Source organism: Pleuronectes platessa, chromosome 18 (assembly GCF_947347685.1).
Source record: "Pleuronectes platessa chromosome 18, fPlePla1.1, whole genome shotgun sequence".
Taxonomy (NCBI): domain Eukaryota; kingdom Metazoa; phylum Chordata; class Actinopteri; order Pleuronectiformes; family Pleuronectidae; genus Pleuronectes; species Pleuronectes platessa.
The window spans coordinates 15,035,249-15,096,196 of record NC_070643.1 but is presented as its reverse complement, the minus strand read 5'-3'; the positions used below and the strand labels follow the sequence as shown (position 1 = coordinate 15,096,196).

The 60,948-nt window shown below is 43.6% G+C and overlaps 1 protein-coding gene across 1 annotated transcript; it reads right to left on the bottom strand.

Annotated features, from left to right (window-relative positions):
• Positions 1–609: 609 nt before the first annotated feature.
• Positions 610–34,637, bottom strand: pard6gb (par-6 family cell polarity regulator gamma b). The gene is made up of 3 exons (XM_053447197.1): positions 34,273–34,637; positions 28,268–28,490; positions 610–2,275 (listed from the first exon to the last, which is right to left on the bottom strand). The coding sequence occupies exons 1-3, from the start codon at positions 34,342–34,344 to the stop codon at positions 1,140–1,142; spliced, it is 1,431 nt and encodes a 476-aa protein (XP_053303172.1). The 5' UTR covers positions 34,345–34,637; the 3' UTR covers positions 610–1,139.
• Between the last annotated feature and the right edge of the window lie 26,311 nt (positions 34,638–60,948).

Sequence of the window (60,948 nt, the reverse complement as noted above, 5' to 3'; positions counted from 1 at the left end):
ATCGTCCAGATGCTTCTGCTGGTGAAGAAGTGGGAAGTCAGAAGAAACTTGTTGTTCTGAGGGGTTGAAACCTAAAAAATGCTTGTTTGAGGCAGTTTCCCCTCTGAACTGTACATTTTATTCATGTAAAGCTGAACTCACTGCATAAGGTTTCTTTGCTACAAAAGTCTGGTGAAACAAATTCAATTCATTACATTTATACACAAACAACTGTGAACAAGCTCTGCCACTATCGAGAAGTGAAGCCAAAATATCCCAGACAAATGCAGCCATTTTGCAGCGAGGTGTAACACTTAACATAAATGACAGAAACCATCTTCGAGAAAAGATTATGTATTTTGAGCTCATAGTTTGAATTTGTATTTACTTTAAAGTCACAATATGCAACTATCTATTTTCTGATTAAAAAAACCTTGAATTGGCCATTAAGTGGTAAAAGTCATAGTACTCAGGTATCTATCAATTTGTCTTACCACCAGAATTTAGCCAACTGTCTATATTTTAATTCAAATTTCGACTCAAATATAACAATTGTGGCTATAAAGACGCTCTCATGATAATAATTATTAAGAATCATAGTTTAATTACACAATACAGTAAATAGCCAAATTGTGAGACAGAATAATTTATTGGAACAGATACAAGGATTTGATCACAATCATCAATGCATAAAAGAACTATTAAAAAAAAGAAAAATCATACCCTACACAGCATTTATCAGAATATAAGAAATATAGATTTACTCTTTAAAAACATCCATAAGCAACCCCAAGTTGGTCCCAGTAATAAGAATGAAAGGTCTTTATAAAAGTGGTCACTAGCAGGAGATGTCGTTCAGAACTATCCGATACAGTGGACTCGCCTAAAAACAATTATTTGATCCGATGCTTATTACATACATACGTACAAGTTTTTCATTTTAAGACAAAAACAACCTTAAAAATATAAGAAATATACACAGTTTCCTTGTGTCATGGCTCGCAACTTCCTATTATTATTATCTTGTAAAAACAAACAGAAGTTACTTGACTTAAAATCGGACAAAAAAACCCACTTGTGCTCATGTTTATCCGCGTTCCAGTTTGAGTCTCTGAGCAGTTTGGGATGTTTATGTCTCTGAGCGCGTGTGGTTGTAAGTATTATAGGGTAATGACGGTGCCATCCTCCTCCACCCCCCCCCTGGGCAGCGCCAGACTGTGCCGTGGGTCCGTTTTCATGGAGCTGAGGATTTTGTGCAGGCTGCCGTTGCTGTGGCGGAGCGCCGGGTTACTGCTGTGGTGCGGCGGCTGTACGTGGTGGTGACTGTGCTGGGACTGTTGGTGCAGGCTCTGCTGCAGGTTGAGGTCTCTGTGAAGCTGGTAGCTGAGGCTGCTGTGCTGCTGCTGCTGCTGGTGGTGGTGCTGCTGGTGGTGGTGCTGCTGGTGGTGCTGCTGCTGGTGGTGGTGGTGGTGGGACCCTCCGTTGAGGCTCGTCTGGGAGCGGAAGGAGGCGGTGGAGACTACCGATGAGGGGCGTGTGGGGGGGCTGGGAGGCGCAGCGAGGCCTGGAAGCGTGGTTGGCGTCTGCTGGTGTGTGCGAGACGCGCTTGACGCCAGGGAGGCGTTGGACCTCTGAGACGGCCGCTTGATGCTGCTCTCAATGACAATATCGGTCTCCTCGTCACTCTCCAGGTCGTCTTGGTATCCGTGTGCCCCGGAGGACGGGGCTCCGATGGAGGCCACAGACAAACTGGGATAACCGGTCGACCCGCTGCTGTCGGACGACTGGCCGGAGCTGCCCGATATCCTGCTGCTGCGGACCACGTTGTTGCGTTGGTTCACGGGCTTGACCGTCACGATCAGGTTGTGGCTGTTGGCGATCATCATGTCCGTCACCTGATCCAGGGACTTCCCAGTCACTTCGATGCCGTTCACCTCCAGCACCTCGTCGTTAACCGCCAGCAGCCCAGTGCTCTCCGCCAGGCCCCCGGGCACCAGTCGGGATATGAAGATGCCGGGGACTTTCTCCAGCCCGTGTGGTGTCACCCGCACGCTGGTTCCGTCCCGGATGTAGAAACCCAAGGGTTTGTCTGATCCGTGGCGATACAGCCGGACACGACGGTGAGACTCGGGGAGGATGTCCACATCGATGATGGAGGAGACGGGCCGGAAGTCCTGGGGCATGCCGATGCGGATGTGTGGCCGTTTGCGGTTGATGTCGTTGTTGCGCAGCGCGACCACTGCCTTCTTCCTGCGCGTGATTGTGTTGGTGCCAAAGTTTGCGTAGTCGACCTCTTCTGCAAAGACATAGAAAGAGACAGGAAGAGGTTAGCGTTAAGTATTCAGGGTTGAAAAACAGTCTTTCACGTGCTACTCGTTTCCAAATGCAACAACAAGAGAAGAAAATATCTAAACTGTATAGAAAAAAAGTCTGAGAGTCACAACAAGCTGACAACATAAAGGTTTCCATACTTGAACTAGAAAACCTGTGCACACGAGCGCTCCAGTGTTGGCCTACGTCTTTAAATCAAACCACCTGCCTCACAAACTCAGCAACCTTTGCTCAAACTATGCACAGATGGACTTGAAAAGAATTTTCCTGCGAGAAACCTGCTTAACATTTATACAGATTTCACTCCACATGTGACATTAGCACAGTTTTTTATTACTGAAGCCATAAACAAGGCCCCGGTGCTCGCTGCTTGAGTCCTGAACCGGGTCCCCTTTGGAATGAGGGGTCCAAACTATGCATCAAAAATGACATGCGAGCGTGTCAACTGTATTCACACACTGCTACTACTGAGATGCAGTGCGTGTGTGTTTGGGTAAAACGCTGAGCGTGCAGAACATTCCTGCCTGTGCTGACAGAGGTGACCCACCCTTTTGCTACCAGGCAGAGACGTAGGGATCCTCAGTGGGTCTTTATGCAGTCACTCACTCACACACACACACACACATGTACGAACACAAACCTTAAAACGGACAAAACTGCGGATTTAAGTAATACGACAGGAACTGAACCAGCTGAACCAGTTACCTCGAAGTAAGACAAGATAAAACACGGTGCAAAGAATGAGCTGTGAGGCAAGATCAGTGGGTTAAACACAGTTCAAACGTGATGTTGCCAACCAAAGATCTACAGCAATCAGTGAAACAATGAAACCCTTCATGGAGGACGAGATCATCCTCACACCGAGAGACTCACTTCTGAACATATCAGCTGAGATGGAGCTGCGTGGCCAAAATAAACGAAGGTGGGTTGATTCCCTTAAGGTGTAAAACTTGAGGGAAACACCCATGCTACTTTGTTATTGTTGGGCGTGTGTGTTGGAGTAAACAGGAAGAAATGCATATCCCGCTGGACATGGGACTCAGTGACAGCCCGATTCCTACATGGTTGTAAAATGCAGATTTAACTGCACAGCAAAGAAAACAGGGTCAGCAACACTTATAAACACACATGTTCTACAAGGCTGATGCCGGTTGTTTTCTCCTGGAAGGGGGTCGTGTGACAGGAGCCTGTCGAATTAGTGAAGGCTACGTCCTCACCGTAAAGACCCAATCCACCAAAGTGCTCGTCATTGTTTCCAAACTGCCCCTCCAGACGGAAACGCAGCCCCGGAGGTTTCAAACTTCTCAGTTTTAGAGGCTCTGAAACTAAAAGTATTGTGGACCCCAGGTGAATCCATAGCAGAGATGAGGATGTAGCATAAGAAGAAAAGACTGACTAAATGTATTCTGTTGTGGTTCGGACAGAGACATGTGTGTGTGTGCGCTCATTGATTAAAAAATAACTTCATAGCTCTCTAATCTCCCCCTCTCCGGCAGACAGGAAATCTGGACACAGCGAAGCCCGATGTGACAGGAAGTGAGGGTCCCCAGGCGGGGGCATCAGCTCCTCAGCTTCCATGGCACAATGATGACTCATCTTTGCCCAACTGTGTGGGACACCTGCTTTATAATAAATGATAGTGTGTGTGTGTGTGTGTGTGTGTATGTGTGTGTGGACTGTACTATTTGATCCAGTCAAAGTTCACTGTGGAGGGAAAGAACATCGAAACAGATACAGAGACTCGGAGCAGAGCCAGCTGGCCACTCGGCCCTCCGGCCTCAGAGGAGCGTGCACGTCTGCCATGCAGCTCCCGACACAGCGCTGACTCATTAATACATGTCGTCTTCCTCCACCACCTCCTCTTACAGGTCCTGTGCAGACAGCCGACTAAGCAGGAGCCTGTTTAATTATAGCTTTGGAGAAGAAGTAGAGGGAGTGTTGAGGTTCTGGGGGACGTGGTGGGAGTTTGGGTCTGTGCACAAGGTCCCGGAGCAAGTCCTCAGGTGAAGAGAAGCAGCTTGTGGAGGACAACAGTGACACCGAACACAGGGCACGGGGGGAACTGGCGATGACTAAATAAGGATGATAGATGTGAAGAAGCCAGCAGGAGATTGTTCGGGTGCGACGCGATTACAACAGGAAAATGTCGCTAAAATCACGTTTACATCACATCAACATCGGCCCGTAATTCCAAAACCTCTCGAATTTCTGTAGGATATATTTTAGTTTTTTGTCAGTTTCGAAATTTCATCACCTCCTCTCGCTTGTTGTGTATTTTCAAGACATTTTTCCAGATATTTTACAAGGAAGGTGGCGGGAAAAGTTCTGGAAAATGTCTGTCGCCATCGACACCACTTAATGTTTTCGACTGCTCATAGACTTGAGCCAAACTGCTGAGGCTAAAGCACATAACACCTGATCAAGAAAAGAGTTTGGAAAATGTCTCTTGTTAAAGGTATCCGGGCATCATCGAGCTCATGGTATTCTTAGTTTTCTACACATGTTGCGGCAGTAGTTGATTTGATTGAATCCAGACGAGGCATTTGCAACAGCACTGGAATTTCAGCCACAAGTGCAAGTTACGCTGATGGGAACCACATTGGAGGGGAGTTGCAGCAAAGTCTCATTACAGGTCTATGGTGCAACGCCCTCCCTCCTTCCACACCCTCACCTCAGTCCGAAACCGACGGCACGCCACACAGCCGCACCACATCACCGGCGCGTTTCAGTAGGACGGATGATCTTTCAGTCATAAATCCTGTGTGCACAACTATAATTATGCTTTGTGTGTGTGTTATGTCTCACAGCTGTTTTGCTAAATCCCATAAGAAGGTCGTGTCAGTGTAATTTGTTTAAATAGAGCTATGAACACAAAGGCATGGGGTGGGTATGATATACAATCCACTTGGAAAACGGCATTTAAAATAGGTCTATGTATAAAATCTCCCTCAGTGGTGTTCAATTAAAAACTACACCAAAAGAAAATACATATGTTACTCTATGTTAAGCTTTCTAAAAGCTGAATTTAAAGTAAAAGGAGGTGGAAAGAAAATGAGCCGAGTAAACCGACCGATACTCATCCGATATCACCATGTAGGGACATCCGTCACCTCACCAAAAAGGTGATTTCCATTCTTCCTGTAGCTATTTATATGATCACATAGTTTGAATGTGAGTTCCAGGTAAAGAATGATGAAGGAATTCGAACGATGGAAACAGCAGCAGGTGGAACAGGTTCACATTCACGAAGCACTGAGGTCATTTTGTGTTTTCCAAAAGCTAAGATAAGATAACAACAACCTGTTATTAGTTTGACTTCGGGGAAATCTGACGTGTGGGGGAAGGGAATAGGGAACATAGACGCAAAGGTAAAAAGTTATAAATAGGAGGAGATCGAATAGACACACAAAAAGTATTATTGTGTGGTTAAAAAAATGTTTGTTTTAAAATGTTTGATATCTGTATGTATGTCTTAAATGTGGACCCCACTAAAAGTAGCTCTGTCTTAAGGTAGAGCTAATGGGGATCCTTCTAAATAAACAAATAAACAAATAAACAAAATCAGTTAGAACCCTCAGTGGAGTGTGGATATATTAGCATGTGGAGACTGACAACAGCAGGAAGGAACGACCTGTGACACCTCTCCTCCAGAAACTTTGGGTGAATCAATCAGAAGAATTAAAATGGAATATAGTTAGAAAACGAGAGCAAGAGGCTGCCACTGTTGAGTAAGCTGAAGTATTACACTTACATCCTTTCAGTGCACTAAGAGTGAAACAATCAATCATAAAGACACATTTATTCAGCAACTATTCTGGTAATCGATTGATCGTTTATGTCTTCTTTCAATCAACGATGCTGAACCTGCCTTGTCATTTGAGAATCGTTTGCTTTTATTTGCATCTTTGGGTTTTGTACTAGTGTTTAAGAAACCTGGAGAGTTCACCCTGGACTCTGGGAAATTGTGATTGGCATCTGTCAAATCAAGAAAACAACCACTAAATGAACTGATGTAATTGTATCTGTGCTTGAGACTCCTCATATTCCCCCGGTAAGTAAAACCACTGGAGCATTGTGGGATTACAGAATCTGGAGGTGCCACACAAATTAAAATGTTGAGTCATGGAAGCAAACTGGGCCAAACTCTGTCTGTGTCGATGGGGTGTTATATTCAATGCATTCATCAAGCGGAAAATATTATATGTTCTCTGTTACTGATGCAGATAATCGATAAAATTGTGAGGCCTTCTGTAGGGATTCAATTATACGTCTCTGCAGTCTAAGGAAATGACTGTTCTTTAAACTGCAGATGAAACATCCGACCTCGTAAAGGTGAATAATTACTTCAGAGAAGTTAAGTAAGAATGAACTCTCAGGTGTCCATGCTTTCTAAAACACACACAGACACAAACACAGTCAGACACAGTCACACACACACACAGCAGAGCTAGACGAAGTGGGCATGTTCCGGCCGATCACATAAAGGTTATGGTAACAACTCCTGACAACCCTAATCCCGGCTACACTGGAGCATGATGGGTAAGCCGATGTGAACCCGCTGATCAAAGCCCACTGGGTCACTGCCAGGCATCTGCAGGCTCAACAGCACCTCGCAACCGAAGCCTATTAGAACAACTCGGTTCAATTAGGTGCTACTCAGTGTTTCCACATGGTTATTTAGTCTCAGATGTGATTTACTGATCAGTCTATAGAATATAAAACGTGTTAGATGATGCCCTGTTGCTGTGCACAGCAGCTGTTTGCGTTTATCCTAAACTTCAGTTTGTTCTTGGGGAATTCCACTAAAAACTCCAACTCACAGTGATGCAAAATGCTGACAGAGACGGAAAAACATTCGTTCACTTAAATCACATTAAACGTCTGTGGTAGAGAGTATCAGCGAGGGTAATGCGAGACCGCGGATAAAGAGAGAAATCCACACAGGGATTTTCAGCATTGCCGTGTTTTCCAGCCTCGTGAGTGTAAATCCCAAAGCAAGGTGATTTATTTAGGAACACTCAAGCCTATACGAGAAAACACCAGGCTCCAGAGTGGAGCCCACTGAAGGTCAGGGGGAAAGATCAGAGGTGAAAAGGCAGCTTCTGGGTGACTTGTACATTCTACTCTCTGTCAGAGTGTGTGTCTGTGTGTGTGTGTGTGTGTGTGTGTGTGTGTGTGCACGACAGTCAAGGAATGTGGGGGTAAATGTAGTCGGAGAAGTGTCCATACAAGTTGAAGACATTCAGAACACGGCCATTAAACTTGCCAGGATACTGTTAAAAGTAACAGGCTCCATCACTGGCATGTTGGTGCACTTCTTCACAGCCACACTTTGCATCAACTTCTATGAAGCTCTATCAGATGATCATATTCAAATTAGTTCGAAAACGTAACATGCAGCCTGCTGGTATGAAACCAGTGCCTTCAGGAGGATGAAACTGGTTTCACTGTGATCCCTGGTGGCTGGCGAACGCCCCATGCCGTCTTTGAGCTCACAGAGCCAAATTGGAAAAATAGTCTTTGTTCCGCCGCGGCCCACCTCTAGTTAAGCAAAGCTGTGAAAAGAAAGTCCTACTGCTTTCCATCTCCCATAAAAAGGCAGGAATCTAAAGGGTTTTATGATCAGCCATTAGGGGCTACACACACTTGTTCCTGGCAGCTCTTCTTACATCCACCGCTGACTCGACACACAACTGTAAACACGAACTCGACTCGAACGACGACAGCAATGGACCAACACAAAAACACACACTTTGACATGGTATTTCACATCCTTGTAATGCTTCGTTTTACTGGAGATGCAATATAACTAAAACACACACAAAGATCAACACAAACATTGCAGCCATGTCTGGTAATAACAACACGGACCTTCACACTAATGATATTTGAAGAGGTGTTTGGGGCCGACTTCATGTGTGATATTTCACACAGGACTCTGTGAAAGTTGGCACTCCCCATGTTAAGTGTTTTTTTTAGTATACCTGTGTTGGCAGAGGGAGAAACACGAGCGGCCACAACTAAAGTCAGACATTATATTAATCTACTGGTGATTTGACTGTGTTGTCTCAGTAGAGCTAGAACCTGCCTGTGTGCCACTTCACATGTTTAAGAAAGGAAATCTTTGTGCTTAGTGGGAACATAATGTGTCAGTCTTTATAAAAAAGCTCCAAAGCGGCTTAAGAGAAAGAAGCATACTGCTAAAATAGTATAGCAATTTATTCTATTACCATTCTAGAGCTATATTGTACGACGGAGTATTAGAGCCACTTAAAGGGAAAGAATTTGAGAATAAGGTCATGATATTATGAGAATAAGTCTTAAGGCTACGAGTAATGTCAGAGGGGGAATATCAGAAGTTCAACCTGTCACCTGTGTTAACTAAAGGATTGTGGGGCATTTTGTTAAGTTATACTTTAGTACAGGATCCACAAATAACACAATCATTCATCTCTTGGCTCATCAGCTCCATGTTGTCATGTGTATCAGGACTTTGAAAAGACTATGCAAGAAATGATATCTGTTCGGGATATTATGATTTTGTTTCTCAATAAATTACAACCTTCTTCAACTCTAGAAATCTCAGACTTTTTGCTCTTCAATATGATCCTCATGATCTGTTGTAACATCTTTATTCAGAAGTCTGATGTTTATCACTGAATCTTAAACGCTGTCAGTGAGAAGCCTCGATTCTATGAGCATGTGAGACTCGGGATGAAGGCGACAACATCAACACTCTGCTAACGGCACTCGGGGGTGTGACCAGTGACCCCGCTGCTAATGATATTTTTACCCAGTGATACGTCCCAGACACCAGCAGCTCAGGAACTTTACAGTCAGACGCCTTCACAGAGGCAGTAACTACTGTGGGGACAACAGAGCATGCAGAAGAAGAAGATACACTCAGCCAGAGATAGGAAGCAGAGAAAACTATGCTCCAAATAAAGTTAAGGGAGACTTTACTGTCTATTAACATCTTTACTCCAACTTAAGCTGCTCTGAGGTAAGCACTCAGGTCCGGACAATTTCCTGACATTTTCTGGAGGGGCTGTATGTAAAAAGGCAAATGTCAGAGATATAGATCTGGCAATTTCTGGAACTTTTCCTGCCAGTTTGAAAAGAGCTTAGGCAAAAAAGCAAAAAATTCCCCAAATGCCGTACAATTCCTTCAAGTATTAAACTTCCATTGCCATCTTCTCTAACAGGCTTAAAAATATGTGAAAAATGCGCATTAACCAAGCTGTTGAAAGGTTTATTTTCTTGGGGCACGAAAAGTTAACATGTTGGGAATTTTGCTTTCAAAGGAGAGTGATGTTAAATTTCATCAGTTCACTGCAGTATTCTCAAACTACAGCCTCCAACCTCCGGCTTGTTGCTATGTCTGCAGCATATTCAGCTACAGTCCATCTATGCCAGTGACATTCCTGCACCCCAACTACCCCCCCCAGCCCCCATCACTGTCTCCGGCCGAGCGTGACAAAGTGCTTAGTGACAGGAGAGACCACAATCGCTGGAGAGAGAGAGGGAGAAGAGTGAATAGTGCTCGACCCTGCTGCCTTTTGCATTAGGTCACTGGATGCTGTGGCAGTGGGCTTCATTCCTGAGCCCCACAGACATGCACACACACACACACACACAGCTGGCAGCTCCTCACTTTCAAAACCACCAGGAATATGGCACAAAGTAGAGCGGGATGAAACAGCACATGACAGAGCAGAGCCGTGCAGGAGAGGCAGGCCATTAACAACACCGCTGAACAGTCGCTGTGCGTATCCACCGAAACATTCTTCTCCTTTACCTACATTTGCATTTCCCCCCTGTTTGCATTAGAAAAGACAGTTTAATGAAATGCAGGACGCTCTGTGCTGCTTTCTTCTCGTAGCTTGGGGTCAGAAATAGCTGGTTTTCATGTCTCTCCAGTGGTTTTACACAACAGATCCAAATAAAAGGAAAAAAATGAGCTTAACTGCACATTTCTATGTCTCCTTCCCATGTAATGGAGCTGCAGTGAATACTTTAAAAAAGGCTTTTCTACTCTAACACACTTCCTCTTAGCTGCCGGGTCAGATTTTCTTCTTTGTAAAAAAATAATAATGCATGAATGCATGCACGGAGCCACCTTCCAATGGGACGTACATGTGTGTGTCGGACGAATCAAAACAATCAGTATTCATGGACGTCTCGTCTCTTCCGCATTGGGAGACGGCTGGGAAGTCAATCTGTGTGTTTAGGGGCCTGTCTCCTGCCAAGACGCTCGGCTAGTACTAACATGGAAAAAGAATCCAGACAGAATAGAGATGAACTTTTTTTTTTAAACATGCAAACATATTTCACATTCCTGGAGGGGTGGTGGAGGCAGGGCCCGGGTGGAAATTTGGAGAAGCTTGATAAACGTACGTGGCTGCAATTGTCGACTCCTCCTCCCGAAGGTCGAGGAATTTACTGGAAGTTTCTGCTCTTGTCCATTATCGGAAAAGTAAATGCTTTTCAAATGATGCACTTGAGAACAATTCATAGATATATGTTCCTGTACTTGAGTATTTACATCTTATATGACTATATATTGGTATTTCACCATATTGAACAAAGATACCACTGATGACTTTGGTTGGTAACTATCTTCTCAAGATTTAACATAGAAAACATTTATCAGTTTATAAAATGCGATGCATCAATATGAGCCATTCTGCATAATTAGGACTTTTACTTTTGATACTTCTAGCATAGTTTGCCTATAATAATTATATTGATTTACTTAAATATATTCTGAATGCAAGATTTTTTACTTATACTTATGTAAATAATCTGAATACTTCTTCCCCCGGAGTTGACACATATACACAAGCACCGCAATTATGTGAACTGGGAATCTGTTATTTCTAGAAAGAGATGGTAGAAGAATAAATAAAAATCCGCTTAGAGCCTCGATCATCATTCATAGTCATTAATCTGAATATTGATCATATTATACATGTATGAAAAAACTAGAGAACATCTTGCAATGGGATCACATCAGCCACAATGCCCGTCAACAATTCATTTTTATCGAGTCATTGCCACATTGTTATGACCATGAGCACCTTTCATTTTGATCTCAATCACACACCTGTGAAATGCATCTTGCCTAGTTGTGATGCTAACACAATTACAAAATCTGTCCACAGGCAGACGGCCGCTCCTCAAAACTCCCTCTGTGGTCGTTCCTGCGACATGTCTGCCGTGAGGAAACAAGGTGAAACAAACACTCACAAGGTGAAAACCACACCAACAACGCTGGGGATAAAAATGGGAGTCCGGGGAGAGTCTGGGGAGAGTACCAGCAAGAAGAGAATGAGATAAAACTCTTTGCGTACTCCTTCAATCATTTCAGTAACAGTCGGCGCAGCACACCGGGGCCGGGCTGCACATCTGGGACCAGTTAAAGGGAGCTGCCTCGTCTGCTCGGCTCTGGTGTGTGTGTGAGTGTGTGTGTGTCGTGGTGGTGGTGGTGGTGGTGGGGTGAGGAGAGAGTCACAGGTTTAAGATTCGCTACAGGTATCACCATCCTCCACACACAAGACCGTAATAAGGAGCTATCGTGACATTGCATAGTCTTCCATTCATTGCCTTTACACTCACCCTAGCTCTCTGACCATATCCAGTACCTGCCTAATCCTAACACTAACACACACACACAAGGCCCCACACAAAACCAGCACATACACATCTGTGGGGCCAAATCACAGGGGGGGGACAGAGGTTAAGACGGACAGAGGAGTATTTAAAGAAGGGAGAAGGAGAGTGCGTGTGCGTACGTAAGGAGATTAACCTGTGTTTGTGTGTGTGTGCTGACATATGACAGAAGAGGGGAGAACATCAAAGAGGGAGGACGAGGAGAGCGATGGAGTCGACGGCTCTTGCATTCCTCAAAATGAGCAATCCACACACCATCAAGCACCCCCCCCCAGCACCCTTCAAGAAAAAACTGTGCTGGTGGGGGGTTCTCAAACCCTTCCTGCTTCCTCCTCCTTCAACTAATACTCCTGGTTCTAATGCAACCGCCTCTCTGCCCCTGCACATATGCATGTTTCCAACCAGGAAAACACATGCTGTTGATTTAAGTTCCACCAAGTTTCAGCTCCATCTGGCCCACAGGTACCAGGGCGGCCTGCTCTGCTTAGTACCCATGCAAGGATATAAATAAACATCCCTGTGGAACACAGCGTTAATGGAAATCTTGGACTCTTTACTTAAAAAACAACCATAACACAAGGGGTACATTTTCAAACTGAACAATGAGGACTCAGATTGACTCAAGAGTAAACATCAAAATCCAACCTTCTTGCAGCCATAAGAGTAAAAATATAATTTACATGCATTTTTGGCAAAGAAGGGATGAGAGAAAATAGAATCTGGCAGGGTTGTGGGGACACAGCTCACAGCAGCAGACTTGGACGGGAGTCACTGCCACCTGTCTGGCCGTCTGCTTGTAAAGTGTGTGTGTGTCTGAGAGAGCAAAGAGGTAAAGATAACACACACAGAATTGCTCTTAGGCCCCGTTCAAACCTATAGTATTAACATCCATCCTGAGAGGTCCAATCTCAAGTGGTCAGCTCTGAGTGTTTACACATGACATTAAAATGTGTCCTGAAGGGGTCTCCTGTGACCATTTGTGACAGGATCTCACTTCCCTGCTCAACATTTGTGTTCCCAGTCTGAGTTTAGATGTGATCGATGACAATGTTTGTGTGTGTGTGTGTGTGTGTGTGTCAGTCCGAGTGAGAGAGTCAAGAGGGGCTAAATGAATCAATGTGTACAGCTAGGAAGAAAGATTTGACTAATTTGAGAAAAACATCAGGTCAACACGAAGGGCTGTGGTGACATTGTGGCTGAGGTCACAAACAAGTCAACATATGGACACTGAGAAGTGTTAAAATATGCTTGATTCATAGTGAAACTGTAGCAGATCAGAGGAGGTCAACTGAGTAGTTGATCCTTAATATGTGGCCCAGGAATGATTTACAGTCAAGCAGTGAAAACAATGCGGCTACATACTCAGCAGACGACCTCCGGGTTTGGTCTGCGTGATGGGACGTCTCTCTTAGTGCAGACAACTTTTGATCGGATCACTCAGGATGCAATATCAGGTCTTAATGCCCCTAAAAATTATACTTTTCCTCACAGCCTCTTTCTTCAAATATTCCTATATTCTCATTCACAGCCAATATGAAACATAATATTCCCAATCCCTGTGTAAAGTCTCAGTTCCTCTCCAACACTCACAAACCTCAACAGAAGCTTAGCAGCCTTCATCAAATAATGTTTAAAGAGCCCCAGACTGAACGGATTTGCCCTCCATTGGATTTTCTTCACGTTGCTTAATGAGGAGAACAATGTTTACGAGTCCTGTGTGGATATTATTCATGTACGTTTGCCCACACGTTTTGCTAATTTGCAATGGCTTTTTAATTGTTGATCAAATTAATAGAACCAATCCATCGTTTTAGTTTGAGTGTAGAAATTATTCGTGTTATTTAAATAGCATTGCATCTAAAAACAGGGCAAACTGAAAGAGAGAGCTAAAAATAATAAACCCACATGTAAGTAGGATGCAGTGGCCTCTGTGGAGGGCTGGGTGAACTCAAACGATACAATACTGTATAATCCAACTGATTTGAACTAAACCACTGTATCATCTGCTGCATTTAGCTATCGAAGAGTCTAAACTATATCTGGAAGCCAAATATATGAACGCACACATCTAAATACTGTAGTTATATGACAATATTATACATATCAACTCATCAAAATGCCGCCAAGCCAGTTTGATTTTTATTTATACTTAAGTGCTGGCTTTCATGGAAACAGAAAGAGAAAGACAGGGAAAGGGCGAGCCTGTGTCTGTCTTCACAGAAGGTGTCTTGCTGAGAGGCTCTTACATCAACCCACAGGAAAAGTGATCCTTTGTTATGAAGCTGCCTCTGGAGACGCTCAGCTCATTCACACCACGGGCAAGAATAATAATCCACCCCGTTGCAACTCGACTTATGAGAGGCCAGAGAAAATGTTATCTCCGAAGGCAAATGAGATCACTTTTTGTTTTTATCCTTACCCAAGCAGACAGATACAGTCACAAACACACACATGCCTCTTATTCCCTTCTTACCCTAACGTCAACCATCACAACCCAATGTCTAACCCCAGGACTAACCCACAGTCAGTCTTGGCTGAATTTCAGCCTCTTGCCCACTTTTGTCGTTGATCCACATTGACATGACTATTCTTAATCCTCTGAAAGGGATGCAGCATGAGTTTTGCCCGGCTATGTGTTGAAAACTGCCATCAGTGCTAGCTCCCTCATTGACCTCTTTTCAGGCACGAACAAGGGTCAGTGAAAAGCCCCTTTTCTGGCCTCCAGGTGAGGGCCCCCCGTTCCCCGGAGATGCAATCGGATAAGTCCTTTTGCGAGCCTGGACAGGCCCCGTTCCCATCCTCCCCTGCACCTGAAAACACCAACACCCGCTCTTGCACAACCACACAGCATAACAGAACACTTCCTGCGCATGGTGACACATATCCTTAGTTCTTCCTGCTCCTGCTTTGCTCCACTGACTCCATTTGTGGTTTGCTCCATCACGTCTCTGTGTCCTTATCATCTCTCCCCCCCACACACACAAACACACAGACACACACACACAATATTGTACTACTGTCTTGGTAAGGACACTCATTGGCATGGTGCATTCCCTAGACCCCTTAACAATCACAACTAAACTAAAGTTTTAGGCTCAAACTGGTCCTAACAAAGATATCTGTTTAAGTACACACACACAAGGGTTTTAGGCAACTACCTTTATTATGATTTTGCATCGACTTCCATTCATTGTGGAAACAAACCAAAAACCTTATCCCTTACCTTAACAATAACCAATTCATGCCTTAAATCAAAAACAAATAACGTCCTTGCTTTCCTGACCCTAACCTTGCCAAACTCAATACGGTAGCCCTGACCCTAACCTCAACAAATTTAGATTTGCCTGATGACCACCATGCTTCGGTCCCCATGAGGTGTACAGGTTTGTTTGTTTCAACTGGAAATGGCCCTAAAGAGGTTACAAAAACAAGTACACACACGCACACACACACTGTCAAAACTGTCTATCAGAGACTTTCCACATGAGCTGTCAGTATCCATTGTTACGTTGGGTCTATGGGACACAGTTCATATCAGCACACAAGAGTTGGGGCTCATTCCTCCCCTCCTCCATTCTCTTTCCTTCCTCTCCTCCCGTCCTGAACTGCTGAGCTGGCCTGATTCGAGCACCAACTCGGGGGAGGGTGGTACGAGGGGAGGGCTGTGTGGGAGAAGGGGCAGCGTCTTCTCACGATGTCTTGTCTATCCCTGCCAGACATTTGTGAGTCACTTCAAGAACTCGCAAGACTGCTCGTAAGGGGGCTTTGGGTAAAAAAATAAAAAACTTAATTTATGAACTTTTATTAAGGGTAAGATGAATATACCAGAGCGGCATTCATTAAAAGTGAGGCTCAGTGGCAGACAGTAATCCAGACAAGTCCCCCTTTATGTGACTATGACTAAAAGGTATGCAATAGGGGGTGTTTTTCTAATAAAAGTCGGAGTTACTCACTCTGAGTCCACTTTGTACAAAAAAAAAAAGAGACATACTACAATACACAGTATAACTATTTGCGCGATTTCTTTAAGCATCAATAGTGAGCTGATGCTGAATCCTAGATCTATTAATCTATGAATCAAAAAGTGCTGTTCTAAATCACTAAACTGCTCATTAAAGATAATCTGGCTCCACAGGAAACCAGAGTAAATTATTAAAACCAAATAAACAAAGGCCAAATGAGAACTTCTTCTAGCAGCAATCAATAACACAACGTGGATAAACCACGGATTTAGACACGTGCTATAGATCCTCTTTGTGATTCACTTTGATGTTAAACTAATTTTTCCCGTGGTTATGGTCATGGTCATTGCCAGGTCTGGTGATTTGTCACGTCCAATCATGAAAACCTCTGGCTTCATTCTAGCCAATCAAAGCAGTGAAGGGCACGTTGAGGCTGAAGAACTGCCAGACTGGTGCAGGGCCTGACAGCTTGTCTCATTGTTTTAGCCTCGTGACCTATATATGCCCGTACTTGTAGCTTGCTGTAATTGTTCTTTTAATTCCTCGCGCTCACACACACACACGGGATATTGTTGCATAATCCACTTCACCCCCATCGTCTGGAGATTAATAGCTTGAATTTGTCATTTTCTCTGAATATCGCCAACAGAAAATGTGATAACTCTAAAATGCAGTCCCTTTTCTCCCTTACAAACAAACAGAATGGCCCCAGATCTTGTCAGTGTGGCACCAGGGAGATATTAGAAGAGTAAACAACCCTAAAGGAACGGCCAACTCCCTCTCAGCAAATGCACACATGTACGTTCTGTCCCCATCTTCCACTGAAAAAAAAAAAAAAGACTATTTATCGACTAGAACAGGAATGAAATTGTTAACAAGAATGAACAGAATAACTCTCAGTAGTCCCCTTATGAAACCACATTTAACTTCACTAGATCTTGGTTTCTCTTTGGATAAGCACCAAAATTGCACACACAAATATTAATCCCCTAAAATATGCCTGGTATTCTTCATCAAAATCAAATAATTATTCTGACAAATCAAGGAAAACGTTGAAAAATGCCTCGAAGTGAAATTACTTCCTGGATCCACCCCCAACCGCACCACCACCCAAGCCCAATTTAATGCGTTCTTTGCCGATCTATATCACATCCTTCCGCCAAGTTTCATAGTAATCCGTCCAGTCTCAGTTACAAACAAACCAACAACTAAACTAAAGAAGTAACTTGAACCAATTTTATTTACTTGTGTTTACCAATTTTGGTAAACAAGTTTACTTCTTCAGTGTAGGGATCCGGAGGCTCAAATGACCAAAATCCAAGAAACACACAATTAAATAGGGTTATTGGACTCGTATTGACTATTCATACAGACCGAAGGACACAGTCAAGAGTTAATAGTGAACTTGTACACAGCCTACATCAGCAATGTTTGCACAGGCTTTTATGTTAAGTGGATTTAGTTCTGGATGGTTCCTGCCTCAGGGAGAGTAAACTTCAAATGGGGGGAAATAAATGACTTCACATGGGGTCGAACACATCTGATTGGATTCAGGGGACACAGGGCGTGTTTGTGGGCTATGTACAGATTTATAGCATATGAGCCATGTGCAGCAGCAGAACTCTGCACATCAGACTCATTTCCGAGGAACCTGGGAAATTCAGTGCCTTACTTTAATTTAGTAATCCAACAAAATAAGCAGGGATGATAAATTTAAAAACGCATTAACTTATCTTCAGGTGAGCCAACAACCGTTTGCATGAGCTTGTTTTTGTAGCTGACACACAGCTAACACAAAGTGAGCTGGGTGGCTCTAGAGCCAACCTTGCCAGTGGTGAGTGCGTTTGCTGCAGATGAGCTGCCGAGAAGCAAAGTCAGTCCCTCCTTTGTAATTATGGACTCCAAAAATAACCCTTTGCAGAAGTTGATGGTGTGCTAGCTCGCTCTCATGGTTCGACTTGCTTACGCCAGAAAGCTACATGTTGTTTCTGAGGTCAGAGAAGCAGGAGGCAGTTGTGGTGCTAGTTGTTTGGCAGAAAGCAATTCATCTGGAACGATCCAAAGTTAAAAAAATATAAACAGGAGAGAAAGAGATCTTAAAATCAATAAAAACAAACATTAAACTGTAGCTCATCTCTGGTTGAGTTGGACAATGAATGCCCAAATTTAAAACAACCTCCGGTATTTTTATCTGATGTTACTCTCATTTAAAAAGAACTGTATGCTTTGAGGAAGTGCGGAACACTTGGATTTCCTCAGTGGACACAAATCCCTTGCCCAAACTTGTTCACCACATTAGCATATATGAATTAGTGTGTTTTCAGATGCTCGGGCAGAGCATGCCTGGCCTTGTCCTTCAAGTACAGCTGTAATTAAATAGGAACTGCAGTGAGCAGTCTCATGGCGATTCCTTCTCTGCACAAACCAGCGACTCCTCCCTCAGAAACCCACTAACACCCACCCAGCGTCCATTCTCTGCGCTCCCTCTAACCCCAAATCTACACCCTCTTCCCCTCACTGTGCTCATGGCTCGGTTCTAAACTTGGCCTGGGAATTTTCCACTGCATTCCCTTATTCGACCAGTCTCAGCATTGTCTGGACTATAGTCTTGGCTGAAGGAAAACCATCCCTCAACTGTTATTAACCATAAACCGGTGATATTAGATATTTCTAAGCAAGAAAACGGAGAATCAAATCTCACGCCGTTGCTCTACTATTACTTTTAAAAAGGGAATAACTCAAAGTTTGGGAAAGTCACCTTTGGGCCAAATGAGAAGCTAGTATACAAGGCTTCACTTTAGCTTAGCATCAAGATTGGAAACAAGAGGAAAACAGAAATCCACCTACCAGCACCGCTAAGGCTCACATTTGTTCAATGTGCACAAAAAACAAGAGAAGCTACTTTTTCATGCTATAGCCATGTATTATAAGTGTGGTATCAAATCGTATCTATATCCCAGCGAGATTAGACAAATAATTCAATTTTTTAAATAATTATTTTAATAATAATTCTAAATGTAATGTCAATGTTCATTTTCTATAGAAATTAAATGTGAAATGCAACAGAAAGGTTTGTAATAAGATGTAATTCTAGTGTGTTGATAAACAGCTGTCCTACGAAGTTAAAACAGGAGTCCAACGAGCCCTGCTACTTATTTTTGTGACAGCGTCCAAACAAACCCACAAGGACCAAAACCTACACTCACAGTTGGAAAGTCTGGGTCGCACATGTCACAGGATCTCGTTCCAGTTTCCAGCCATAAAGCTGCAGAAAGAAATAAAGGCCCTGAAGTATTTCAAACTAGTTTTTCGGTCTTTGAAGGTTCACGCTGCTGAGGAGTGGCTGCAGTCTGCAGAGCTGCTGCTGGAGGCTGAGGAAGTTGTTTGTTTGTCCCTTAAGGACTTGCTATATTCATCACAACCAGTATACAATTTACAGAGCCCGGGCCTATTTAGATGCAGCGTGAGGTCAGCTTCAGCCACTGAGTTTTTTTGCGAATCTGAGCAGTCATAACAAAAAGTTATGTCAAGATTAGGAGGCATTTCTGAATTGAGAGCAGATGTGATTGTTGTTTTTTTTAACCAATATGGAGACCTGAAAATCTACCCTCAGGAAATGTGCACATCAAACACCGGAGAAATATTTTTGGCAGTTTTGTTAGAGAGATGTATTTTCCACGAACCCAACACTTTTTTGACAATTTATGATCATCTAAACCCACCAAGGAGACATTGTTGAAGTAGAATTTTGAAAATACAAAAAATAGAGCTCTATAAAATGTTCATCAACAGTGACAAACAGAGCGGAGGAGTCCCGCGACACAGACACTCCTGTCCCGCCATGTCTGGAAACTTCATTGTGGGGGAGCGGCTGCTCAGTTCAAAGTGGGGTCGTAAACCAAAATGAAGGCAGGGACTTAGGAAACACAAACACCAATGTAGTTTTGCCAAACACAACAGCCCTCAAAGGTTTAATTAAAACACAGGACCTCCTCTCCTAGGCCTCAAGAACACAGAGGACTGAAAATGTGTGTTTGCAGCATATTGTGTGTGCATCCTCTGCAGTGATGCGCTTTGTTACGGTTAAAGCAGAAGACTGCAGTGCACAAACACACAAGTACAAAGTGGATGCAAAGGAACAGAGTGTGCGTGCGTGTGCGCTTGTATCTGGCTGCATGGGTGTAGACTCGTGAGCACTCATGCACAAGTTTCGCCCCTTTTTGTGCCGGCTGACATGATTAATGGCATCAACCAAGTTGGTCTGCAGTGTGTCTTCGCAGGCAGAGGCGGCTCCCTGCCGGACAGGGCTGCTGCTGCTCTGTCCTGCTCCTGGCATCTCATCACACTCTAACTAAGGCTGGCATTGTCTGAAGACAAGCAGACTAAAGGGCCACACGCAGGTTTTATTGAGAAGCCCACACACAGCACCTTTAAAAAAAAAAAGAAGGGGTTTTATGGCACAGAAACCTTTCCTGATAGAAACGGGGAAAGATTTCCTACACTCACTAGCCCTTAAACACCTCACTGGCCTGAGATGAGGCATGTTCAAAGGCGGCGCATTTTCCCATGGTGCTGCCCCCTGAATGTAACCCAGATGCGTCATCGAAGCTCCAGTAAAAGGCTTTTTGTCTCTGACGGTACATGACATTTGGCTTGTGGCACCTCTGCTTGCACGGGCTTCCCCTCTTGCTTCCTGATTGCCATGGCCTCAGATTGCAACAGGAGGAAAACAGCAAGACCACTGGATGGAGGTGGACTCAACCTGCCCACTCATCCCCCCCCCCTTTCTTTTCTTCCTTCTCAGTGCCTGTCCGTCTTCCTTACCGTCAGGCCGACTCCCCACTGTCTGCCGTGGTTTTCTCTTCCTCGCCCCCTGATGACTGAGACAAGAGGTCTGAAGCCAAAAGAGTGAGCAGCTACCTAAAACAGCATTCCTGAGTGCAGGCCGACCTGATCAGATGTAGAGGTTCTAGGGAATTGTGCACTTTCAACCCAGGGAGAGCGCAGACGGGTTGAGATGAAATAAAGACAAAACCACACCAAAAAAAAAGAAAAGTGGGGTTTTTAAAAAAACAGCTGCCGTCTCCTTCGAGGAGCTGCAGGTAGCGTGTCAGCCCGGTTGTATCACAGCAAGCCATTTCACTAAACCAGCTCCATCGTTGCACGGCCTCAGGCGGCTCTTTGCAACCAAACACAAAGGTAGATAAAGGAGGCCTCGGAATAACAGGCTCGTTCAAACTCACTCTAAATAACTGATGGTCAGTGAAGAGACTTACGCAAGCACACTACAGCAAAGCAAAAGGATCACCATTTGAACATGGCGACTCTTTTCCTCTGACGTCACAGGTCGAACACTGTTGTTAACAGAATAATGTTAGACTGGATGTAATCAACCTTGTAATGTTAACTGTTGGGGTGACATCTTTTCACCCGACTCACAAATCGAACGGCTAAGTCATTTATTTGGTTGGGATAAAGAGCCAATGCTAATTACTGAAGTGGCGCTTTTTCTTTTCTACATGGATCACTGGGGTCACAGCTTTCACCTAAAGCTACCATGACTGAGCACTGGCATGTTGACACATCTGCTGCACCATCCTCCCATCCAGTGAACGAGGCATGTGGACATAAGTACACACACACACACACACAAGCACACACACACACAAGCACACACACACACAAGCACACACACACACCTCCACGTGTTCTCAGAAGCCCTGTGGTGGGAGAGTGGCCAGATGTGCTGACAGGATTCATCCAGAGAGAAGAACACATCAGAGACCTGCGGGTCTAAAATGCACAATGGCTGCTTTATGCTTCTATATGGAAACACTTTCAGTCTTTGTAGTTGCGACACAATAACAATAACAATTTGTCCCCTCTGGATTCTGAATATGATAAGAAATGTAAAAATAACAGGAAACTCAATGTTCCAGAGTTAATATGGATTAAGAAGCAAAACACATACGTTTATCATCAAGAGCAGAGAGCAACATTAGAACTAAACGAATCAGAGGTCTGTTTGTAATATTATTCTTTTAAGAGAGGAAAATACGATTTTATGAATATTACGGTGAATGAAGTTCGGCAAAACCATAAAACCAGACTAACAAAGCTCACTAACTTTCCTAAGTTACAAGTTGGACTGTAGCGTTTCAGGCATTTGGCCGTGGCAGGAGAGTTTCTGCTTCACAGATGGCAAACCATTTCTCCCCTCCGCCCTATTTTATCTCTTTTACAACTGTCTGGCTGTTTCTAATTTTAACATTAAACAACAGACGGAATCATTAAGAACCACATTCCATGCAGAACTCCAGAGAAAACTTGTAAGTAGGTTGAGTATGGGGGGGGCTGATGGTGGACCAGAGCTGCTGCTTCTAGCCGGAGTGACTCCATAGATGTCAGGTCAGGTCAGGTCTGGGTAAGGTCAAACCATGTTCCCCGACATCTCTATCCACACCACTGTTTCTTCTACAAAGAGAGACGGCTCCTCTAGAGTGTAAGTCAATTTTTGTCTAAACTCTCAGGATCAAATGTTAACAGAGTAACAAAGACTTGAACCTTGGCTTGAAACCGTTCAGGTGTAAACATTTCCTAAAACTATTAATGAGCTTTTCGCGCGAATGATTCCACCACGCAGCATTTATTTGACTGCTTTACTCCCTAAATAGTTTTCAGGATAAATAACAACTCTCTGTTCACAGTCCGACATGCTTTGCTCTGTTAACAACACACTTACAACTTAACTGAAGCAAGAAGAAAAAAGCCGGAGAGCCAAGTGTGGAAAGTAGCTCAGTGCAGACAGTGAAGGCAGCCATGGAAAAAGAATAATAACATTTCTTTGATCTCCAAGCAACTGTGTGATCCAAGCTGTTGAGAAACAGAGCTGGTCTGGACGTCTGCTCTTTTAAGCTCTCACTGGTGTTGCTGCTATAACATGCAGTTTTTTTATTTGTTATTTTCTCTGCTGTGCCACATCTCTCTTTAGTTTGGCGGCTGCTGATATCTGGTCCTGGAGTTTTCACAGGTGTGGAGGGCAGTCTGGTTGTTCCTGAGCTGCAAAAAAACCCCCAGCACTCAGCAAGCTAGATATGAAGACTCGACCTTGGCCCTCCACTATTTATTTAAACTTTTAGCCCTTTGCCAAACAGGGGTCTCTTCTTTTTGTTGAAAGTTTAGTCTGCGAGCAGGCCACTGGCACTGTCTACAAAAATAACTCAACTTTTTCCCCAAAAAAATGCACTGCGAAAACAGGCCAGTGTTTCACTTGGATGAAGACCTGTTCGTCTCGACCGTTTATGTAATTACAGGTAAAGTTTTAATGAAATTCAAACACACATGTCCTTATTTGAACCCCTGATTGTCTTTAAGTGTACACAAGAGGATCATTAAACATTATGATCAAGATCGGCGCTGTAGTGTGGGATTTTAGAAGACATGCTGGGATATGCAGAGTTTGCCAGCTGCAGAAACCTTCCAGCATTTTAAAAGCCTTCATTCACAGGCCATGTTCGTCCAAAACAATAGATTCATGGAAGCAGATAAGATAAATTCTAATGTTTTTACTGCTATCAGGGGCCATTAGAAAGGAATTTGCATTAGTTTGCACAAGAGCCTTCGTTCTCACAGTAGCTCTCCTGGATAATCGCACCATAAACCTTTGACACAATGTCAGTGTAGTATTTTCAGTCGGCTCAGTCGGTCACAGCAGCTCTTATCGCCAACTGACGTCTCGATGGAGATAAAGATATTGCCGTCTATCGTCAGCCGAACCACACATGACTAAACAAACTACAATCCCACATTCGAGCAGACCAGGAGTCCACCTCCGCACATAGAGCTGCTCCACCAACTCCTCTTTCACCACACATCTTTTGATGCGCCACAGTTCTTGCTCACCCCTCCCCCACCTGATTGTGTGAGAAATGTTGAAGTGTCCCAGGACCAAACGTCCCTCTGTTCAGTGACTACCCTCCCCCTTAACGATGTAACCAGTTTTTGACATATGAATACAGAATGGCTCACAGAGGTATTGTAAAGAACTAGATAGTCTTTCTATGTTATTTTCATTCATGCAAAACCCTAACCCACTAGCTTTGGTCCAACCATCCAACCAGCTTCGACTTATCAAATAGTGGGTTGCAGATGCAGCCGGCTGAGCATGGTGTTCCATGACATCCCTCTCCCCGGCCAAGCTTGCCAGCTCTTCCTGGATCCCACAGTGTTCCCAGCCCAGACGGGACATGTAGTCCCTCCTGTGAGTTCTGGGACAACCCCTGTGCCTTATCCTACTTGGGTGAGCCCAGTAAAACTCTTATGTAAGGTGCCCAGCTGGCATCTTGCTAAGTGGCCCCATTCGACTTGAAGGGGCAGCGGTTCTACTCTGAGCTCCCTCTGGATGTGCGAACCCCTCATCCTATCCCCAAGGCCTGGTACAACCAACCTCACTTCGGCCTCTTGTCTTGGCAATCTCATTGTTTTGGTCAGTACCCAGAGTTCATGACCACAGGTGAGGGTTGGAACGTAGATTGACTAACTGCTTAATGCTGCACCAACACACATGCCCATCTCCCGCTCCACCAGCAAGGCCCTGAGTAACTTAAAGTTCCTCCATTGGGGCAGTGAAGAGAGCAATCCAAAGTTTTCCGGCAGTGATGATCTATTTCTTCGTTTTGGGAGTGCTGCTCCAGACCGAGAGGTGGAAGGGTTTGAAACAGTGGAAGTAATGCAAAAATAAATAATCCTCTTACCCTGCCCTGTAATATAAAAAGTACAGACAAGTACTGACATGCATACAAAGACATATGCTGCACGTGTCGTTCCCTAATGTTATTCAGGCAGCAGGCTCTTGTTAAACAACACTGTTATTGTCACACTTTGTACATGTTGATTCCTGCACAGCTCAGTGACTGAGTGAAAATATGTTTTCTCTCTGTTTAGAGACACGAGTGTTTATAGCTCAAGTTATGTAATTTATTTAAGAGAGAAAGGATTCCTTCCACTGTTGGCACATCTAGATAAATGACAATTCCTGTTCTCGAACCGACAGTTGCCAATCTAATGGAGAGTACCACTAATGGAGTTAAATACTCCAGCTCTATTAAATTATAAACTTTAAAAAGGAGATTTATCCTGTCAATTAAACCACTGCCTCTAATACAGTTATCTAGATCTGGCTACTTTCATGTCTGTGTGCAAAATGCATTCTTAAATTTAATGTTATAAGTTTAATGATGGCAAACAATTTCTTATCAAGTAATAAAATTACCCCCGAATATGATTGTGACACATCAAGGAATAACAAAAAGACAAGGAGCAACATATTCCAAAAGGACACAGACATTGTTGCGGTAAGATCAAAAGCAACAGTTTCAAAAATGTGAGTGAATTTCCTGGTTCAACTTAAAAAACAACACAGCTGCTCTACTTCAACTTCCCTTTGCTCTGACCAAAGAGTCGTGTGTGATCATAAGTGCTGCGAGGCTGTTGTGTATGGGAATAAACCACAGAGTTTAAAACCTCTGTTCTGCAGGTGAAGGTCACCATTAAACAACCTGCCAGCTTTGCCCACAGGGGGTGACATCAGGTGTCATCATTGTGTCACCACACAAATGCTGCACGTGCGCAAGGGATCTAACCAACAATGGACACAAAAACCCGGAAGGTGGGTGTCGGGTAGATAAAAGAGACACACATGTCATGATACTCTTTGAGCACACACACACAGACACACAAAGCCAGACACTTGTTGGGATAGAGAGGAGATGCTATCTTACTGAGAAATGAACTAAGAAAACTTAAAAAAGGTATCAGCCAGCGAACCCAGTAGAGATAAGGGAGCGCACCTTTTAGGCACCACTACTTTTTCTGCCGCCCTCTTGAACTTTGTCCCACTCTGTTCGACCTTGAGACCCCTCCTTTCCCCTCTCTTTGTTTTTGATCTTTCACTCTACAGAGGGCCTTTAAAAAGATCTATCTTCAACAATGTATCCAGAAACTTGGGAGTTTTGAACATTTTGTTCCATGTAGCGGCCGACACTGAAACTTCTTTGTCCATTCGAGATCTTTTGATTTCCTTGCCTCCAACCACAGATAGGAGACGTATAAACTTTGTTGGCCGAGTTGTAATGGGAGCCGTCCAATTAAAATGTGATTTTTTCCCCCTTCTTGCACACATATCCATATGAAAGGCCAGTCCAGTCTGGTTTGAGCTCCACAGAGTCCCTGCTATGAGTGAGGGGTGACTCACAGTGTCTTTAAATGTGTGTGTGAAGCCTTTTCTTTTTATCCGGGGTGGTCTGCTCACTCACTGATGACCTGTGCTAACAGGCTGGTACTGACTGATACAGACATTATCACACACACAAGCACTTTCTCCTACATGTACCACGCGGTGCAGGGAGAGCTCTTCTGAGACGTGAGGTACTCCCACTGTCATCCACACACACAGACACACACACATCTCTTTGTCTAGCTGTTAACAATAGACAGCAGTGAGGCTTAAGATGCTCATACTGCTGCAGCATCAGTCACAACAGTGCACATTCCCCTGAACCACATCACCATGTCAGCTCTGTGTTTAGACCACAACAGCACAAAATAAGTCCCTTAGTCCAACCTAATCTGTCCTCCAACAAGGATCACTCCATCCCTCTCCAGTGTTTAATGGGATTTTGAAGCAAGCCAGAAAGTGAGAATGGGATTTAAGAGAACATGACAAAAATACGCTTGCAATACACCACATGTCAAACAGAGATTCCCTATGTGGATGTTAATGATGTCTAGCATGACTAAACAGAAAAGAGACGGGTGACGTAATTGGTTGTTTGAGCTGCTAGGACATTATCTACAAGTCATGCTAGTTAGAAACATTAGTGACAGTTGTACAACTGGGGAGGTATAATAGAAATTCTATTTCAAGCAGCAATTCCATTAGTGCGGTGTCGTCTGCAAAGTAAGATCATAACAAGAGTTGTTGTTGGAGGCTTAGTCCCATGCTCAACATTTTACGAGGGGATGCTATGCAAAGAACCATAAGTAAAGAATAAAATGTCAAAGCTACCCTGCTTAAAAATAGCTAAGACTAGAGGGTAAAGATCTTGAAAAGCAGTAAACAAGTAGTATTTAATGCACAGAACATCTGACAGGACTGTTTTGCACTTATAGACGATTTCTGTTCATTTGTGTAAAAACAGCTACACTATCCGAAAAATCGTGTTAATTAATCAGAACTTATCAGCAACAAACAATGAGTTACTTCATCTCCAGCCATACGAACTCTCGCAGGACAATAATTTGCACATTACAGACGTCTGGTGGGGCCTCTTCTTGAATATTCAAATGTTATCGCTTGCAAGAAAATCTGCGACAAGATAATTCAACTCTCCGTGGTTCGCTTTTGTATCCGAACCTGCCGCACGACAATTTAAACAATACCCTTGAGTGTACATGTTCATTACACGACCGAGCAAGGACATTCCACGAAGGATGAGGGTATGAATAGAAGTGAATGGCGATAGATTAATTTGCATGCTCGCTGGCAGGCAGTCAAGGCCCACTCCAGAGCTGGGATCAATGCGGTAGAGACAGAGAGGGACTGGGGACTTGATTGCCATTCAGCATACCGCGGTGTCGTCTCTGAACAAATACACACACACACAAACGGAGGGAGCTCAGTGAGGAGTCTCTCCTTTCATACAGATCTTTTGTCTCGCTGTAATGTCTGGTATGCCGGGATACAGGCTTTGCTCAATGACCTGATTTCTATTGGTCTGCCGTGGCAGCGACTTGTGTATGCGCTTGCGTGTGTATATTTTTGTGTGGGTGTGTGAGGGGGTGTGCGTTCATCTGCCTGCAGCGAGCCCTTCCTCTGGATAAGACGCAGGACTTAGGGCAGGCAGACAGACACAGACTGAGACGGATTCAGCCAATAAGGGGGCAGGAAACACAAAACACACATAGATACACACAGACACACACACACACACACACACACACATGAAGTAAACAAAAAGGCCTCAAATTCCCATAGCGGGAAGGCAGACATAATTGGATGAGGAAATATTCTGCGGGGAAACTTAATTCGAGTCAGCACAATAACTGCAGCCCAAGACGCAGTTAATTCAATAGTTGATTGTTTCAAAGGTTTACCAGTCGCAGGATATTTGAAAACAAGAATCCATCCAGCGTTTATTTAAGATCACAATGAGTTTTAAGAGAATTCTGATGGTGGCGGAAAAGCATATCTTTTACTCAGTAAGCTTGATTTATGCTGGGCAATAAAGAAAAAGCCAAAGGAAGCCATTTTTCAAACGACCTACCTTGTCTCTGTATGAAGAGCCTGAGCAGCGGGTGAGCCGTGGACACCGCCTTGCAGAAGTTGTCGTCGTTGTTGATCGGCAGCAGGTCTCCGTGGATGTCCGCGTAGCCGATCATCACCTCCATGTTGGCGATGCGGTGAATGTGCAGAATGAGTTTGTAGAACTCCTCAAACTTGCCGGGCTTGACCCGGTCAACCGCGAAACGCCGGAACTCTGCCCCGTACTGAGTGGGAGAAAAAAAGATCAAAAGACAAAGCACATTAAAAAAAAGGGACAGTCGGTGCGACGGCCAAACAGGAAAAGGAAGCGAGGATGTCCAACATGCATTTATCTGAACCATCTGACTGGCATACATAACAAGAACAGGGTGGAAATCCTCTGAGCTCTGTCACTATTGTGGCTGTGACCTTATGTAGAAAATGGTACAGGGGAAGTAGTTGGTGAGCAACAAAGCAAGATGCATTACACTCCTAGACTTAGCTTAAAGACGTCAGGGTCAGAAAGAGCTACATTACACACCGTTTGTATCTGGTTTCACTTCGCAACAAACTGCTAAAAATATGCAACACAACAAAAGCAGCTATTTTAGGTTGTTTATCTGGGGCGAATACAAGGTTAGCATGGGGCTAACCACCTTCAAACAATATGTGAACACTCCCAAGTCAGAATAAGGGGCTTTTTCTTCTTCTTCTTCCTCTCATTCTGCAAACATTGGGTGAATGGATGCAACATTTGTTTCGTATTTAGTTTACATGAGTTGTATCAATCTTATCTTAGAAAGTGGATAAGTGTGTTTTTCCACGACAAATCATCATACTTTTTGGCCGCAACATCACAGATCAAATTTTCCATGCTGATTTGGTGATGTAAAAAATAACAGCATTATATGATAATGAAAAACCCTCTATATTTCAAATTGGACCTCCAGAAAAGTTTGGTCTGTGTTTTTTAGGTCGTTGCTGAGATATTATCGCTTATCTGAAATTGCACGATATTACAAATTCTTAACAATGTTGTTGAACAGCACTCAGTGAATGAGTCAGTGTAAAAATACCAATGCACTACTTTGTATACCAATGCACTAGTTTCAATGATTTTATGTTTGTCCCATCACAGGTTCATCTACTGCTGGGTCAATCACAAACGAGTATTGCCCAATATGTCTGCCCATCATCCACAAACTGATCAGGAGATGAGATGCCTCAGGATCTGGGTGGATACAACCCCGAGCCGTGTCTTACACTGACTGTACATCAAGATCATATCAGTGCGAAAACAAATTACAGCCGCACGTCACTTGGAGCTTTGAGCAGCGGGACAATTATGTTGCTGTACAATGGAACAATACAGGTAGATGAGTAAGCTGTCTCAGCACATACAAATGACAGTGGCTGGGCAGCTCTTCCTCCCACCCGTCATTTACGCACACAAGAGCCCAGACTTAACAATTGAGCCACAGCTTTTCCCGGCTAGGTCACCGAACCACCAATGAGAGCGCGGCTGAGGGTCACGGCGGGGTCATGGTGTGAGTCATAGACAAGCGTGGACGTGAGAGAGAGGGAGGGAAGGAGAGAGAGAGAGATGTACGGCCGAGCCACAAAAAGTGCAGCTCAATGAAACCGCACAAACACACGATTGCTGTAGCACCGGAGTCAGAATCACAGTGGTAATTTGTAGACTGAGGTGCTGCTTGTTACTGTAATCATGGGCTCAGAGCGGGGGGGGGGGGGGGGGACGCTGACGTCAGAGGAGAAGAGAGGATGTGAGGGAGGGGAAAAGAGAGGGAGTGAAAAATGCTGACAGAGTAGCAGAAGGGAGAGTTTACTTCCTGTGTGGCGAGAAGAAGAGCGGGGGATACATTCAGCAGCACCGTAATTAGAAGATGGCACAAAAATTTAAGAGGGGGGCGTGTTAGGAGACCAGGGGGAAGCCAGACCTAGGATGTATCCCTTTTTGTTTTCGTTTCAAACAATCTGTCAACACAAGCCCACAGGCCTGAAAATCACCTGACCTCTCATGTACCCTGGGCATCAGATGCCAGTGTAAACAGGAAGGCAAGCACGTCCCGCTGGACACAGGAATTGTCGCAGATTGCTCGAGTAATAGCTCGTCTCCTACGTCTAAGCAGTTGTACCTTTGCTAACAGTTGTTGTGCAAGTTAAATTCAGCATTTCTCAAAGACAACAGGGTCAGCAGTGCTTGTAACCGATACATTGATTCTTGTCGTCCTGGGTCTGTACCCTTGGGGTTGAATGCACTTATTGTAAGTCACTTTGGATAAAAGCGTCAGCTAAATGTAATGTAATACATCCATGTTGTGTTCTACACTGGTCGCCAAGGGTAAGGCCGGTTGTTTTCTTCTGGAAGTGGGTCATGTGATCGGAGCCTCAATGGAAAGACCCAATCAGCAAGTGCTTGAGAGTGTCGACGTCATCTTTGCTAAACATCTCTAAACATCTCTCTGGGTCTAAAACTCTGTGGCTGTGTGGACGCCAGGCGTATCCGTAGGAGCGATGATTCGTTCTCAAACAATAACGCAGCAGTGTGAACGTCAATGCCAATGTCCTTCCTCTGTGGGGAGAATAAGAGCAGGGGATAAATTCGGCAGCTCCGTAATTAGAAGATGACACATCATTTTAAGAGGGGGGGGGGGGGGGGGGGGGTCAGAAGACCAGGGGAAAGCCAGGCAGAGTTACTGTGGCCAATGGAGGCTTATGTATGCAAGAGTGGCACCAACCTAGATTCCACCTTATAAAACTCTACGTTCGAAGACAGCTCAGGAAGAGGCAGACAAACTGGTTTGTCTTTGTTCGACAAGTGAACTTAACGTTTCAGAAAGTGAAACCTTGGCATGACTCAACCGCCGTTAACAGTTTACGGTACATTTTATCAAGTTTAGAACTGATTAACCAATTAATAATCTGCTTTATCACCACACTTGGCTGTTGCTGTGAATCTGAACGTTCTCTTTTCTTGCCACTGTACGCGGTGATCAGTCGGTACAATCTGTCTTCCTGGGCAGAACATGGCCCCGGGGTACGAGCAAGTCTGAACAGGGGATGGATTAATCATGGGCTCCAAAACTCAACCCAAACCTAAAACCACATCATCACAAAACGTGACCGGGCGTCCTGGCCAATCAGAGCCTAGTGATGTCAACAGGTTGAAACATGCCAAGAGACGCTACACTCCGACACACTGGAGAAAAATGGAAGATAACTGACTTCAGTATTTGCTTTGTCCTTGCATATCAGGGACAACGCGCCTGAAAGACATCACTAACTCATTCCTGGGCTTTTTGATGATGAAAATGTAACAAATACACAAGATCTGAGAAGTGAACCACAAAAAAAGTATTTGAAAATCTGGCAAAAAAACAATATCAGGGAAAAGGGAGTGAAGGAAAAAGAAATCCCAACCCCCTCAGCATCCCTGCACCCTCGCCCTGTCTCTGATAAGAGCTTTGAGTGAGTGAAACCAGCTCCTGGCCGAGGCTCCTGGCCGAGGCTCAGGGACAGACAGCCACACACCTCCAGTGTTAACCCTGATAAGCTTATCACTGGAGCGGTTTCCCCTGAGAAAACCAAACGTGAACCGGTGAGAACCAGACACGTAACATGCGCCAGACAAACATGTCGGAATAATCTGATTTAACAAATGCTAATAACTGAGGTTGATAGCTGGAGTCTTGATAGACCATGAAAGATACATTTTGAAAGCTATGCACTGAGGACTAAACTCTCAGTACAACTGCAACAAATGTTTAATTTCCCTATTATCTAACCTAATATTTTCTTAATTTATGAATGATGTGGTCTAGAGTCAACAATAGGTCTTTAAATATCTCAATCCTAGTCCCAAAATTCAATCAAGAATCATAGATGACAAATATTTACACTTCAGAAGCTGTAACAAGATATTTTTTGCTTAAAAATGACTGGAGGCATTAATCTAAGTTACAACTTTAATCGACCATCATCACATCATCTGAAACAACTGAAGTTCATGAAGAAAGTTCAACTATCAAAATACATGAGAAATGAAACAGTTATTTTTATCAGTACAACAAGCTGAGTCAAAAAACTGATAAAAGGTTGCTTTACAGAGACGTAACTCTGGTAGAGCTACTTTCTAGATACGATTTTATTCAAATATTATCAAGTGCCCACGTAACTAAATGGATTCTCTATTCTTTTCAAATGTTCTCAACTTGGTTTCTCCAACCAGATTTCTCCCTGAGAAGGAAGCAAGGATGAAACTGCCTCCAGTTAACAACACAAACAAGCAGAACCAGAAAAAAACAGAACAAAATGTTATTATGGGTGATAGGTTATACAGTATCTGATCCAAAAAGGGAAACTTGTGACGTTCTAGGACAAGTGAGTCAGCTCAGCAGCGGTGATGATGCTGTTAAACCTGCCCGTTGTCACCACGCAACTCCCGGTGTGAGGGACCCACCCACAAACAACCTCTGGTAGCTGTTAAAGTGACCACTCCTGTTTCTGTGCAACACACATGAAACCGACCCTGCCTCAAAACACCCAAAAAACTAAAACCGATGATTCTGTGTGGATTTACGATCATCCTGGAGCAGATGCCCTCTCACCAACCACCACCAAAAACCAGTGTGTGTATCTGTGTATCCTCCAGGTCACTGACCCACCACTCCACTGAAACCAGGCAGCCCAAACTCAAAGGGAAAAGGACCTGTGGACGGAATGAATCACCATCTTGCAACACTCAATTTGGCATTTAACCTGTGACTCAGGGGATCATACATTCACGTATGTGCAGACACACGTATGAAAGATATTCAGGCTGGACGATAAAGCAATATTACTAACTATTAAAATATAATTTCAACACTGTAGAGTAATAAAAGTTGGTATTAGAACTTCTCGGTCAGGGTTTGACGGTGTGATGTGTGTATTTACCCTTTACACACATACACCAGCAACACAACAAACTATTCAAAATCCCTGTTCTTGGCCTGCAGACTAAACACCTTAAGACCCTTACTGGGATTCTAACGTGTGTTATATTTCAATCAGGTCTGAGAAGAATCATGTGATGTGTCACATTCCGTACATCTTGTATGTTTGTGGTCCGCGTTGCACCAGGCGGAAATTGGTAAATAAGCATTGAGTTAGTGGCTGGTTAAGTTGGTTTGTACAGCTGTGACACAGTGTGTCACAAACGACACACAACAACGTGTAAGGCTGAAACTATGTGGCACTGAAACACCAGAGTGTGTGAACTATTGATACAAACACACAATTGAGATAAAACAGTCTTATTTGAACTTAGATTGAACCTTCTTATTCAAACATATGGATACATCTAATTATAGCAACATATAGTAGATACAAACTTCTTATAGTAACATTGAGCAGATAAAAACATTCCTATAGTAACAGAGTAGATAAAACCTTCTTATAGTGACATATAGTAGATAAAACCTTCTTATAGTGACGTATAGTAGATAAAACCTTCTTATAGTAACATATAGTAGATACAAACCTTCCTATAATGACGTATAGTAGATAAAACCTTCCTATAGTAACATATAGTAGATAAAACCTTCCTATAGTAACATATAGTAGATAAAACCTTCCTATAGCAACATATAGTGGATAAAACCTAATTATAGTGACATATACTAGATAAAAAACCTTCTTAGAGTAACATGTAGCTGATAAAAACCTTCCTCTAGTAACATATATTGGATCAAACTGGTTTGTTCATGAACTATGTCCAACCAGTTTGGCTCACCAGGACAAACCAGTGGAGTCTTTTCTACGGGAGTCTGAAGGAAACAATCTGTGCTAATGATCCACATCGTGGTGCGTTCAGGTTCCGGTTCATACGGTTCTAAAAAGGGCCGTTTTTCCCACTAAAACGTGAGCGTGGCTGCGGACTGGCTCCCGCAGCTCCCGGTCACTAACGGGACCATGTGAACTGTTTCTGTATGTTCAGGTTTCCACACGTCCTCGCTCCACACTCACCTTGCTCTTCACTTCCACCGCGTTGCAGTCCGCGCTCCGCAGCGGCTGCGACTTGTTAAAGCTCCGGTTCATTTTGAGTCTTTTGATTCTGGTTGTAGTTTTTGAAAAAGTAAAAAGGATTCAGCCGCCGGAGCCCTCAGTCAGAGCGGCTCTGGTCCCGGGCTTTCTGCGGGGAAAATGTCCTCCTGCTCCGGCCTCTGGAGGAGAAGTTGTTGCTGGCGTTTGGTTCGGGGGTTCGGCTCCGGGAGTTCGGTACCGGGCTCCGACACAGACACGGAGGATCGACCGGGAGGAGGAGAGGAGGGAAGCCGCCGCAGAGACTCCGGAGTGAGGGAGAAGTTTTCAAGTGACATCAGCCCTCCTAAAATATGAGAGCTCACGGTGCCTTCACGTGTCTCACGTAAATACTCACTCTGTCAGCGTTGCACCTCATAGTAGGGGTCAGTGGTACTTAGGCTTTATATTTCCATGTAGCTGTACGTTTTCTAAGTAGATTTATTTACTTTTTACTTTCATTCTCACTCCACTAAATATATTAGCAAATACCTGTACTTTCTACTCTACTGTTAGATTGTTTTTTTCTGTTCTTTTTCTGTTTAAAATTCATGTTACAGTCATATCTTTAAAAGTAATCAATAACAACAGGGGAATCACTTAAGGTACTTTTACTTTTAATACTTTAATTCTATTCAAAAGCGAGTATGTACTTACTTTTGCTCAAGTACAAAATTTCATATCATATTTTTACTCATGTAAATGTTTGCACCTTTTCTTAAGTAAAGTGAGTATTTCCTTCCCCACAACTTAAAGCTACCATTTGACTACAGATGTATACATTAACACGTTTATTAATGACACAATCTCCGCGGTGGTGATGAGTAGACAGAGAAGCGGTAACAACATCCAGTTGACACATGACTCCAATTTCTAGAGCATCAGCAACAAAGCTAGATAAATTCATGCATCACTCCACCTAGTTCATGGATATTCATTCAGTTGTATTTGTCTAATCTTTTGGCCTGTGTCCCATCAATTAACATGGAGGAGGCTGGGTTTATGACCTATACTTTAGGTTATCCTTTAGGAGATACTTTGGCTTCCCTTCTGGGTTTCTGTCATGTCGTCCATCTTTATATACAGTCTCTGCTTTCATATGGAGCATATGAAGATATAAAAGGGCTCACGTTTATTTTAAAAGGCAAACATATTAATTAATAAAACCCGCATTTCCCCAGCAAGATCTATACTTTACATTTTTCTCGTTTATGATACTCTGTAAAGAGTTGTAACATTTTCCGACAGTACTTGAAGGCAGCACCACCTCACTGGTCCTCCGGTGCGCCAGAGGTCGCAATTCTCATCTCATCTCCCAGTTACACAGATCAGCCACAAATCACTGACTGTTGAGGTGAATAACATGAGTCGTTCTCATGACGCCTGTCATCTGCTGCTTCTACACCATGAAGCTCGCTCAGTCCTGCACGAGCATGTGTTATAAACGATGAACTGAGAGACTGTGACAAGACCAGGGCCAAAAGGATCTGGGTCAGAGGTCATGGGCTCCTGAACTGGTCCTCCTGGGGGGGCAGGGGCTGGTTTGGAGCAAAGGTGAGGAGTCAGTGAACACCTCAGGCTCACCAAGGCCGTGTCCACAGAAGAGGAACACCCGTCACCTATAGAATATGTGGTAGGTGCTCTTTCCTGTTGGGGCTGTTCAGTGTATTTATGAGCCTCTTGTTGAAATAGCTAAATGCTTAAAGGTTCAGTGTTCAGAATGTAGTGACATCTAGTGGTGCAGTTGAATATTGCATCTGAGTACCCTTCATCTCTGCCCCCTCTTCCAAACATTAAGGAGAACCTGTGGAAGCATTCACTTGTCATAAAAACTCAAAAGGTGTTCTAGTTTGTCCAATCTGGGATACTGTTAAAAGCATGGCGGCGTCCGTAGAGAGGACCAGCTCCTCTCTAAAAAAAAATATATAAAGTATTTAACTATAAAGGACCCATTCTAGGGTAAAGAAAACGACAAATCGTACAATTCAGATGAAACACACTAGTGAAAACATCACTAGGATTATTTTATATTTAATTTCTGCCAATAGATCCCTTTCACCTAAATCTTAATCACTGGATCTATATAATCACAATAGAAAACCTCATTATGTGGTATTATTTATTTATTTACAGTTAAATTAATGGAGATAGTTTTCCCCTCTTGATGAAATAGAACAAGACAACTGTCTTTTCCTTGTGTCTTGAGAGATAAATAATACACATCTGTTTATGGGAAGATTACACAATTTTGATCTGTTTTTTCCTAAACCTCTTTTTAGAGAAATGAGGAGCAAGAGACTAGATCAAATCAAATCTTGTCTTTTCTTGTGGATCTTAATTTTACCTCAACAATCTTATTACTTGAGACAAATATAGATTATTTGAAGTGGACGGAAAAGGAGCATTTTTAAGGCTGCAGGCAAGAGGCTATTTATCAGCAACAACATTTAAGAAGTATGAGAAAATAGTCTAAATCTCATATTGATCTTAAATTGAACTCAGTTTATGTCCTGGAGAAAAAGTCATGACGATGCAGAGATCTTATTTTTAAACGTCCTCTTCCTGTGGGTGGTCCATGTTGCAGCTGCCCAGTTGTCATAACATTTTAAATGTGGACGTTGCAGCATGATTCCCATTTAGGCCTCCTGATATTTCTCCTCTAAACCAGTCCCCCACTCCCACAGCAGAATATCTTCTGAACCAGGGTGATGCATATCTCAGACTTGCTGTCCTGCTTTACTACATTCCAGACTCCCTGGAGCTGCCTGTACGACAGCTGCAGGTTTCGGTGCCACCCCCCCCCCCCCCCCCCCCCCATGCGTCCGCTACTGCTTGTTTACTCACTACAGGAATGTGTTGACCAGTTACAAACCTACAGATCAGTCATTGTGGCTGCACCAGTGTGGCCTGTGTGATTTGATGTAATGGTGGGTTTGGTTTCATGCCCATGTTTTGGATCCAGTAATGTCAGTAAAATGATATTTCGTCATATTATTATTATTATTATTACGAAGACTGAATGTCATATTGTTGTGTTTTAATTCAAATCTTGTACAGTCTAGAAATAATGTGAAACTCAGACATGATGATATGATTCTGAAAGCTGTGACATTTGGAGAATAGGTTTCCGAGCCTCCTCAGCCTCCGCAGCATGATTATTGTGACTTTTAATAAGTTTTGCGTTCTTCGGTTAAAGTTATTTTTCTATAATTTGTCAAATCAGCCACTCTAAACAGACACTAATTGGTGTAATACTCGAGCAGATAACAATTGATGCATATAGATACTAGTGTAGTAAATTGTGTGAAATATATCTATTAATGCTAATTCACTGTATGTAACTTTTATATTGTTTTGAAATTGGGTACGCAAGCTTACAGCGCCTACCTCAGGCTTATATTCCCAACTGCAAATATCTACCACAGGTTCCACTATAACGGTGGTATTAATAAGCCTGCACGATTTTATATGCTGCAAAATTAACTGGGTATAAAATGACATTTTGTTATTTTCATCAGTTTTTTGCAATGTTTTCCATCAATAATTTCTATCGACAATTAACATTATTGCAAAACGTGAAAGGTGGAAAGCCTGATTTAGTAATTTTGTATGATATATTGACACATTCTGTGCACAAATATCCATTGTGAGCGAACAAATATTTCATCTAAAATTCAGAAGCTGTAGCTGCTAGTTTAAACCACTGTACTTTATAAATATATATATATCGTAAACATAAATAACTTTACTATTTTACCAAAAACTGATGAGAGATATCAGTGGGGAAAAAATAATTTTAGTCTCAGAAGTATCAGCTTTAGTTTCAATATAAACAACCTTCCTCTTAAGGACAGTTTCAGTCATACCATCAGATAAAATACAACGTCCATGACCAAATCACATTAAAACTGTGAGTAGGAAACTCTGCACAGGATTAATCGTAAATTAGATCAGGAAGTAGCCGGGGGCGGGGCCTAATTCGATCTCGTAGCATTAATCCAGTATGACTGTAAATGTCTTATAATTGTTTACAAACATGACACAAGATGCTGCAGCTGCTTCAGGCTTCAAATCCCTTTGCAGTGAGCTCAGCACATCACGAACAGACGTGTGTCATAGGAATCAAGATGAATTCTGACTGAAGCTGCAGTGACACATAACAAAGTCTAAATCTATTTACTAATATATGTATCAGAGAGTATGGAACTATGTGAGATGCAGTTAATTGGTCCCTGATTCATTTTTACAGGATGAATCTCCACTTCTCACTGATGGAGCAGTCCCACGTGTGATCAGCAGAGGTCAGCACACACCCACTTAAGATTACAGGCCTGTTATTCTTCCTTTTGATAAAAAAGGGCTTTGTCAGGTTCAGAGAGCGATGACGCAACTATTTCAAATAGTGATTCTTCACTTTCAAACTCAGCTCGTGTGAGATTGATGCACAATAAAAAAAAAGGAACAGCGAATAAAAGTTCAATCGGAGAAAAGGCTCCTTGTTGTTGGAGAGAAAGAAGAGATGGTGGAGTCAAGACCAAAGAAGAGAATAATGAGAATCTGGACCAATATAAGGTCATTTTTCAAAGTGCAGCTTCTAATATAACTTTGTAGGAGAGTGGTTTTTCCTATATAAACGATTTCATATGTACTTCGCTCTCTATTTACCTGTTTTGTATAGGTCCTGATCCTATATCAGTGGATATGTGAACCAGATGACCTGAGATCATTAACGCTGTAATGAAAGACAGACGGTGAAGACAAACCAAATAGCTGAGGAGAAGGAAAAAGCGGGGGAAAGAACAGAGGGAGGACAGGGTTTGTGCAAACAATGGAATCAGGAGTGTGAGAGAAAATAAACAAGTGGCAGGAAGGATAAATGAAGAAAGAGGAGAATAAGGAGGGAAAGAAGGTTTAAAAAAAGAGAAGAAAGTGAGGCTGAGTGAGTCACTGCATTCATTGTGTGCATGAGGAGCCCCGGCAGACAAGTCACTTTATATTTGCAGCCCTGTGTGGTTTTAATCCAGCTCCATATGTCTGAATTCAGGTGGGCCCCTAGTGGTAATGTGAGAGGAGACGATTACAGCGAGATGAAGAGATACTGGCAGTAATCCATCGTCTGCGCTGAGACGGAGGAACATCAGGAGCTGGTTACGGGGCAGCAGTGCCAGCCTGGAGTCAGCCAGAGCTGCAGAAAGGCCCCTGATTCAACCCTCCGCCCGGTTCCGCTCCACTCGCTCTGTGATTAAAGAGAAAGGAGGGCACACACACAAACACACACACAAACACACACACTCCAACACACACTGCCTTCACATGCATCTCCAGGGCGAGCCCCTCATCCAAAGTCATACTGAACAGATATTGCGGTTGTGTCTTTATAACGTAAGCAGAGCTGCGGACCACACTGAGTCATGACACACACCATCAGACTCTCCCTCTGCCCTCTCTCTCCTCGACCGGCTGCACAGAATGAAACGCAGGCACGGGGGGGCAAGCTGCAAAATGGAAAAGTAATCTTTTTTTTTCTTCCCAGTGTTTCCATCACTCTGCTGGTCTCTCCCGCTGTGCAGCCCTCAAAGTGTATATGTCTGTGTGTCGGAGGGTGGAGAAGAGGAGGAGGAGGAAAAAGAGGATGGTGAGAGTGTGTGAAGGAGGCAGAGAGAGAGAGGGAGGGAGAGAGGGAGAGGCAGGGAAATGCACACATGGAGTGTTGTTGGCAGAAGCTGTCTGGAGGGCTGTCACCTCTGGTACGGGGGCGACTTGATAAGTACTGCCGGCCACACATCTGCTGCCATTGCATTATAAAGAGAAAGAGAAATCTGACGGCTACATTTTGGTACAAGTGGACCTGAGTGCAGAAGATGAAGAAGACGATGGAACTAACTGCACGTGGCAGGTTTTGTGTTTTAATTCTCCGGGAGAGTGAATTAGGTCAGAAAGAATCTCTGTCTATCTCTTACAGCGTCCGATCTCCCTCTGTTAGAATGAAGACATTTCAATTTCAAGGCCCCACACAGTTCAACCAGATAAACAAACAAACACACACACACACACACACACACACACACACACACACACACACACACACACACACCATATATAAACACACACAGACCACCAGAATGCACATTCCCTCATCACAGACTCCACCACCTGAGTGTGCCATTGTCATTCCAATAGATACTCATGAACACGTGCTCAGGCACTTACACAGCGGTTTGAACTCTCTCTCTCTCTCTCTCTCTCTCTCTCTCTCTCTCTCTCTCTCTCTCTCTCAATCTTTCTCACACAGACACACACACAGACTAACACACACACAACATGCCACCTCTCACACGTAGCTGCCTGCTTAGTCTCAGTCCTGTTTGGACGTCGCCTCTCGTCCACACTGTGATTTCGGGAATCTTCTGATGTGCTGAGTGGCGCCGACCTGCAGCTTGATCTGGATTCTGTCACAGCTCCTGGGGTCAGCACAGTCTGACACCAAGAGAACTCGTGTGTGAGGTCACGTTCACACTTGAAACAAAGTTCAAATCCAGCTACGTAGATTTTGTTTAATTGACTTCATTTCTGACTCGAGGTTTCTTTTGCACGAGTTGCTCAGAGAATCGACCAAACTTTCATCAAGCAGCAGTTTCTCTCATTAGCAGGAATCCATATTCTCAGGTAATGTTATATCGCCTTGCTTTCCTGGGAACCTCGTTTCTTGACGCGGAATACAAATGCACAGCAGCCGGGCCTGATTCAGCAATAGCTCCATCGGATCCCCTGTTGATAGACAAACACCTCCATCATCCTTCAACACACTCGCTCCTCCTCCTCCTCCTCCTCCTCCTCCTCCTCCTCCTCCTCCTCCTCCTCCTCCTCCTGTGATGCTGTGCAATGTGCTTCATTTCTTCTCCCTCCAGTATGAAAACATCAGCCATCTGGTCCAGGGGTGAAAGGTTAAATCTCAGGCTGGTAATGAGGATGGCGTCGCTAGGGGGATGTAGGAGGGGTGTGTGTGTGTGTGTGTGTCCCTGTGTGTGTCTGTGTATGTGTATGTGTGTCCCTATGTGTGTGTGTGTGTGTGCGTGTGAGCCTCGCCGTGCATGTCTGCTTCCTGAGTGAGCATTAAACATTAACGAGCCAGCTCTGTGAGTCTGCAGCGGGGACGAGAGACGACGTGAGGAGACGGGGAGAGACAGCGCACGGACAAAGTCACTTCAGAGGGAGGAGGAGAGCGAGGCAGGGGAAATGTGCAGGTAGACACCCAGCACACTAACAGACACACACATGTGCACGATACACAAAAAGAGACGGAGTGCTTGTAGATACACTCCTTCCTTTCGCTCGCTCCTCAAAAAGCTTTTCCTCTTGTTTATTGACTCAGCCTTCTAACGTTCAGTTCATCAATAGCTCTGGTCGATGAGGGAGGGAAAAGACACAGAGGCTACTGCTAGGAGGTATGAGGTGTGTGTGTCTGTGTGTGTGTGTGTGTCTGCGTGTTCACCAGCCCTCTTCATCCAATGTATCCCATCATTTGTTCCAGTTGTTTCCCACCATGACTGTGTTCATTTCCACTGCATCTCTCTGCTGCCAGAGAGGATAACATGCAGGTCTGCAGGAGGACAAACTGGGAGACGGTGTAGTAGCTGGTCTCCTTTGGCCTCTGCACCACGGCGGCCTAATTGGTCGGAAATCACAAAGGGCCCCGAAAGTGAAAGTCAGCGGCGGCGTCATGCACAGTGAGCTCACGAGCAAACGGAGTTATGCTGCTACTTCCTCTTCCTCGAGACTATTCCTGTGTGTGTGTGTGTGTGTGTGTGTGTGTGTGTGTGTGTGTGTGTGTGTGTGTGTGTGTGTGTGTGTGTGTGTGTGTGTGTGTGTGTGTGTGTGTGGAGTTGCCATGGAGATGCAACCCCTCTCTACCAGTAACCTTTGGGTGTGATGTTTCCGACTCCGTCCTCGACCGCAGAGCAGTTTAATCATAATATATGTACAGCAGAGGGTCCCTACATACATTACAGGTGTTAGTGCAAATAGTGATACGTCTGGTGCGAGGACAGACGGCCTCATGGGAAACGATTTGGAGGCGACGGGGGGGAATCCTCGTGCTCATCTCTGGCAACGTCTGTGTGTGTTATAGAAAATCAAATAGAAAGAATGAAATGCACAGAACAACTAGAAATACAGCACATTGATACTGCACAGCCCATTCTACTGCTTCTATACACTGGTGCAACAGGTTACTACAATGGAAGTAGTAGAATAGAGTAGTTGAAGCAAATGTACAAGTAATACAAGTGTTTTGCTGCAATATCACAAAGATTCAAGCATATTTAAATGGATCTGCACAGAATAGAATGACCCATCCCACTTCAAAATATCCATTTCTTCTTTCATAGATTTCAGAATGCATATTTGGAATAATGCATTGGATCTTCAAACTATTTGTTTAACTTAAAGCTTTTGTCAGCTTTATTAACCTATTAAAGAAAACTTTATTGTTCACTTTAAATTGATAAATTAATGTAAATATGTAAATTTTGTCCTGGGACTGTTATAGTTTGGCTCATCACTACGTTTGCTGTGAGTTACGGAAGTCATAAAATATAAATCTGGATAGATGAATACCCAAAAACTTTTTATATTCAAAGTTTTATTTATTTCTAAAGATATAAGTGCACTCGATCAAATTCCGGTGCTTGGTCTGGACAGTTATTCCACAAGAGTTGAAATCATGTTTTTCTCTTGCAGTCTCGTCTAAACTCACTTTCTTTTCCCCTTTAGATTTCAAGCAGGGACGACATTGTTGCAGCATCAACAGAATCTCTTGGTGCTCTGCAGACTCAAGGGGGAGCTGAACGTCACCAGTATGTTGGGCTGATGCTGGGATGTGAATATCTGCTGTACCAGTGACAGAAAAGGCTCCTGGGAAGTGTAGCTTTACAATGAGGCAGGCAGATCTGCTCCATTCTTTTCTATTTGGCTCTGGGCCGTAGAAACTAAATCTCTCTTTTTAAAACTTAATAATTGAACTACAGTATTTTGGGCTGATCTAAACTCAAAGTCCCAAACTAACAAAGATATATAAACTTTGGGTATTTAGTTTGAACAAAGACATTTTTATTTAACTGGATGTCCTATATCTGTTTTAGCAAATAAAGCAAATATAAGTCAAAGAATTAACTGTTGAGAGAAACAATCGGTGGAGCAGATTTGGAAAGTTTACATTGCAAACTGCCTAACGGAGAAAAGAATCACAACTCACCAGTGCAGGCTGTCAGTAAAGCAGCCGTGAGAATCTGAGAAGAATAGAGAATAAAACAAAATGAGATATCAGAAATGTAAATGTATTCAGTAAATGTGAGAGAAAATGAAATCTGCCATGCATAGATGCATCCTAATTGAAAACCTGTCTGTACCACGTCAGCTTCTTAAAACACCGGGAGGAGGTGTTTACTGTTGGAAGGTTCCTGTCACATGGGGAGAGGATCCAAACAGGGAGACGGAGACGGGGACGGTTTGGAAGCCGACACAGTGTCTGTCTCCGTCCTCCTCTCTGCACTAAAGAGGGTTAATGTGAGGAGTCTGCAGTCTGAGCGCGTCCCACACGGCTGCCTGATTAAAAGAAAACAACATCAACCTCGCACCCCCCCCCCCCCCCCCCCGAGGGCTTGAAATAACCAGCAGGCTTTAGACTAGAGATCCCCCCCCCCCCCCCCCTGCTGACTGGACACACACAGTGAATCACAAGGTTCTGTACACAAACACACACTCATGTTGTTTGAAGCCTATCATCTGTATGATATAAGTATATGTTTATTATCTGGGAATATCTATAGATCAATGCCCTGTGTGTGTTTTAGTCCACGGTGTTGTGTGTACCCACAATTCAAATCCTCGATTGCACCTATCATCATCTCCTCCAATGCCCCTCCCCGACAGAATGCATTGTGGCTACTTCCATTCATCACCCCCATGATGCTCAAGTGTCAAGGTTAGAGTGTGCCAGTTCTCTCCCTCTCTCTCTCTTTCTTTTGCTCTCACTCTCACTCTAACACACACACACGCACACACACACACACACACACACACACACACACACACACACACACACACACACACACACACACACACACACACACACACACACACACCTGCCAACAAAGAGAGGGGGCAGCAGAGGAGTGAGAGAGGCAAAGAAAGGGAAAAGAAGGAATAAGCACGCTTGAGTAATTCTTGTATTCAAAGTCGGTGGGTTCCAAACCCTCTCTCGCTCTGTGTGTGTGTGTGTGTGTGTGTGTGTGTATGTGTGTATGTGTGTGTGTGTGTGTGTGTGTGTGTGTGTGTGTGTGTGAGTGAGGGGTGGGGGTGTGATCAGAGGTGTAGGTGTGGGCTGTCGTTCATCTCGATTTGGGAGCTTTATTACTACGCTGATGTTTACATGCATGATCTGAACAGACTAAACTGAACAACTCCCTCCCTGAGCGATCGGCTCTTTTTACTCTCTACTTGCTTTTCCACTTATTTTCGAGCGTAATTGAGCAGTAGTATTCTACTTTAATGATCTAAACTCACGGTGTATATTTAGAACGTGTCAAAATACATTTTTTCTTTTGTAACAGCAGAGAAAAATGCTGCGATGCCCGGAACATGGTTTAGTGGAGTTGTACTTTTGTCTAATAGGCGATTAACCAGAGTGCCACCTCACACTGGATTTATTTTACTGTAACAAGCGCTATTCCTCCAAATAGATTGATGCAGCACTCTGGACATTCATGTTCTTCCATTTTTAGGAGAGGAGGGGAAGAAAGGATGCATGAGGTTGAAGTTGTTCTTCCTCCATCACATGAACCAACTCCACTTCCACCCACTATCCAGAAATGAAGCTAGATATCCCAGATACGGAAATCTTAACCTCTAAAAATGAACTACACAAAACTAGACACAAAATGAAAAAACAGAAACCATTCAACATACATTTTTAGATTTTAAGTATATTTTGACTTTTTAAAACTTGGCCCATGTCCCATCCACTAACATGGAGGAGAAAACTTTTTTTTTACCTCTACTGCCAGCCGCCACCAGGTGGAGAGTGAGACGCTTTGGATTCTCTTCTCTGGAGCTTTCATATCGCACATCTTCAGAAACAGTTTATCTGGGGCCGGTATACTTCACTACATACTGCTGCTATGTAAGTGTGATACCACATTACAGGATGGCTCGTTGTTACCGTCATGGTTTCATTGAACCTTCTGACAAATCAGAAAAGGGGCCTTGCTTAAAGAAACAGGCCCGTGGAGGAAAACACAGCCTCCACTTCCCCCTAAATATCTAATTTTATCCCCCCACCTCAAAGTCCTCCCCTTTCCCCCTTTACCCCAGTGAAGACCCCCTCCTCCCCCAGCCCTAAAGCAGAGCCCCCCTAGAGAACAGAGGTAAACATGCCCCTGTTCCCTTCACCCCCACCCAGCTCCCATAGCACTCCTCCTGCTCCTCCTGCTCCTCCTCCTCCTCCTCCTCCTCCTCCTCCTCCTCCTCCTCCTCCTCCTCTCTTCTGTCTGTTTGCCGTCGGGCTGCTCTCTGGACTTTTTGTTCGGCGTTGACTCGGGGCACACTTTGATGCTGCTGTAGAAAAAAGGGCCAGATCAATTTGTATGAACCTGACCACTTAAAGTCATTTGATAGGAACCGAGGTGTGAATCCAGCTCTTAGTCATTTTCAGGCTCCAAACAAAGGAACGGAGATTAAACCATTAAAGCCGTAACTTGCATTATTTTATTTATTTAAGAATATTTTAAGCACTCACTCAAGCTATGTTGACTTGAATCACTGTGACCACCAAGTCCTATTCTTTTAAATATAGCTGACATGTTTACTGTATGTTCATGACATGGTGAGGAGTAGAGGCTGTGTAGGCGAGAGAAGTGAGCGTGGGAGAGACAAGCGAAGAGGAAGGAGAACTGCTGTCGGGGAGATGTGTGTGGGTGTGTGTCTATGTGTGTGTGTGTGTGTGTTGTTTTCTTCCCTGAAGTGCAATTAATGCTCACACCTAGAAATAGAAAAAAATGAGTTGTACCACTTCTACAACACAAGCAAAAAAACAAAAACACAATGCTAATTACAATGAAATCAAATCGGGATTTTATTCTAAAACCTCGTCCACATCTGCAGCTGTTCAGCAAAGTGCCACATGTGGGGAAAAAAAGCAGTTTTGAAGTCATGAGCTTATCCTCTTCTCAGAGGAAAGAAACAAGGCTGCGTGCATGAGCTCCTCACAAATTTGCATCTTATCCGTCTCCTGTGACCCCCCCTACACACACACACACACACACACACACACAGACACACACATACACCTTCACCGCAGATGTGGAGATGTATGAGACTTCATCCTGTATCTCTGTCACACAGTAATGCAGTCCGCTGGGTTACCTGGTAAAACAGCCCATATGGTGGGAGGTTTTTGTAACACACACACACACGCATGCACAAACAGACACACACTCACTCACTCACTCAAACTGTCACACACACACACACACACACACACAAAGTCATGCAACGAGAGAGGCTGCAGCTGCGGACTCTGCAGAAAATGCCTTCTATTTTTTTTTAAATGGAACATGATGCAGACCAGTCCCCACCTCCTCCTACACACACACACACACACACACACACACACACACACACACACACACACAAAGACACACACACTCTCTCTCTTCGGTGTTATGAGGTGTTGCTGGTTGAAGACAGACGAGGGAGGTCTGGTTAGGATTAGTTCCCCACTGCCCTGCCACCCTGTCCCAGCAGTCTGGACTCGGCCTCCTTGTCTCACTATCTTTGTTCCACACCTGTTCCAGCGCTGATTTGTACGGTAGCTTTCTCAACACTTGGCTATTACATTTCCTTTGAAGCCCCAGTCTTGATTTCATGTGTGGATATTCTGCGGCTGCGGATACACAGCAGGGATCCGGAGTATTGGAGTTTAACACTTATCTGCTGCTGAGAAGTTACAGCAGCTCGGTCCCTGCAGGCTGAATTTATTTGCTTCAGAGCCTCCAGGAAACAACCTCCATTGTTCTAAAGGCTCCTTAAAGGCTCTGGGGGTACGCTACCTCATAAAAGAGACTGTTAATGTACTCTGACCCGGGGTGGGAGTATTATATCCACAGTCTCTCGGCACAGGGGAAGTATTCAGCTCGGAGTGCGTCCCGCCCGGCTGGATCACTCCCAGCCGGTTTGGACGACGTGCCACCGAACCGCAGATGTGCGATGAAGCTATCAAAGAAAGCTAACTAGGTGGATTGGCTCAGCTTGTGACAGAGCACGTGAGCGGTGGAGCGATGGAAATGAAACAAAGGAAATATGTTCAGAGGCAATCGGAGGGTTCTGCACACGCACACGCACGGAGCGAGACACAGACAGTTTTTCTTCCGTCTGCCTCTGACTCTACTTTCTTTATGGTGTTTCCTGGAAGAAGTTCTCTGGCAGGTCAGAGGACATTGTGGCTTTATGGTGTCTGTGCACCAGACACTTATAGAAGTTTGCATTAGTGGTGATACAGTTCATGGTGTAAAAACCAGTGATTATAAAACGAAAAAATGCATGCATTGGTTTTGCTAATTTGGATATCTAAAAATCTATGTAGGTATACTTAAAGAAAAAAGTAACTTTTCTTTTTGAGAGGACAATGTAAGAACAACATGAAAAGGGTTGATAATAGCACTGAATTCACTCCTCTCAGCTTCATAATGAGTTTTCAGTTGTCTCATTTCACTCTAACCACTTCCATACTCCTGTTTTCATCTGCAGCACACATCTGTTTTTAGTGTAAAAGCACAAAACACCCAAACACTGCTCGCCTCCTGCTCAGCATCAAATGGTAGACGGACAAATGTTGCAACTTGCTGTTGAGCACAAACGGAGCGAGTGGCAGCTAAAGAGCCATGCAACTCTGTCAGGAGGTGTTAGAGACCAACACAAAGCTGAAGGAGAGTGAATGTTGGACAACTATCCCACATGAATGGATGAATGAGCTGCTTATTTCCACTGCTGGATGTGTAAATAACACTTCTTGACCCGCACACAACCAAAAGTTCAGTTCAGAATGTAATTAGTTCTGCAGAGACATTTCCCTGCACACTTTACAAATCAGTGTAAAAGGATCAAATTGTTGGAGTAATCCACTGGTCAAGGATCTGCTTTGTGTCCATGATGGTGCTTTTTCCAAGTTATGCTTTCACACAGTGGCAAACTATTCAGGCAGTTTATACAACACACACACACACACACACACACACACACACACACACACACACACACACACACACACACACACACACACACACACATATACACACATATACACACGCACACACAAATATAGACACATGGATTTTCCCAGTGTGATGTCTAAATGATGAAAAACAATTGCCAGATAGATTTCTACTGCTCCTTTTAATGTGAACTGCATGATGCTCTGTTTTATATGATTAAAAGTTAAGATTTTTGTAAATGCTGATAATACACGAATACTAAGTTCACTCTTCACCTATCTCACCATCTAAATTGCGTAGAATTAATCTGCAGATTAAAGTTGTAATGCAGAACTTTTTATTTACTTTTTGTGTGTGTGTTTTTTAAAAATATACAATACAGGAAAATGTCAATTAGTCAATACAGGGTCAAATATAAATTGTCATATACTTGTTACTATTAAAGCTTCAACTTAAAAATTCCAAACTACAAACTTATTTTTTTTATAGAGAAATGAAATGAGTCATCAAACTATGATTTAGAAACCTGTAACAGTTGTGTCTATGTTTGATTTGTGCATTTTTTTTGTGTTTGTGTTGCATGTTTGCGTGAGTCTGTCAGCTGCACCTTCACTCGCGTAGCCGACCGCACTTCATACAGCTTCTGGTGCACCTCGTCACAGGCGCACACACATACACTCGAGGTGCCCCTTGAGGAAGTGGTTTAAGGCTTTCTGGTTTCAAATATCTTTTTCAGTGTGTGTGTGTGTGTGTGCCTGTGTGTGTGAGTGCATGCGTGTGTGCGTGCATTAGAAGAGATTAAGAGAGGCCCAGCTCAAGGTAAAAAGACAGACGCGGTCACTCCTTCCTTTGTCTCTCTCCTCTGTTCTTTCTCTCTCTCCACTTCCAAATCTTTTTTCTTCTTTCTCCCTCTCTCTCCCCAGTGGCACGGTGATGGATGGCAGACTGCAGGGGTGAAGGTGGAGGAGTGTGTGATCAACAGCCAGGCCTCTCCTTGTGTGTGTGTGTGTGTGTGTGTGTGTGTGTGTGTGTGTGTTAGGAAGTTCTCTCCAGGAACGGCTGTGCACGGAGGTAAGCAGTGTGTGGTGTGAAACCTGTAATGATGAAATGAGTCACTAATCACAGTGATTAGCGGGTTGATGAGGGGGCGGCGGTGACTGGCTCTGGGACGGCGCTGCTTTCAAACACGGGCACACATGTGAACAAAAGCTGGGAGACGAACGGCACACAAGAACCTCTACCCACTGCACACAGACACACACACACACACACTCTCTCTCTCTCATACCATTTAAATATGCGCAGACAAGTGTATGTCCTCCAAAGATTTAACCACTTAGACGCCACACACACTCACACACACTCACACACACTCACGTACACACACTCATGCACTTGCATAAAATTAATTCATTGAGCTCATTTAATGGTCTGTGGGCTTTATGCTCTCACGTGTCACCATCGCTTACAATGGAAATAAAACCTGAGCACATTACACTTCAATTAGCCGTTTAATACGTCCCATTAAACGACTTCTATTTCAACGGGTGTATGATAACAGTTTGAAAAGTCATATAGGGGTTTATGGGCTATCCTCAGTAAATCTATATGATATCGGGGGGGCTAAGGTGGCCGGGGCTAAACGTGGTGAAATTGAGCGGCGACGGCGAGGCTCGGAGGGGAGGCCATGCTAATGGAGAGTCATGAGTTCTAACCTGATCTGTCAAAGTGCTGGTGAACCTGAGTCACCGATTTATGAAACGCTATTTGTTAAAGCGACATCTTGATTTTTAAAGAGGACTGTGAGAGGAACAAGATGAAACATTCAGTTGTTGGCTCTTGAGTTCATGTAACCTAAAACTGATTGTGTGTAGTTGTACATGTAGCTACTTACACTTACTCAATATATGTATTTAACCCAATTTTACAGTATTAGACTTTACTTGAGTTTTTCCATTTCCTATTTTTCACTGAAGATTTACACAAACCCCACATCGGACATACACTGCATGGACTGTGTATCAAGATGAACGACATGACAGCTCCCCGAGATCTCTATCACTCCCTGGTGGATGGCTGCAGTATGCCTCCTCCAAGTTGGTGGATGGGACATGGACCGAATTAAAAAAAGGTCAAAGATCACGGTGAATACGTTTTTCTCTAAGATGGTTTCTGTCTTTTAAGGTAGTTCTTATCACACCGATGTATGTACATTTTTCGGAAAGCAGATTCTGGCTTTAAAAGACGTAAGCGGCACAAGAATGCAGTGTTTGCTTCCGGGGTATTTTGTCTTCTTTCTCTAGCGGACAGGTCGAAGGCAGCGGAGACGTATCGTCCCTCTTATCCTAGATACATCTATTGTTTACTTTAAAAAAACATGATGCATTGTTGTGCAACGTACTGGAAACACTACCAGTCTATCTCTGATGAACCTGCTTGGTGTCCTGACTACACCCAACCTATAAATCAGATAAGGTGGTGACTTAATCCACTGCTTTAGGGCACGAAATTTTTTCTTCTTTTTTTCTTGCTAATAAGAGCCCATGCTGCTTCATGTACTGGTTTGTTAACCTTCTCTACTTTAAGATGTGTCTTCAAGTCAACTTGTAAAATGCATGTAAACACCTTTATCTCACACAGGCTGCACCTTACATCCTGTGTGTGTGTGAGTGTGTGTGTGTGTGTGTGTGTGTGTGTGCGTTTGATCATGCAGACGAATATATGTCAAACCACTGCAGTGTCTCAACCACACCTTAAACACACATGCTTTTTTGCAGATGCACAGGCACACACCCTCGTGCACAGACGCACACACACTCACACACACAGACACACACACACACATCGATCGTGCAGCCGTGTAAGCAGCATGCAAAACGAGCTCTGCCGCCAGCAGCAGCAGCACGACGAGGCCTCGGTGTTGAACAAGAGACAAACACGACTTTCAAATGCCAAGCGGAAAATAAGCAGCTATAAAGATACGAGCTTGTGCCAAAGACACTGAGTGGTTTCTCCAGTGTGTTTATCTCACAAGCCGAACAAATGAGAACAATGTCCTGCACAAAAAAAAGAATGTGCGTCACTAAATGATGATCAGTGTTACTCATTTCCATTGCCGGTGTGTGTGTGTGTGTGTGTGTGTAGATGCTGGAGGTTGTGTTGGTTTACGTCTCTGGTGATTTTTCATGCACCTACAAGGCTTTATGTATATCTGTGTGTAGTCATGTTTGTGTGTGTGTGTGTGTGCAGTTTATATGGCACACTAAACCGAACAGCGGGAAACAAACTGTGATCAATTGATGATTGCCTACGGGCTATATTTATTAACATCTCCATCTTTGTGCAAATATTTCAGCACATATTCTCGAAAATTGTGTGAAACACTTTCACACTCTCCCCCGTGTGTGTGTGTGTGTGTGTGTGTGTGAGAAAAATAGTCTGATTATTTGACCATCTCGCACCATAATCACAGTCTGTAAATCAGCTCGGGCGTTTTATTTCTTTTTCCGACTTCAGTTTAGCCTGAATTAGTCGATTTCCGACACATTGAGTGTCTAATCAATCCTGTCACTCCCACCACTTCCACACGATTATGCTGTTATCACTTCCCACCGTATATTAATTTAGATTTCATTTGCCTCAGACAGCACAATTAGATATTGTAGTTCTTGATCTTATTCGGAGTTAACGTATCTCGTGCAAATCCAAACTGCTCTGAAACAAAGAAAGACAGTTGGCTGATGCTCTTCAGTGAGTCTTGTTTTGAATGAACACAGGACAGATGTGCCTAATCTGAGGATCTCGTTTTCCTTACCCCCACTTTTCATACAGATGTTAACATGCACACAGACTAACCCACATATTTATACCAGCACAGAGCGAATTGAGCACCAGAGGCCAACCTGCCACGCTGTCCCATGCGTGAACGGCACTAGATGGATTACGAGCGCACCTCAGACATACCTGCAGGTGGCGAAAGGAATCCATTTTGGCACAGACCGTCAAGCATAACGTTTTTATTTCGCTCATAAATGAAAAGGGGCCGCTAATGCATCCATCTTTTCCCGTGCGGCGCTGCGAGCGAACAGCGTCGGACCCGATCGCTATCTGCAGAGGACGAGCTGGACAATCCAGCACTCGCACGTCCCCCGTGGAGAGAAGACACCGAGATAAGAGGGAGGCCTCGTGGAGGCTGATGCAGCGAGCGGTGCCGATTGTGTGTGATGTAATTTGGTAAGAGGACACCGGGGTGGATGCATGGAGACATAAGGATGGTGTCTGGAGGGAACTTGATTCCTAACCTGTCGTGAGTTTCCAGCAGAGAAAGAATTGTGAGTCAGCTGCAAAGTCCCCGAGGAGCAGTTTACAACCAGTGACATCGTCCTCACCTCCACATGACACCCGTTTTGCTCTGAGCTGTTTATGCTACATAAAATATTTAAACTATAACAGAAATAATGTTTGTTTTCAGCTCAGGTTGCTCTAGATATGACTCATTTTATCACTTTCACGTCTTTGTTCCTATGAAAGGCCTAAATCGAGTGCCTGGAGCTTGTTTCTATAACAGTTGAACACATCTGCAAATTCTAATCTAATCTAATATGTGATGTATCTAACTATAAACTGTTTTGAGATAATGGAGACTGAAGCACTAAATCCATTAACTGTATAAAGAGGCACATGACAGCTTCTCAAAAGTGAGGTCTAATCATTACAGTCGCCCCCTAGTGGCCGGCTGCACTATAGATCATACAACGGGCCTACTCCATGTTAGTGGCTGGGACACCAAATTAAAAAGTTAAAGTAAACACATTAAATGTATTTTCTCGAAAATGTTTACTGTTATTTTAGCTAATTCTTATCACACTGATGTATGTTCAAGTGTTCATATCCGATAAGTTTGATTTTAACGTCATGATGAGCACAAGATGGCGGCTCCTTTTTGCTATACTTTAGCTATATTAATTATTTTATTAAGTAGAAACATTTTATAAATACCCAAAATAAAATCAATTCGTAAATGTAAATTCACATCATTGCATATATTTATGAAGAAGTCGCACCTACAACTTGCTCTTTTACTATACTGACGCTGGGGGAACCCTCCGGCTGGCGCCTAGCAGCTGACTGAGAACTGGTGCGGACCAGGGGAATCCGACTGTTTAATTAAAACAAGCATCGCGAAGGGCCACGGTGGGTGTTGACGCGATGTGATTTCTGCCCGACACTCAAAACAGGTCAAACTGAGGAGGGCTTGTTAAGTTATCTTGACTCACGCAGTGTAACTTGGTGTAAAAAAGTATGAGCGTAGCGTCTGTTTAAGTTCTTTATTCTCATGTGCACCGGCTCTATTCATCCGTCTCATGCACAGGTAACAAGGGAACTGACAACATACGTCATACACACAGAAGCCGTAACACATCTAATAAACGGGCAATACTGCTACCGTAAATCAATGAGAAGAGCGTTCTCTATCATGATACTTTAACAGGGCTGTTTTAGACAGGGTAAAAAGGTGCTGTTTTAAATTATCCTTGTGGTATTTTGACCAAAATATGTTACAGACATTTCATTAAGATCGAGAGGAACCATTTCAACTTGCGGTAAAATGGGCCTAATATGTCTCTGTTAAATAAAGTTTAGTTAAATCAGAGATTGTTTCATAAATCTGATTCAATCTGTGCTCATTAAAAGATAAGAGTGATGAATAGTGCTTTTTAAATAATGATTTAATTATTTTTCTGGCACAAAAGGGTGAATGAATAACAACAAAAAGAAAATAAACAAATATCGGTATCGGTATCGGCTATCGGCCTGATTGTTATTTTAAATATCGGTATCGGTATCGGCCAAGAATTTCCATATCAGTGCATCCCTAATTATATATCATATTATTTATAGCTGCACATTCTTAAAAGACGAACTAACTTTATTTAAAGTGTGGAGGCTGAGGGAGGAACAGTTTACTGTTGCTGCTTCTCATCCGTCAGTGTCCTGCAGACTTTCACCAGCTCACTGACGTCCTCCCAACACGCACTGTTCTCCTCAGGATTTACACCTCGTCGTTGGCCGACATGAAACAAAGTTTGAAGTGATGGATACAGCAGTGTATTACCGACGCTCCACTTGTCAAACGTGCTCTCGCCGCCCTGTATTTGTTGATGAAAGGCCGGCGCTGGCAGAGGGAAGTAAATCTAATTCCTGCTTAAATTGAGGAGACTGTCAGAGCAAAGTGGAGCTGACACACAGTCACAGGAAGAAGCCCATCACATCCACTTCCAGGCGGACGGAGGGAGGCGGATGGGAATGTGATCAAAACAAAGACACGTACAGCAGCATCGTTTCTTACAGTTCCTCAATTACATGAAGATATTACCTCACCTGAAAGCACAGGCTTCGTGATGTTATTCAATCTGCTTGGTCGGCAGATCTGTGATGCACAGAGGAACTGAAGTGTGAAACTGACACTACTCGACTCCTCTGCTCTTCTCAGAGAGAGAGAGAGAGAGAGAGAGCCAGAGAGAGAGAGAGAGAGAGAGAGAGAGAGGGACCTGACTCAGCAACATAATAAACGTTAATAAATAACATCAACCTAATGTAGCAAAATGCATAAAAGATTCAATCTCTTACTGAGATAGACCTTGGTGGATATTTACATGAGGTGTTGCTCTATCCCGTTGATTAATTACATCCAAAAGAGAAAAACACATAATTCATTCATCTGCATTTATAAGTCCTCCTGCTGGATCACTCAAAAACTATCAAACCAATTTCCCTGTAATTTGGTGGAAAAACGAATTTCTGACACACAATCTGTTTTCAGTGTTTTGACCTTTTCTCTCATCTCTTATGATTTATGGACATACTGGATCCTTTCAACATATATATCGAAGTAAAGTTTAGTGAAAGTCAGTAAAGGCCGTCTTCTGTTGCCCTCCCTCTAAGGGACGAGCCCAGTTTCCTGCTCATATACGTTTTCATCCAATCCCAACCTGACGTGCTCGCTTTCAGCCGATCACTTGACAGCTGTCAAACTTTAGAAACCTTCCCTTGTCCTCTCTTTCTTTCGTTCCCTTTCAGTTTGCATCAGGATCACTGGGTGGTGACCCCCCTCCACCCTGCACCGCCTCGACTCCGGGAGCCTGGTCATCTTTTATCCAACCCTCCGATCGGGAGCCTTTCATCAGACCCTGGGCTTCATTTCTCATCGGGACCAGTTACGGAATCAAAGCCTAATAGGACACTTTTTATCTTTTTAATTCCAAGTAGGATCATGGTTAATAGAAGAAAATGCAAAAATGGCTCATGATCAAATATGAGAAGGTCTCACTTCAAACAGAACAGTGACATTTTCACTCAGATCGAGCCAAGATTTAATTTGTTTCCCAAAATTTTTAAGCAGAAGGTTGCAGGTCTTATCTTTGCTGTGCCGACCTTTCACATGTACGATATGAGTCCTTTTAGATGACCTGGTGTTTAAGGACTTTTATTTTTCAACATCCTAATTTACAGTCTTCAATCAGTCAATCTTTTCTTGAAAGTCAATATCACATTCCACAAAACCCGAACAACACCAGAGGTGGTCACACAACAAGGAGAATCTGGTTCCTCATAAACAGCCCTGTCCTAATTTATACGTGTTTATTTCCCTCCTTGTCGTGTCACCGGCGAGCGTCATGCAAATCTCATTCGTGCCACCTGTAAACCTTCTCAGTGTCATTTCCCTAGCACAATGTCACCTTTGTCACCCGGGTCGCTATCCGCCATTGTCCCGCTGTCGCCCAAACGCTCCCTCGGAGACACCTTTGTGTCACCTGTTAGTCTGACACGTCCGCGGCACAGCTTGGCGTCTCGTGTTACCGCGGAGAGGAAGGCGGCGAGATAGAGAGAAGTCCTCTTCTGTCGTCTTCCTTTTGTCTCCCAGCGCCTCGCTAGACTCGGTCCTCCACCCCACCACCACCACCACCACACCTCCCCACTGTGTCCATCTGTTCATCTCTCAGTGGAGCAGGGTGAGGAGGAGGTGAGACAAGCATACACAAGCACACAAATACTTACATGGGCTGTAAACATGTCTGCTCTGCTGGCATGTGCACACACACACACACACACACACATGGGAGCCTACAGTAAAAACATCTACAATAGTTACTTGTTATTATGAAATCATATCAAACTGGGATAGCACTCAGCAGAGCTCATATGTCCACCAAGGCCAACAGTCCCTTTAAAGACTACACCAGACTTCACACACTCCAAGATCAGTTCACTGAATATGCCTTTTATCAAAAGCCATTGATTCTTCTTCAGGATAATTGTGAAAATGTCAACATAAAAAACACATTATCATTCAACGTTAAAGGATCTGGATCTAATCCCTGATCAGGTTCCGCACACAAATTTAATAAGTTCTACCCGGACTCATATCACATCCCTCCACCAAGTTTGGTGGAAATCTGATTGGTTGTTTTTGTGTTGGTTTGGTTACAAACAAAAACAAAACAAACCAATAAACAAGTGTAAAGGGGTGAACAAATCTAGTTTCAGTTCATGGAGCGCTGACTATGTGAAACTTCATTTTAACATCAACATCTTTTTTATTTACACACAAGTTAAACATGGCTTGGACGGTGAGTTAATAATTAACGAGGATGAAATACTTCCACAGCATCTTCTAACACCAGAGGAAACATGTGTTGGATCCACTGGCAAAATAAAACATCTTAAATTTAGTTTAAATCATCAAACATGAGGCAAATGTGTGAGATGCAACAGTACATGTAACCGACCATCAAGTGATTTGACTAAATATTTTAAATGAACTAGACTGAAGGCCAGATGATCAGTGATGTTTGTTTTGACTTCAAAGAATATATCAAGTTCTGAAGTTCTCATCTCATTTGAGCTCAGAACCTTCAACTTGGAGTTAAACTGTATTAGTCACTTTCTTAAATTAGGACATTTTCTTTCATCTCTTAAAGATAAGTCAAGAGAAGAAACGTAAATGTTTGCATCACTAGTTGGGTTTAGTAACCTCACGCTGGTGGGAATTCCCCCCAAGAGCGATGTTACTACGGTGATAAGGCCGTGCCCTTTGAACTCTGGCCCCTGCCCTCTGCTGCCTTGGGGGGGGGGGGGGGGGGGGGGCATGTGCAAAAGGAGCCCTCGCTCATGGTGTCGAGCAAGAGCCCCTGATGAAAATGGATGGTGTTGAGAGAGATTGTGTGTTTGTGTTTGTGAGTGAGGGAGAGAGAGAGAGAGAGAGAGAGAGAGAGAGAAAGAGAACGTGTGTGAGTGAGGGAGAGAGAGAGAGAGAGAGAGAGAGAGAAAGAGAAAGTGTGTGTGAGTGAGGGAGAGAGAGAAAGAGAGAAAGAGAGAGAGAGAGAGAGAGAGAGAGAGAGAGAAAGAGAAAGTGTGTGTGTGTGTATGTGCTCTTTTCTGCAATCATTTTTGAATGTGTGTGCACACCATATACACATTTTATTCAATAAGTGTGTGTGTGTGTGTGTGTGTGTGTGTGTGTGTGTGTGTGTGTGTGTGTGTGTTTCGCACATGCACACAATAAGAAAGGGAAGGAGAATGCAAATATTTGATCAATTGACAGCTGCTTTAATCTGTGAGCCAGCAGCCAGGCAGCGCAGGAACACTTCCTTTGTAAAATGAGATTCTTATTTCCTCTGCACACGATTGTTTTCCCTCCGTCAGGCAGAACCACGCGTCACCTCCACTCCGCTGCTCCACTCACAGCACACACTGAAGGTAACGTGAGCATAAATCACAGGAAAGGTATAATTGACATTTTCTTTAATGCAGGGATATCTTTCCCTCCTCGTTTGTTGACGAGGATCCTGTCGGCGCACATCGCAGGACAAAGCTGATCAATCAGAATTGCTCTGAAACATTATAATGTATATTCTTTTGTCCGGCCCACATACTGTCTCTCCCTCTGTTAAATGGTGTGATACACTCAAACTGGAAAATGAATGTAACATGCAGTTCAACCAGACTGAGGTGTCGCAGGATAATAACATTAAAAGACCTTTTTTTTTTATAATTAAAAATAAGAAAATAATACAATTATAAAGTATTGAATGAGATTGGTCCTCAGCAGACTGTTCAAAAATGAATGAAAACACAAGGCCAATTCCTGGGATCATTTAAATGTACTCTTATTTCTCATTAAAACGTACAATATGTAACATTGGCAGCTCAAAAAATACCCAGTTTGGTAACTTCTGAATCATATGTCGGATCGTGGGAGTGGATCTCTTCTGTTTCTTGCCCCATAATTGGGTCGAGTCACTTATTCCCCCGTGTTTCTGTGTCTGCACATTACTGGGAGAGCTTTGGGGACAGAACACGCAGCAAATGGACTTAATGGTCGTGATCCATTACGAGCGAGCAGTGACTGGGCAGAGACACGAGTAAAGTGGATATGACACATGAAATGTCAATTGAATAAAATAGGGGTTTGGTTTGAACATTGTGAAAAAATTAAGGAGGATGTACATAAACAAAGTTAGCTAGAAAAATATGGACATTTTAATAAACAATTTATGCAATATTGAAGATTAAGCTAATTTGATGTTTAAATTCTAAGAACTCAACCTTCTATTCTAACAACAACTCCTTCTGTAACTTTACTTTGCACTTTTCAGAGTAAATCGAATGGATAAAGAAAGAATATTTTAAAGTTGATGCACAGAAGACAAAGAGATGAAATTGAATTCAAAAGAAAACTTAAAAGTGCTCTGTCAAAAATAAACCTTCTGTCATGTTATTGTTGTGATTTTCTTGAATTCACAGTATTTTATTTGAACCTTATTTTAAGGTTTTGCTAGGTTTTCAAATATAACTTGGAGTTGGGATTACAGGGATAAAAGTATTCCAAGATGAATTAATAACCACAGACTAATAATGTTATTTCTATGATCATCTTCTGCCTTTACACTTAGAATCTGTCCATCTCTGATGCATATTTATAAAACAATGCTCAGTATTTGACCACAAGAGAAGTAATAACAGCAGCTGTAGCACGGTTACTACACGTCGACGTTTCTGGCAATAAAAAGATAAATTATGAGCAGGAGTAGGAGGCAGGCGACAGGAGTGTTTTACACAGGCGATATAATACAGGGAGCATAATGGTTTGTAATAGCAGCCTGGAGTCTGGCTCCATAATTTGGTCTTTGTTTGTTTGTGCATTTGTTTCCACATCCTAGTTTATGTGTGTGTCTGGGGGGGGGGCAGATTTGGGAAGATAAATTGATTTAGAGGGAAAATATTGTTCATGTGTTTGTTTCGTGTTTATTCGTTTCGCCCGCTCGTAAACAATCACGGGGCCGCTCCTTAATTCCGTTGTCACACATGCTCGCGTAAAAAAAAGGGAGGCTGCATGTGCGCACAATGAGCACACACATATACACACACACACACACACACACGTGCACACACACACCACTCGACCGCCCCTGCCATGGCACTAGCAGGGAGTGTGTGTATAATAAGTGTGAAAAATCTCATTAATGCAGTGCGGCTGCTGAGCTGCGGCTGCTGCTAAGTCCCTTGTATTGTCACTTTTCTCCAGGGCCCCCGAGCGCCAGCTAGCTAACTAGCATCATTGCCATGGAGACCCCAGCAGCTATGCCTCCCCACTCATCCTCGACACTTTCACCCTTAGCACGCACACACATGCACACACACACACACACACACACACAAATGCAAACACACACACACGTACACACCTTCGCTCTCTTTCTCCGTCTCCCCTGCCTCCCTCTCCCTTTTTGTCCTCTGACAAAGCTTGACAAACCGCATGTGACTTGGAGGGCTTAGCACTGGGGAATTGTCAGAGACCCCTCCACCCCCCGCCCCCACCCCCCATCTTCAATACACACACAAACCCACACACACACTCACACCGACGCACACACACACACAGTTCAAACTCTAAATAAGCAGCCATATTGATTTTTAATGATGCCAGCCAGTGGAAGACCCTCCTCTGCTGCGAAGGGATGAGGGAAGGAGGTGGAGTGAAGATGGTGGAGCCGGGTCGCTGCTCGGCTTTTTTTAGGAACAACCAGAAGAAATGATTCATGACTTTTTCTGGTTGTGTAAAGAGCGACAAAGGCCATATTAGGAAGAGGAGGTTGGGGTGTTGATGGATCGACAACACACAACTTCCACAAAGAAAACATCATACACACAATGCTCAGGTGGGCGGCGGTGGATTTAGGAGATCCAGAAGTTCAGCGGTTCGATCCCGGCCTCCCTCATGTGTGCTGAAGTGTCCTTGGGCAAGACACCGAGCCCCAGATGGTCCCTGACAGCGGCGCAGGCAGTGGCTGAG

What these genes read in the sequence shown, in the direction of transcription:
- pard6gb (XM_053447197.1), bottom strand. Translation starts at nt 34,344, where the DNA reads ATGAACCGGAGCTTTAACAAGTCGCAGCCGCTGCGGAGCGCGGACTGC. An exon ending in CGGTGGAAGTGAAGAGCAAG is followed by an intron (nt 28,491 to 34,272) that starts GTGAGTGTGGAG and finishes TCTCCCACTCAG; the next exon opens with TACGGGGCAGAGTTCCGGCG. An exon ending in GCTCTTCATACAGAGACAAG is followed by an intron (nt 2,276 to 28,267) that starts GTAGGTCGTTTG and finishes ATGTCTTTGCAG; the next exon opens with AAGAGGTCGACTACGCAAAC.